At 41.6% G+C, this 71,118-nt stretch overlaps 3 protein-coding genes across 9 annotated transcripts in view; 2 read left to right on the top strand and 1 right to left on the bottom strand.

Annotated features, from left to right (window-relative positions):
- DBNL (drebrin like) overlaps positions 1–15,843 on the top strand; it is a 33,524-nt gene extending 17,681 nt beyond the window's left edge. For 2 of the 5 annotated variants that reach the window (XM_089539163.1, XM_089539161.1), the window contains 10 exons: positions 1,930–2,076; positions 4,561–4,638; positions 5,271–5,422; positions 5,702–5,756; positions 6,125–6,196; positions 7,209–7,314; positions 9,191–9,337; positions 11,828–11,949; positions 12,575–12,680; positions 13,338–14,490. In XM_089539163.1, the coding sequence (XP_089395289.1) occupies positions 1,930–2,076; positions 4,561–4,638; positions 5,271–5,422; positions 5,702–5,756; positions 6,125–6,196; positions 7,209–7,314; positions 9,191–9,337; positions 11,828–11,949; positions 12,575–12,680; positions 13,338–13,477 (1,125 nt within the window). In that variant the 3' untranslated portion in view covers positions 13,478–14,490. Of the gene's footprint in view, positions 1–1,929; positions 2,077–4,560; positions 4,639–5,270; positions 5,423–5,701; positions 5,757–6,124; positions 6,197–7,208; positions 7,315–9,190; positions 9,338–11,827; positions 11,950–12,574; positions 12,681–13,337; positions 14,491–15,020 lie in introns of those variants that run through there. The other 3 variants (XR_016282385.1, XR_016282384.1, XM_089539162.1) reach the window with 3 other exon arrangements.
- An 8,464-nt stretch (positions 15,844–24,307) lies between these two features.
- Positions 24,308–43,584, top strand: LOC149306846 (matrix metalloproteinase-17-like). 2 transcript variants are annotated; one of them, XM_089537781.1, is made up of 11 exons: positions 24,308–24,389; positions 29,916–30,330; positions 31,137–31,269; positions 32,370–32,547; positions 35,085–35,368; positions 36,132–36,308; positions 37,156–37,246; positions 38,621–38,703; positions 39,806–39,958; positions 40,984–41,127; positions 42,028–43,584. In XM_089537781.1, exons 2-11 carry the CDS (start codon positions 30,142–30,144, stop codon positions 42,324–42,326), a joined length of 1,731 nt encoding a protein of 576 aa, XP_089393907.1. In that variant the 5' UTR covers positions 24,308–24,389; positions 29,916–30,141; the 3' UTR covers positions 42,327–43,584. The 2 variants fall into 2 exon arrangements, with proteins under 2 accessions (XP_089393907.1, XP_089393906.1); XM_089537780.1 differs by having other exon boundaries at positions 40,870–41,127.
- A 1,239-nt stretch (positions 43,585–44,823) lies between these two features.
- Positions 44,824–54,128, bottom strand: CAPG (capping actin protein, gelsolin like). 2 transcript variants are annotated; one of them, XM_089537785.1, is made up of 10 exons: positions 53,997–54,128; positions 50,848–50,882; positions 50,036–50,208; positions 49,191–49,345; positions 48,664–48,831; positions 48,384–48,533; positions 47,387–47,479; positions 46,927–47,059; positions 46,154–46,242; positions 44,824–44,984 (listed from the first exon to the last, which is right to left on the bottom strand). In XM_089537785.1, the coding sequence occupies exons 2-10, from the start codon at positions 50,868–50,870 to the stop codon at positions 44,919–44,921; spliced, it is 1,050 nt and encodes a 349-aa protein (XP_089393911.1). In that variant the 5' UTR covers positions 50,871–50,882; positions 53,997–54,128; the 3' UTR covers positions 44,824–44,918. The 2 variants fall into 2 exon arrangements, with proteins under 2 accessions (XP_089393911.1, XP_089393912.1); XM_089537786.1 differs by lacking the exons at positions 50,848–50,882; positions 53,997–54,128 and adding an exon at positions 49,507–49,542 and having other exon boundaries at positions 50,036–50,100.
- Positions 54,129–71,118: the final 16,990 nt, after the last annotated feature.

Here is a 71,118-nt window from a genome sequence, read left to right as displayed (position 1 = left end):
AAAAGATATTAGGAAAGCTTTGTCCAATATCTATCAGCCCAAAAGTGAACATGCTTCCTACAACATGCCTGTTGTCTGCCAGGTATTACTACTTATATTGCTGCCAATATAGATGATATGTAGGGGATTGTGGGAGTTATAATTAAAATGCCTGATGGGCTAGTAGTCCCCCAGCCCTGCAGTAAGGGCCAGGAAGTAAATAATGTTGAAGGCTTCAGTGAAAATGTGGATCTTAAGGACAACTTTGAAAGAAGTGAGAGAGCTGGCCTAATTACGATTTTATTAAGCCACTTGGGTTTCTTAGAAGGAAAGGAAAGCATACCTTTGAAAACAAAAAAAATATATGTTTAAACAGAAGATTTGGCCATTGCAAACAATTTCACTACTTACACTAATGTTGGCTTTTCCTATACTAATATTGTCTTTTCCTAGTTGTGATTGTTGCCTATAATAGGAGATTTCTATTTTTAATTCATATTTTCCATTTCCTCTGTAAGAAAAGCTGCTATCATTTCTTACACATCATTACTCTCTATACTATAATTTGTGGTCTGCCAGTCAGTTTAAGTTCTAATTTTATCTCTGGTTGGTATAATTTGTAGACAGTCATTTTTATAAAATGCAGGAAAAAGAAAAATGGAAACAGTTTGGGACACTGCTAGGATGTGCCACCTCTCCTTTCTCTCTTTTTCTTTTTCCATTTCTATCTGCATTTTCCATGTGGTGGACAAAGGTTGTTTCATCATAGGGTTTTCTTGGTGAGATGTTTTCGCAAGAAGGCTCACTCTTGCTTCTCTGTATGCAGTGCCAACAAGGATTAGCTATGCTGTTGCTGCTGTTCCCTCTGGGAAATCTTACATCGGTGTCACTGACCATTAGTGCTACTACCCAGTTTATCACTTTATTTCATGCATCTCATTGTTCTAGGTTGTTCCCCTCCGTGACCACTGAAATCCTCCTCTCCTTGCCCTCCAGTTCTTCTTCCTCGTATGCTCCCTCCTTCAAGTTCTGTCATGTTTTTGCCAGTGTGTCTCCCTTATGTCTCATCCACTCTGAGAGCCTTTAGGGCTGAAGGACGGGGTATAAATACCGTAAATAAATAAATAATGTCCTTCTCTCCCTTCTCTGCATGTTCTCTCCTTCTTAGTTTATCCTTGCTCTGCTTTCTGTTCGCCTCTCTTGGGCCCCTGGCTGGGTTTAGGCTGATTACAACCTATTAATATCTAGAATGCCATTAGACTCCTTGATAGTGGTTTTCTCAGTGGTACCGTTGTGTATGCAGAGATCCCATAGGTATGGAGTTCACAGGAAGACAGCAAAGCATCTGACTGCAGTCACTCAACAGCTGACCTCAGATACAGCTAATATAATTGAGCCCTTTCTTTCTGGTCTTGGACAGTGAAAACACCTATAACCCTGGCATGGGGATGTTGATGGTAATGAGTACATAGCCAACTGACAGTCCACAATTGCCCAAAGTTAAATGAAGTTAAAATTGTGAGAAATAGCTATCATGGGCTTGGGTTTGGTGTGAGGGGTATTCCACCAAAGCAATACTTGTTTATGTATTTATTTAATTTCTATCACACCGTTCTCCTGAATAACGTTCATACCACACTTTACAGGTGGAAAGTCTGAGTAGCTTACATACACAAAAAGAAAACAAAGGCAACAATTACTTCCTCCAGCTTTAAAATAATAATAATTAAAAAAAGCAAGACACAAAAGGAAAATGAAATAGGAAAGGAGAAGAAGAAAAAAGAAAAGAAAACCCTAGCAGATGTTCTTAATATTATGTGGCTCCTCCGCCTGATGGTGTGTGTATGTGTGTGTAGGCTGCAACTGGCTTTGAGCAGAAAATTCTCACACACTGGTAAAGATGTACTCTTGTTCTCTATCTTTATTTTTTACTGTATCCTTTCCCCCCAGGGTGCTCATGTAACGATAAATGCTCGGGCTGAAGAGGATGTAGAACCAGAAGCTATCATGGAGAAAGTGGCTAAAGCTTCAGGAGCAAACTACAACTTTCACAAAGAAGGCAGCAAATTCCAGGATGCTGGTCCTCAAGCACCTGTAGTGAGTTCCTTTCAGCTTTTGCTATCTCCAGTTTGTGGTATATAGACAATGAAATATCTAGTAGTAAAATAACTAATGTATATATTTGACTATAAGTCAATCTCATGTGTAAATTGAGGGCAGGTTTGGGGAACAAAGTTATAGATTTTGATATAACCCATGACTAAGCTGAGGGTAAAACGTAAGGGCATGTAACAAAGGATATAAAGGACACAGCAAAGGAAAACGCTGGCAAAGCACACTGCTATTTTCTTGCCCATCCATTCAAAAAAGTTTGAATTGACACTGCAGTGGAGAGTGGAGTTCAGTGCTCTTTTTAGGTTTTCCTGAGATGGACTATGCTCTTGCCTTTCACAACTCTACTCAGAGAACAGGTGGTTCCTACTTTGATAAGAGTTAAGGTACAGTACTTGCATTGACCTATGGATAAGTTAATCCAGGTTTTTGGGTCCATTTTCTGACTGAAATTTCTAGACTTATACATGAGTATATACAGTAGCTGGGTTGTGGGTGGGTGATTGTTTGTAGTTCAGCCAAAATGTATTTCTTGCATTGAAGACTAATAATATGGTATGCTGATTGCAGCAAGCAGGTTATTTTGGAGCTTTAAAAGACAGTTTCTCTCAGTTTTAAAGCACATATGAGTGGCTCAGGAATTGTAATGAGCTGAGGGTAGCTCTTATATCAGCTTTGGGGTGGTGGGCATGGAGGTCCTGTCACCCCAAATTTCTCTCAAGACTGCCCTTACAGAACAGGAATGGATTGTTTGTAATCTCACTAAGTGGTGCATGTCTTGCTTCAGTACATATTTATTTCCCAGAGAACGATGTGAAGCCTATTTAATAATGTATTTACAAGTATTGTGCCTTACCTACTTCTCAGGTAACTATCTTTGTCAGCCTTTATACTAGTTATACAGAGCCTAGCTGATCTCCAAAGGCTACTAGTGTGCTGGAAAATTATGTCTGATTGACTTGGTAAAATTTACAAGCATACGCTAGACTGATGGTTAGCATAATGTATTTTCAGTGCAGAATTGTGCATGTTAACTTAGCTTGGTATTTGAAAAGTAAACATCTGTGGCTGTTAGCTTGGTTTTACCCAGGATAAGCACTATTTGTTGTAACACACCTTTTGTCATGTGAAAGATCACTTCCTTGGTACAAGCTACCATGCACACTTTTGCCCATTACTCAAAGCTCTTTATGGTGTGTGTTCATCTATTCATTAGGTTACCCTCCACTGCTTTAAAAGATAAAATCTGTGTTAACTTTTTTGGAAAATCATATGGGGGAAAATCCAACTTACTGACAGTGGACTGCATGATAGTTGACATTGCGCTCCAGTCCCTAATGTGTCAAATGACAGACCTATTGTGAGGATAAATGGATTACTCAGGAACTGAGCAACCATATCTGCAACTTCCTCCTTTTCATAGGATATAAGAACATGTGTAATTTTTGTTTGGGTTTTCTGACTTTTTGAGGGAACAATCCCAGATGAAGATGTCATGTCCAGGATTCTATAGTCTGACATCTGCACCAAGATCTGCTAGAGTTCTCCAGGGTCTCAAGGCAGCTGTAATAATTTTGTGTCTGCTTGGGGACATAGCCAGATGTTCCCCCCATGAAGCACAGATTTTGTTATCCACCCGGAGTCCTAGAACCAAACCACAGCAGATAACAAGGGCCCACTGCATTTCTCCAAAACATAAAACAAGTCCTGTAACTATATTCATTTGTATTGTATCTTTGATTTTTGTACTTCTTTCTTTTCTTGATTCCACAAAGGTATTCCTGTTGCAAATATTTCATTCCTCATTTTTCTGCTTTGCAGGGCCTTTAGTAGATCACACTGTTCCCCTTCCCCTTATGAGATCTTTCTGTTTTTTCCCCTTTTTAATAATTTCTCCTGTCATTTCTCAACAGTTCGATTCAGTTCAGTTCTGTTTTATTATTCAATCACAACTCATTCAGCATTTTGCCAGCTAGATATCCAAAGTCAGGTTTCTTACTGTGTTATGCCTCTGCTTCATATCAGAAAATCTGAGCCTCAGTGGTATACTCAGTCTTTCATATGGGGCAATTAACTGTTCTTTCTAAGTGTGTAACTTTGGAGACTCATCTTTCAGGACATGTTCTGAAACGTATGGGAGGACTGGCTAGTTATTGGTCTTCTGCCTTGCAGTGCTATACTTACTTGCAAAGCTACTCTGATACATAACAATTATTAAGTAACTTAATATGACACTTCCATTACTTCATTGCAAAATAGGCAATGGCTTCAATTAGAATTACCTCAGTAAAGGTTTGAGTAATTTTTTAAAAAAGCATTCTATTTAATCTAGGTGATTCTAAGAAATGTATAAAATGTTTCTAAGAAAGCTGGTCTGTTCTCAGCTTGCGGGCATTTTGTTTACATTAGCTACTGATAGTAATGAAACCGTGGGTGTGTTTTAAGATATGTGCTTTTCTTGGTTAACAGGGCTCAGTCTATCAGAAAACTAATGCCATGTCTGAGATCAAAAGAGTTAGCAAAGATAGCTTCTGGGCCAAAGCAGAGGTATGTATTTAATTCATAATGTTCCATGTGATCCAGTTGCTTTCTTTTTTGCTGCCAGTTGTGTTTACAGTTTGCTCTCATTTTCATTTTATACTTAGTCTTGGACCTTGAAGAGGGAAAAAAAACCCTAGTGTTTTCAGACCAGTAAAGAAGACGTGTTCATGACCAGAAAGGGTTGTTAAAAATAATTAGATATGTAAATTATCTTTAGGAGCAGAAATTTGCATATGTGCAGAGAAAATATAGTGACATGGGGTGGAAGTGGTGGTGGAATTTATTTATTTATGTCTTTTGATGTGTTTTGCAGAAGGGTTGCTTTTGTTATGTATGTCCTGTACTTTCAAGAAATAGTGCAGTACACAAAGTCAAATATTCTGTGTTACCATGAGAAAGAAGCATCGAGGCTGATGAATTCACCACCTAAAGGGATTGAATCTGAGCTTCCTCAATTGCTAGCTCATTCTTGTATTTGTGATATGTGTGTGTTTGTATATTTGTGGTTTCAGGCATTTCAAAATTCTAAGGTAAAATGGCCGGGTGTCACTAAATGATGTCCATTTAGTGTGGCAGACTACGTCTTCTCCTCCAGAGTTGCATGTGTCTATATAGAATTGTTGTGCGTGCTCTTTCAGAAAGATGAAGAAAACCGAAGGCTAGAAGAAAAGAGGAAAGCAGAAGAGGAGCGCCAGCGTTTGGAAAAAGAACGCCGAGAGCGGGAATTGCAAGAGGCTACTTTACGTGAACAAAGATTTAAGGAGCGGGCCAGTGAGATTGATGCTCAGAAGTGAGGATGTTATCATTCCATTTTCCTGGCTGTTGAGTATTTAGAGATTTAAAATTTAGCACCAGCTCCTTAACTAGAGCTTGGAAACTAAGTTGTTACCAATGAAATTGTTCCAATATTGGTGTTATATGTATAGTCCTAGTTCTTTAATTTTATGGGAACTTGTGCTTTTTTGCTAGTAGAGCTGGATCATATTAGGATAATTAACCATTTCTACTGAAAATTGGAACTCTATTGACATGCTCTGTTTAATCAAAGTTGTATATTTTAATTCTTCAGGAAATTCCAGCAACAACAGGAAACAGAGTCAAGGAACAAAGATAAACAACAATGGGTAAGAGGTTTGAAATTGTCACATTTTTCCTGTTTCCGTAGGCATCTTGTAAAAAAAGACTATAGAGAATCTTACTTGCTTGCAGAGATACTTTAGTTCAGCTCTGAATCTATAAGTATTTCTTATGCTGTTCATTTGCACAGTGTCGAAAGGTCTTTTTTCTTTTTTTTAAAGTGTAGTAAGGAAAACTGTATTCTGTCATGTTCATTGGTACACTGGACAAATAGTCCATAGTGAAGGCTGAATAATATGTTCATTTGCCAGATCCTGTATTCTTATTTCAATCAAGGTTCCATCTTGCAGAGTCTGTAGCTAAGAACTGCCTCAGCTTTATTATGAGGATAAGGGAATGATCTTATATGTTACAGAAGGAGCAGAAAGAAGAGCCCAGCATGATGCAGAAGGGTTTCCGAAGGAGTGAGTCTGTGGAGAAATCTCAGGTACATAGGAAAGAGCTACTTGCCAATTCCTCCTTCTTAACCAGGCACTAGCTACCATGGTGCTAAAACTTTTTAACTTTGGGGACAATAGGACTTTGCTGCACCAACCACCGAAAGCCTGCCTCACCATTCTCACCATGGCAGGTGGCAGGGAGCCACCTCCTCTTCCTCCTCCTTTTCCTCCTCCCTCTGCCTCTTCCCTATGCCAGCTGTTTCTTCTGTCTCCTTGTTCCTCTGTCTTTTCCTTCCTCCACTTTTCCCTCCTACTCTTCTTCCCTACGCTTGCTCTTCCTCCTTTTTCCTTCCTCCTACCGCTACCTCTACTTCCTCCCTCCACCTCTTCTCTCCGTTGGCTCTTCCTCCTCCCTCCCCTTTCTCTTCCTCCCTATATCTCTTATTCCTTCTCTGCTGCCCCCCCAATGCAGGCTTGCCGTCTGCAGATGCTGGGATCTGTGGATGGCAAGTCTGCGGATACCAAGTGCCTACTATACAATAGTTAAAGAATATAGAAAGGATTGCTCTATTGTATATATGAGGATATCGCACACAGATAAAGTTTATGACATTCTTTGCTGTCCGGTTTATTCAGTCTTACTGCAAGCAAGCAGAATGAGCTGCTTTATTTTGTAGTATTAATATGCCTTTGAAGTGTTGGGTATTGATGGATTTTGATCATGGTTCTCTTTCTCTTTTTAGCCTTAGAGTTACTAATTATTGTCTACAGGAATTTCCGAACAACATCATACGCATGGTTTTAGCTGTTTTCTTGGATATATGCTTTATTCTAGTTTTAAATATATTAAGAGATGCTTTCTGTTGCCTGCCTACATCAGTTTTCCCGCCCTGTTGAATGGGTCAGAGGTGACATCATGTATTGACAACTAATGACAGCACTTCTTGATGCAAAAGATGGATAGCAGCGTTAATCAATACTGCTAGATTTCCCTCTTCTCTCCCCTGCCTTGGATTACTGTGGGTTGCCAGGAATCATTCTATTTTTCTCTCCATGCAGGAAGCAGCATCATTAATAGCGCAAAGATCAGTGAATCCCCGTGACATCTTTAAACAAAAGGAGAGGTCCATGTCTACAGAAGCAGCAGCCATCAGTACCCAGCCAGGTATCAGACAGAACTACTGTCCCCTCTCATTAAGGCATGACTGGAGATAAACCACTACTATTTTGCCAGTAGAACAGCTGCCAAATGCTATGCCTGCTGAGAGCAGGGGACCGTAGAACTGGAAGATTTAAAAATGGCATAAACACAGACAATTCCCCTGTTTTGGTGACAAAACCATTATAGGTGACCATTTGAAGTTTGCGCCAATAACATTTTGCACATACCACATGGACTCTGAAGGAGCCTCAGTATAGTATATCCTCTGGGTTTTCCCTGTAAGTTCTGGGGCTATGAAGCAGGAGAGGGAATTAGGACCTCATGAATGGGAAAAGAAGAAACAGTATCAACTACAATGTGTTACAGATGAATTTATCCTTGCCACTAGAATCTACACTGCAAACATCTCAGAGACGTTCTCTGTTCACTTAGCTACAGTGACAGGCCCCAGGCAGATACATCCCAGTACCATAGCCACCAGAGTAGTCCTGCAAGGCAAAAAGTGTCCATGTGTTCTTGAGCAGCAGTTTCAGTGGCTTGGGCAAATTAACCAGGCTTTGTCAATATGCAAAGGCTTTATGCCACCCCTTTGTGGAGTCACTACTTTTGGGAATGAGCAACACTGTAGTTCAGACAAGCCACAATATTCAAGTTTGGCAAGTGTTTGGGAAAAGGAGTATGCATGGGTGACAGGCCCACTAATTGTGTGCTACTGTATGTGTTTGTGCATCTCTTGTTCTGTGTGGGATGTCTTGGCTTACTCTGTTGTCATAGTACAGTTTGGTATCCCAAAAAAAGTAAGTTCTTATTGTACTCAAATGTCTGAGTAAACTTGTGCAAGTTTTCAAGTACCCTTTTTCATTGTCCCCCTTGCTATGGTGTCTTAGAGTCAATGTGGTGTACTGGTTTGAGCATTGGACTAGGACACTTGGGAGACCAAGGGTTCAAATCCCAGCTTGGTCATGTAAACCCAAGAGGTGACCTTGAGCAAGTCACACTCTTCCAGTCTCAGAGGATAACAATGGCAAGCCCCCTCTGAAGAAACTTGCCAACAAAACCCCATGATAGGTTTGTTTTAGGGTCACCATAAGTTGGAAATTACCTGAAGGCACACCACCACAACAACAACATGGTGCCTGAATTGACAAACCATATTCATGGAGGCGATGAGCTGATGAAAATTACAGATAAGCCTTTTTAACATGGTTTGCCTAATATAAAGTAACCAATCAGAATAACAAAACAGTACAAACCAGGAATAAAAAATAATCAACCAAAGGCCCCCCAAGTCTGGAAGATCTCTGCTGTTTACCATACAGTCATCAGAAGATACTCTTAACATATTTTTCTGAAAAAGAGTTGCAGAGCCTAGGCACAGCTACTGAGAAGATCCTGTTCCTTGCCAAATGCATTTGATAGGTTTTTAAATTTGGGTTTTAAGCAACGATTTGAACAAATGAATTAGTGCAGTCTCTTCATTGAGTCATTGGATACTTGTTCAATTTGCTTAGATTGATAATTTGTCTGGATTCAAAGATGCAAACCTTGGCCTTTATCGCCTCGGTCATTCTTGAAATTTTGTTTAAGAGATTAGTTAAAATAAACTTTGTTAAAGATGTTAGTTAAAATAATTTCTTTTAGTCTTTTAAAGAACAGGGAACATCTCCAGATGTTCTTGAGCTGCTACTTTTCCCAGCTCCAGCCAGGATAGTCAGTAATGAGAGATGATGGGGAGTTGTAGTCAAATGGCATCTAGGAGGCCATGCACTAGGGGGCAGTCATTGGGGTTTAACTGACTGACTTATTCAGCACATGGTAGTGGTAAGGAATATGTGTCTCACCAGTTCATGCTTTTGTATTGACTTGCCTCCTTTCCTAGGCAAGTTACGGAGCCCTTTTCTGCACGAGAACAATCATGTGGAGGTTCCTGCATCCCCTGTTCATTCTTCTGTGCAAGATGTTCACCCTCCTGTTGTTCATTCATCTGTACATGATACACCTCCAGTCTCTCCTGCTCCTGAATGTGGTAAAACATTATGAGAGAGTTTGCAATTTTAAGTGTTTGCATTGAATTTTAATAGCTGAAAGTGTACTTATGATATCTTATGGTCTAACAAGACTTTTATGTTGTCCCAGCCTCAAAGCAGTAAAGGAGTCCATGGTCAGCACATACCTCCTTTACAAAATTTAAAATCTACAATTTGATAGGGAGATTATGGTTGGCTTACGTCTTGTAAATATCCAAAGCATTTCCCCTCTAAACATTGGCTTGGACCTACTTAAAGTGTTGGCAACAGTGGAGTGAAGAAGAGTCATGGGCCACATTAACTACAGACGCATGCGCCACAAAGTGAAGAGCCAGTTTTTAAAAGATAAAACCATCTAACATCTTCTCCCAGGCACGGGATGGGAAACTAATTTAGAAGGAAGCAAGGATAAAAGACTGAGAAACTTGGATAAAAGGCTCACAGAGGTCTATGCCTGCTTTCAGCTATTTGCCTTTTTCTTTGTGAATCCAATGACAGAGAAGTGGATAATGCAGAGGAGATCAAGAGGTAGAAGAAATCTTGCACCTTGTCTAGAGTGTGATACCGTTGCAATTTTCCATAATTTTGTTTACTGTCCAGAACCCTCCATTTTCTGGCCAAAGGTTCAAGTCTGGATGTGTTAAGAAGCAGTCTAGTGAGGGATCCAAGCATCAACTTTTACTCATTGTTGGGTTTCCTGTCTGTCACTATTTCTCCATCATTGCTACCATTCCCTCCTCCAGAGGCAGAAAAACCTGCTCCCACTGTGACACCAATGCCTACACCTTCATTCCACACTTGGCTTAGACACCATCACCAGACCTCGGCTGCTATCATCATGGATTCATGGGTGCTCAACATAATAGAAAGGGGCTATGCCATTGAATTGAAGAAATATCCTCCCACAGGGATCCTTCGTACTCCTCTTCCCCATGCTTCTTCAAGAAGTTGTCCACATCACTTCTGGATGGTAACACTCAGCTACATCCTTCCCCTAATGCAAGAGGGTGACTGATGTGCTACTCTGGACATGAAACAGGTTTCGATTCTTGCCCTTTGGCCTCAGCACAGCTCTCCATCTCTTTATGATTCTGGTATTTGTAGTTTGTTGTTGCTCTGACAGAGAAGGCTAAATATTTCACAAAACTAAAATCCAAGAATTCCATATCATTGAGCCATGACAGTTAACGTGGTGTCAAACCGCATTATTTTTGCTGTGCAGATTAGGTCTCAATCATGATTCCTTATCAAACAAGACTGAAAGGTATCTTGTTTTTTGTCTGTGACCTTTCCTGTTCTTTATCTCTGTCTGCTCTGTGGGATGCTTGTTTTTTTGTGCTGCATGATCCATATGTATCCTGTCCTGCTGTTTTAAACATCTTTATCTTTTACTAAGACAAGACAACAGCTTTTGTATTTGGGAAGCTTTAAAAAATTAGAGCTGATTATCCTGGAGTTGATTCAATTGACAGCCTGAATTCGTAAGAGTTTTAGTTTGTAGTTGAAAGGTGGGAGAGGAAAGCAAGTAAAAGACTCATTGCCAAACCAGAAAGAGGGAACAAGAGAGGGGTGTTAATGCTTGACCACCAAGCTAAAATGTATGAGAAAATTTACATGACCAAATACTGATCAAAAGTGAGATGATGTGCACAGTATAACTGACCTCACTTTATTTTATTTTTGAAAGACTTAAGATTAATAGGGCTATGTAATGAATTTAAAAGACAATCCCCTGTCCACCAGATTCTTCATATAAGTGTTCTGGGAGTTCTTCAGCCTTCCCCAACCTTATGCTCTTCACACATTCAGCTTCATTTCTCATGGCCATGTTAGCTGGGGCTGATATTGCAGTCCAACATCTAGAGGGCACCATCTTAGAGAAGGCTGCCTCTTCTTCATTATTTAATCAGAGGTAGGACAAACGGATCAACAAAAGTCATAAAATGTGTTGGAGTAACAGGAAAAAGGAAGATTTGGCTAACATGTATCCATGTGCAGTAAACTGGCTAAACAATATCTAATCTAGACTGGTAAAAAAACATAAGAGCCACGCACAGTCCGATTCAAGGTCTATTTATTGCTGTATTTTGTATCCATAGTGAATAGCCAATTACTGTGAGAGGGGCCAAGAGACCACCCAGAAAAGCTTTGTAGGATTAAGAAATTGTGTTCGATTTACTGATCTGAGTAAACAGAATAGACCTTATGTCTGATGTATGAGTGTAATGCTAAGGTGCAGTCGCACAAGATTTCATGGAGTGTACCCCTCCATTTGAGTAGGTTTTCTGCAGAAAGTTTTAGCAGTATTAATTTCTTTTTGATAATTGTCTTTGGGATTTATGAGCGCTATAAGCCATCCCCATCTCCTCTGAGTTTGGGCAGGACAGTTAAGAAGAGTGCATCTGGTATTTTTGATTATAAAAAAAAAATCAACAGTACACCTGTTATTGATAAATTGAAATAGAAAAAGTTGCTTTGTTTCTTTGCAGGTGATTCTGTGAGACAGGATAACTATAAATCAGGCACTCCTGTCTACCAACCTGAAGTGACGCACGATGCTGTGTATGAAGAACCCCCTAGTCAACGAGTTATTTATGATGAGCCTCCTGAGGTCAGTCTCTTTAGATGATTCTTGCTGAATGAAAGAAGTGAATAAATGGGAGTTGTATGTTCACATCGTGATCTTTAAGTTGTTTTACCAATATTCCTCGTGGATGATGGACATTGGATCCAGAGTATATTTTTGAGCTTTTCAAATTGCAAACCGCCCCCCACTGCCCACTAATTGTTTTAGTGTGTAATTAATTCACACTAATTGTTTTCCACTGTTCAGGAGTAAGTACCAAAAACCAGCACCACCCACACCCAACAGGCAAGTATCAGTGGCCTTGGGAGAATTTCACGATTTGCACAAGAACAGAAAAATCTGTAGGGGAAAGAAGCCACTAAAAGTGGTGGGCTCACAAGAACTGAATGTCTATGTTCAGTGACTACAAAATGCTGACTAAGTATTTTGGATAAAGGAGACAAAAAACAGATGACAAGGGAAATGGAATGGAAAGCAATCACTGCTGCCAGAAGCTTGCTGCAGAACCCATCTATGTACATTAACAACTTTCCTGGTTTGTGCAGCCTTTATTTATTCACAGTATCCACAAGTTAAGTATTCACAGCCAGTCCTTTTATTTTGAGAAGTCCTGAGATGCTACTTCACTCTGTTAAATCTTCTTTTGTAGGAAGAGCCTGAAGATACTAAATATGACTACACTGATGTCTATCAACAAAATCTTAACCTGGAGGGAAAAGGTTTATGTGCTCGAGCTCTGTATGACTATCAAGCTGGTAAGTTCTGTGTTCACAAAAATACTTGCCTTCTAATGAATCCTAGGATGAGCTGCTACTTTTGCCACTCATAGAGGCAAAACATACAAGTGCAGAATCTGCAAATCAGAAAGGCAAATCATGGGTGCGCACCCCATTAGTTCCTATGGGACGCACCACCCCTTCCTCCCCACGCAGCTTTCAGCGTATGCTGAAAGCCATGTAAAGCCTGCCTGCGTATGACGCAGGCACACTGTACAGTGATGAAATACATGTTTTGCCTACAGACAGTCCCAGATTCAATCACTTAACTTTTCAGGTTATACAAGGATCAGGTAAAAAGGTGATACAAAAAATATCAGAGTCTGGAGAATTTGTATGATTCAGTATAGGCAATAGTAGATGTACAGGTAATTTGAATAGAGCTTGGGAAAGTTACCTTTTTGGACTGCTCCTTCCAGAATCCCACAGCCAACATGGCAAGTGGAGTTGTCCAAAATTTCAGCTCTTGAGTTTTACCTGTTAAAACTCCTATAAAAAGCTTGATTGATTTTGTCCTGTGTTATTTGCCCGCCCCCTCAGTTAGAATCTCTGCAAATATCAATGTGAGTTAATTTTTTAAGTAGTCACATGTATCCATTCCTGCTAGACCTGAATTTGACTGTATCTGCCTTTCAGCTGATGACACTGAGATCTCTTTTGACCCTGAGAACATTATTACCAACATTGAGATGATCGATGAGGGCTGGTGGCGTGGTTATGGTCCTGATGGCCACTTTGGGATGTTCCCTGCCAACTACGTGGAACTCATTGAATAATGGGCAATGCTGGAGGAAGAACACGAGCAATACTTGAAAGAATAACTCTGTCAAATCCAATTCTTTGAGGTGAAATTGTGTGTGGCTTTTTAAGAGTGAAGTGCCATTGCTCTGTGCCCCTGTAGCTGGAGCACCATCTGTACCTGCCCAGTAATGCAGAACTCTTTCTTTGCCTTTCTTTTATTTTCCTTAACTGGTATTTTCAGGTGAAGAATAGAAAATCAGTCTTGGCAGTACATAATACTTTCCTTCTCCTAGGGCTAAAGGCATTGGCCCAAAACATCCTTTCAAGACACAGCGGGACCAAATTATTTTCTGAACACCAACATGGAGTATTCAGGAGGTAGGAAAGGCTTAATAGAAGCAGGAGGGCTTTCTATTTCCATTCTCATGTTGCAGCTTTCTGAGACAGCATAAGGCATCTTTTTTTTTTTAAATGCCTACTTCACTGAGCAGCTTGTTAAGATTTAGCCCTGAAATCCACAACCCACTTATACCAGAGGTTTGCTTGGGAGAAAATGGATTGAGAGTTCAAGCTTTCTGAGATCCAGTCTGCTGGCAGCTGCTCAGGGCAAGTCCTGAATTATGGAACTGTGCAACATTTGTGCAGTATTGTGCAACTCCCTTCCATTTCAGTGAGTAATTCTTCAATGGAAGATTGTGCCCTCAGACCCAATCCTTTGTGTGAGGACCAAGCTACTTGGCTTTTAAATCTTGGATACTTGTGGAAATTCTCCTCTTGCTTTAGAGCAAAAGCCTTCCACTCAAATGTTTTGAGACATGGTTCCAGACACAAATTCCATCAAGGCAGGCAATAAATGATTGCCTTGAAAGCAATGCTAGCTTTGAAGTGTGGCGGACACTGCTTTAAATAGAATGCTGTGTGTGTGTGTGTGTGTTGTGTGGTCTGGTTAGTAGAGGAGGACCTTGATTTCTGTGCTATCTTTTCTAAAGCCTGTTACAGACAGCCAAAATAAAGCTGCTTCGAGTCACAGTGGAGGTATGGTGTTTCAATGATGCATGTGTCTTAAGAGTCCATTACTCGCACCAAAGCCACACTCCAGCCCTAAGGACTGGAGCATGGCTTTGGTGTGGATTCTGGACTCTTAGCACGCATGCATCATTGAAACACCATACCTCCACTGTGACTCGAAGCAGCTTTATTTTGGCTGTCTGTAACAGGCCTAAGATTTTAAAAGCCTTATTGCCTTTAGATAGGATTTTGATTAATTTTTCCCTTTACCCTTTTTAAGGAAAATAGTTGAATGAACTAAAATATAAAGAAACCTTGGGTAGCTGAGTCACTCAGGAATGGCATAACTTCATGCTGCGATAATTGTGTGACACTTGGCATTGCAAATCTGCTAACTATGTTGTTGTCATAAAGGTATTTGTGGCACATCTGGAATCAAACATTCCATTTTAAATGACATCTGCCAAACCTACTGATAGTCCCTCATCCATGACATGGATATGGGTGTAGTTTTTAAAAGCAAAATGAATTAGCCATTTCTAACATTCCCTTTGTTTTGTCTTGCTCAAGATAGTTCTGAAGAGATTCACAAGCAACTTTGAAAGAGTTTCCTGTACAAATATGGAGAATGGATTTTATAGAGGAGAATTATCCCATTTGCTTGAGAGAGCAAAACTAATGGTCTAGTAAGGTTAAATTCCATTCTCTTCTCCCTTTATGCATGACGTGGTAACAATTATGGTAACAAAAGATCTTAATGCAGCTCTCTGTTAATCTACTCCAGCTCGTTTTTCTTTATGGCAGGTTTTAATATAATAGTTTTTAAAGATAGTTTGTAGAAGCTGCTCACTACTGTATTTAATTCCCAAATATTCCCTTTCCCCCCCAGTCTGTGGAAGCTGAACCTGAATTACCTACTCGATTTCTGAAAAAGGGTGATGTTTTAACCCTTATCTCCACTCCAGTGGTTTGCAAATATAGTGAGAACCTTTTAAAAACACTGCCTGTCTTAACTTTCCTTATAGATCTTAAAATAAATTATGAGGCCCTCCCCTTTTTTCCTTTTGGCTTGGAAGCTTTGGGGACTCTTGATTCTATGTATAAAAGAAAATTCTATTTCCTTTTGTTACAGTAAAGGAGTGTGCCCTTGAGGATAACTGTAGCAGCCATCAGTGGCTTCCTAGGGATTCTTGAGAGCTAATTTTTATTAGAATTGCCAAACATCATGCAGGAATCATTGCTACTTGAGTTGTTGCTATTCACTGTGCCTCTTGCCTTTGTTCAGATCCTCCTCTTTTTCCAGCCTTCTGCCATGCATGAAGATTTGGGGTTGGGGTTAAAAAAGGTTGTGACAGGATGATATGAATAATAATAAAATTAAAGATGATCAAAACATTTTTCTATGAAGTATGCATCTGTGTATATACTTTTATTGTTTCAAGTGGGTACATGATCAGTCCAGTCTCGTTTTGGGTAGAGACGTGCACAGAGCTTGGCGGTTTTGGGGGGGAGGTTTGGACAACTCTCAAAATCCCTTGGTGGCCATGCTGAATGTAGAATTCAGAAAATTGTTCTCCAAAACAGTAATTTTCTTATGCTCTGATTACATGACCCCCTGAGAACTTTTTATACCTAATCAATGGCATCACTAGGGAGATGTAGGGGTGGGTGGGACTGCACTAGGTGACACCTGGTTGCGCCCTCCTCCCCATGCCATTGTGTCCTTCTCATGGGAAGAATGATGGGACGGCCCTGAGGGAGGCCAAGTGTGCTTCCCTCCCCCTGTACTGTCCTGCCCTGTCCCATTCTTCTCCTTATGAGGAGAAATACGGAGCAGCCTTGAGGGAGGCCAAATGTGCCACCCAAGAAGCCCCTGGAGCACACCCCCACACCAGCTGATACCAGGGGTGAGGACTCCACAATATCTACATGGTTTCTGGTTTATTCATACATAACAGAACACTATTTGCAACCTTCCAGAAAGCATTTTTGGCACACCTCCAGCAGGCCTGCCAAAACCACCAGTACCTACTCTAAACAGAAGTTTTCATGGTTTTACCCTATAAGCACTAACACAATGGGGCATATTTACCAAACAATGGTGTTGCTGTGCATATGGTAACAGATGGGCAACTAGCCCTTCAGATGTTTTAGCCTATAGTTTCCAGTAGTACTAACCAGCACAGCTGATGGCCAGTGATCCTGTGCATTGCAGTCTAAAATATGTGGCTGGTCATAGTTACCAGCCAAGTGTAAAGTACTTGGAATAACTATTCTCCTTAGGTTATATACCCTAAGCAGTATTGTTAAGCAATGTCCTTGTGAGTCAAAGCAAATGCAGTCTTGTGAATGGGTCTTCTACTCATTTAACTTAAGTCTGGTGTTCAAGTGATATTCATCACAAATGAAATTTGTTCATAAGACAGCCTGGAATCCAAATGCATGTTGGATGTACTTCATGTATTAACAGGTTGTTGAAAAAAGTTGTCTCTTGACAAGACAAGGGTTCAGGGAGAATCTTCCATAAGTTGTCTGCTCTATCCAAAGGCCCATGTTGTTTTTATTATTTGCCCTGTATGCACCTGAATGCCTAGGCTTCCCCCCTGCCTTTTGAGAAGTCAGCTGTCATTATTTTGATCTGTAAGATGTTTTTGCTGAGAGACTAAGGGTTTCCAGTTCTTGAGACAGCGGATCAATTGATTACAAAGAAGGATGTGCGTGGGGCTGGCAGCAGCTGTGATGCAGGATTGAGTTAACCGGGTCAGGCAGACATGACGGGGACAGTAAAAGAGACAGAGATGGATAATCAGATTGCAGGCTGCACCACAATTTCATTTCCGTTTTACCCCATTTCTTCTGCCCACCTCCCCTGGGATCCTCTGTGACTAGCCAAGATGTCATTAGACTAACAGCATATAGCTGACTTGGGATATGCATCTACGCAGTCACTTCCACTTGCTTCTAAAAAATATTTAATGCTATTTGAAAAATGCAGGAAGATTTTTGTAGAGGGCCTGGTAATCTGCTTGTTCCAGGTTCCCTTGGGTGTAGGCAGCTTAGGGGCAAGTAGCCATTATATTGTGTATGTCAGTCCAGAACAGTCCTTCACTTTCCTTATAATGTAAGGCTTAGCTGTGTTTACAGTTAGCATTTTCTGGCCTGGAAAAACAGCATTGCTTGCTTGCTTGCTTACTCAATGTCTTACGTACTTCTGTGTCTGTCTGACTGACTGACTGACTCTCACTTTCACTCTCAGAGCTGTCGTTCATAAATCTTAGTTTATTAATTGGATGAGTTTCAACGGGTGTGTACATATAAGATGGATGGTCTTAGGTTAGGTATTGCATCTTGTGCAATAGAGAAGAAGAAATGCCTCTTAAAATGGTGGTTGCTTTCTGTAGTTTTCCCTGATCAGTCCCAAACATAATTGATCAAATGTTGTTGTTCTTGTTGTTGTTGTTAACCACCCTTAAGTCGATCTCAATCCATGGCGAGACATCTCCAAGACTCCCTAACTGCTCTGCTTAGTTCCTGCAAATTCATACCCATGACCGTGATAGCATGTGGTCTTCCTCTCATTCTTCTTCCCTCCACCTTTCCTAGCATTATTGTTTTGTCCAATGGGTTGTGCCTTCTCATGATGTGGCCAAAGTACAACAGCCTCAGTTTTGTCATCTTGGCTTCCAGGGAGATTTCTGGCTGTCTATGGGATCCTAAGCACTCCTCTCCAGCACCACATCATGAATGAATTATGGCATGTACAATTCTAACTTTTGTTTTTAGTTATATATCTTTGCATTTTAGAATCTTTTCTAGTTATTTCATAGCCTCTCTCCCCATTCTTAATCTTCATCTTATTTCCTGCTTGCAGTCCCCATTCTGATAGAGGAGATGTTGAATGATTACTGACCCGGTTGGCTCACTCTGTTTGGCCCGTTCTCCCCACATGCCACTCCGGCAGACTCTCTATGCCCCCACTGCTTCCTGGGTGCATTTGCCCCCGCCATTTTTTTTTTTAACAATATTCATGTTTTTTTCTACTTTTGCAGGGATCCCATACCCCTAATTCCTTTGCAAATTGAGGGTCTACTGTATACAAATATAGTTCTACTTCTGAATTCAGGGATTTTTACATTTTTAGATTAGGAAAAACAGCAATATGCTTTTGCTATGGTTAAACACTTTGGACTCAAGGCCTCTTGCTGATCTACTGAAAGACTGTCTTGCACCTCTTTCATTGGGGATCTATAAGCAGATGGTTGTTGTTAATTGCCCTTGAGTCGATCCCATCTCGGGCAAACTTGTGGATGAGACACCTCCAAGCCCCCCTGTTGTCCACTGCTTTGCTCAAGTCCTGTAAATTCATACCTATGACCTCCCTAATTCAGGCTATCCATATACCATAGGGTCTTCCTCTCTTTCTGCTGCCCTCCACCTTTCTTAGTTGTTGTTGTTATTATTATTATTAAGCTTTGTATAGTGCTGTAAATTTAGTGTTATTGTCTGCATTCTGATCGATTAGAATGCCGAATGACTAGCCTGAGATGCTGGATTCCTTCCAATTCTTTCAGGCATCTACCAGTAGATCTCATTCTGTATTCTTCTCATATTTGACATAGGCCCACCTCTGTACCACCAGGTTACACCCACATTTTCACATTCCATTCCATTCCATGAGTATCTTTAAATGTATGTATATTTATATGAATTGAGTGGAATATATATCCTACTTTTTGTGCAAATACCCAATGCAGTTAATGTAACCAATCAGCACTTAAAATAATGCAAACAGCAGATCTGTAAAAATCATAATGTAAGTGAGCCTCTGAATTATGATGCATTACAATTCCAGTCATTTCTAGCCAGCCTAACCTGTGATGAGAAATTGTGCAGAGATGCAGTCTAACAAGAACTGGAGGGCCACATGTTCACTTTGCTGTGATAACTACACTTCATGACTTACACAGAAAATTGAAAAGAAGGACTAAGTATAATAAAAACTGAAAAGAAGGACCAGGTGTGTGTGCATATATAGCAGAACAGGCTAGATTCCACTTGGCAGCCATATGACATTGATAAAAGGAATAAAATAATAAAAGGAAATAACACACACATCTGTGTAAAAAGTTCCAAAATATCAGTCCCATCAGGCACTCGATGCTTTAGTTGCCAGCAGGAGAAAGGACACATAGCCAAAAAGGTTCTCATGAGACACTTGCATCTGGAGTGGGGGGCCTTCTGATCCAGATATTTGAGAATTATTACTCCCATAATCCCTTACCATGGGAGCCAGCATGGTGTAGCAATTTGCACCTATGACTCTAGATGCCAGGGTTCAAATCCCTGCTCAGCCATGGAAACTCACTGGGTGACTTTGAGCAAATCACACACTTTCAGCCTCAGAGGAAAGCAAAAGCAACTCCATCGAATGGGTCAGCTTAGGGTGCCATAAACTGGAAATGACTTGAAGGTGCACAACAACAAATCCTTTACCATTGACCGTAGTAGATGCGGCTTCTGGAGTTCAAACATCTGGAGGATCATAGGTTCTCCACTCCTGCCTTACATGCAAGTAGTTTCTTGTTTTTTTTTTTAAAGGAATTATTTCATACAAAGTCAAATGACATGTGACAGGAGTTTCCCAGAGATTCAAGCAGAAGTCTCTTACATCACCTACTACCTGATTCATCTGGCAGGGACTGAACCTGGAAACCTCTCTGTGCAAAGCCTATGCTCCCTTCCCACCCTAAAGGAGCAGTGGTAACAGCAGCCACAATCCTGAGATGGGAGGCGTCTGTCCTCCCACAGCTGGCACCAACATCTAATGAGCTTCCATAGGAGGAAACTGTGAAATCATGTATGTCACAAGGCTTCCTAACGCAGGCTCTGAGACAATCCTCTTAAAGAGATGAAATAACATAATCCTGCGTGGGCCAGGCCTCTTCTTCTCAGGCATGGGGGCTCAAACATCTGGGATAACATTGTAATTGTGAACCACACAGTCCAAGTTATTTTTGTTATAGGGAGCAAAAGGGGGCACCTTCATCTTGCTTTAAGCCCTACTGAGCTGTCCAGATGGAGACGCTTCTGTCTCTTCTCCATCAGGCAATGAGCAAGATATGGGTATGTTTTGAAGGTGCTGCCTTTGCTGTATTTAGCTTACTTTGCTTCTGAGTTGATTTCGTTGGAAATCTGGAGTACTGAGCACACACCAGTCTATTCTACCTGTTTTCACATCCCCACTATGTTGTTCCCTATATATCAGTGTCCGTAGTCTATTTCTTCCCCATGCACTCTTGCATCCCACTACTACAAAGCACAAACGTTTGGGAAAGGCTAGGAGGCAAAGGTGATTAAATAATGGTCTTTTGTGGATCAGAAAATTCACAGATACGTGCAAGAGCAATGGGCCCTGGCTATGTGGCACTGGATTACACAAATAAGGGCTACTTGCTTGCACAATGATTTATTTGGACATATGACACAACAGATATCAGTGTCATCTCACTATTTACATGGGGCTCAGCTGTGAACATTCAGTGGGAGGACTGGCCCTTCCATTAGGCAGAATGAGGCATTGCTTCATATGCAGAATCATGGGATAAATAAGACAAGGGACCTGTGAAGTCAACACCGAAAAGACACAAATCTAATATCTGAGATTAACCCAGAAATGTTGCCCTTTGATAAAGCAGAAGGAAGGTGCAGGAAAATGGAAACATCCAATTGATATTTTAAAAGACATTTGTTTTCACCATTTTTACTAGTATGTAGAGAGATCTTGTCGTACCTTTGAGACTAACTGAAATAAAGAAGTTGGCAGCACGAGCTTTCGTAGACTTCAGTCTACATCCTCAGATGCATATGCATATACAGATGCGTATATGCATCTGAGGAATTAGACTGAAGTCTACGAAAGCTCATGCTACCAACTTATTTCTTTCAGTTAATCTCAAAGTGTGACAAGATTTCTTGACATACTGATTCTACAGACTAATATGGCTACTGTATATCTTTGAATATTTTTACTAAAAAGATTGGAAATGGGAAAGGGGCAGAGCTTGGAGACATTTGGACTGCAATGCATAGATGTTTGGACTACAACTCTTCATGTAGCATTAAAACAATGTTCCTAAACACTCCTAAAGCCATGATTGGAAGATGTTAAATTTAAGATGAGCTCCCAGGCCTGGGTTTGAGATGTGCTGCCATGAGAAATGACCCTCTTCCAAACCCTTGGCCCATGAGAATAGCTGTTGAGTGCATTTTTTGCCTTTTTCTCCTCCACAAAGTAAAATAACCAGCTTTTGAGGACATTGATATTCTTTATTTCTAATAATTAAAAACAACAACAACTTGGAAGGCAAAAATGTGAGAGAGATGGTCATCCTGTATCCTGGTATCTCAAGGGGCTCAAGTTTTGTGTCAATGAATAGTCTATCCAGTGGCAAAAAGGCAAACCACATTTCCGTTAACAATCTGGTTTAAGAGTTATTTGGGAGTGGGCTCACCCTCTCCCCTCCCTTTGGCGATCTTAGTGAGAAATAAGTTCCCCACAGTCTTTGTCACCATGGATATGACCTCCAGTCTAGCTGGGCAGAGCAAGGCCTCTGAGCAAATTAATGGCTGCATTGTCGGACATCATTGTTCTTCAGGGAGGCCCCAACTGACCCTGCCGCCCAAAATAGCTGCTTGGGAGGCATAGCTTCCTAAAATGTACACACCCCAGAGACGTTTCTCTCTACCAAGGCACCCAAACTGCTTCAGCTGTCCTCTATCTTTGGAGTGAATGAACACGTAAGCAAAGAGATCTTGTAGCACCTTTGAGACAAACTGAAAGACAGAAGTTGGTAGCATGAGCTTTCATCATAGTTTATCACATGGGGAGATCCTGTGCAAAAACAGGATTTAAATGGTAGAAAAACCTCACACATCGTCATTAAACTTGTGTTAACCCGAGTGGAAAGTAAACAAAAGCCGCTTCTTTTTACGTTCAGGATTTTCCAAAAGTAAAAAAGAGCAGCTTTTTTCTACTTTCCCTTACTTTCTGTCCAGATTGACATTACTTTAACAACGACGTCATATGAAAATCAGCCTGCTTTTGCTCTTTTTTCCCAATTTAAACCCCTGTTTTTGCACGGGATTTTCCCCATGTGATAAACATGATAGACTTGAGCTTATTTCTTCAGATGCATGTTTGGATCCTGCTGGACTCCTACTCCCCAGCCCTGGGGAAAAGCCCCGGTTGCTTTGCAAGGCTGGTAAGTGTCTCTCTCTATAATAATAATAATAATAATAATAATAATAATAATAATAGTTTATTTTTACCCCGCTTTTCCAATGTGATCAAAGCGGCATACAGAATATCAGTAAAATACATTACAATCCATAAAACCAATACACAGGATTAAAAAGAACAATACTCAGCCAGCCGAGGGGGGGAATCCAAAAACATTACAAGAGTCGTGCCAGGTGGAGGGCGAAAACCATATGATCAACAGTCATGGGGGGAAAGCTTGGGAAAAGAAGAAGGTCTTAAGATTCTTCTTAAAAAGATCCAAAGAAGTGGTGGAGCGGAGCTTTGCCTCCCAGTCCCTTCCCAGTGCAATATAACAAACGTGTTTTTACTCTTACTCCCCAGGCCTGGAAAAAACTCTTCTACAACTTGGTCTCATAGCCTGAAAAATCCACAAAAAACTATTCTGTATGGTGTGAAATGGGAGGAGGAGGTCAATGGAGAGGGGGGTGACACCATGCGTTGCTGCATTGGATGGCACCAACCCTAGGGATGCCACTGGTTTGAAGAGCAGTAGTGCCAACCCCCTCTGTGGCAAACCCCCTCTGAAGAAAGTTGCCAAGAGACCCCAGGAGCCTTGGTGGTCTCATTTTATGGGATGTACGAAAACAAATGACAGTACTTGCCCATACAGAAACCATACTTGCCCATAGAGAATCATTGGAGAATGCTTGCCCATAGAGAAATACCTGCCCATAGGGTAACATGTCCAAAGGAGGGTGACCAAAATGGTGAAGGGTCTGGAAACCATGAAGCCCTCTGTGGAATGACTGAGGGAGCTGGGGATGTTTAGTCTGGAAAAGAGAAGGTTAAGAAGTGATATGATGATAGCCCTGTTTAAATATTTGAAGGGGTGTCATATTGAGGAGGGAACAAGCTTGTTTTCTGCTGCTCCAGAGACTAGGACCCGGAGCAATGGATGCAAACTACAGGAAAAGAGATTCCAGCTCAACATTAGAGGAACTTCCCAACAGTAAGGGTTGTTTGACAGTGGAACACACTCCTTCCTCGGAGTGTAGTGGAGTCTCCTTCACTGGAGGTCTTTAAGCAGAGGCTGGATGGCCATCTGTCAAAGGGGATGCTTTGATTGAGAGTTCCTGCATGGCAGAATGGGGTTGGGCTGGATGGCCCTTGGGGTCCCTTCCAACTCTGTGATTCTATGGGGAATACTTGTCCATAAGAAATAATTGGGGATTGCCCAGAGAGGAACATGGAGAATACTTGCCTATAGAGAGTAATGGGGATTTAATCCCCATGATTCCCTATGGCCCCAAAATTCCCTATGATTGTATAGGGGCAAGCATTCTGCAATGGTTCTCTATGGGCAAATATTCTCCAATGCTTCCCTCTGGGCAAGGAGTGCCATTCCCCTCCTTTGAGCTCCTTGGGAGGCTGAGGCATCATCTCCTTTGCCTCTGAGGGACCGGGCTGTTCAGCTGCTGCTTGCCTCCCTCCTGCTGCCCTTCCTAGCGAGGCGTGGAGGCTCCTCCTTTGGCTGCCTCCTAGCCCTGGGCGACCTCAGCCTCTTCCTCCTCCTCCTCCTCCTCCTTCTTCCCGGAGAGGACGGAGGAGGAAGGCTCTGCCCTGCCTTTGCCTTTGCCTTGCCCTGGGACCAAGGGATGCTCTGGCCAGGAAGCCCCCAGGTAAGACCCTCTGGCAACTGGAAGAAAGAAAGGACCGGGGGACTAGACTTTGGTCCTCCTTTTCCAGGACGCGTCCTCCATTTCAGCCTCCCCTCCAGGAGGGATTCCCCAAAGGTCCTCCATTTGGAGCAGGACTAAGAAGCATAAATGGATATTTCCAGGAGGGTTTTCAGCGTTTGTTTTCAGATATCAAAAAGTCCTCCATTTGATGCCCAGAAGCAGGGACTGCTATTTCTATCAGTGTGGTTTTTTTAAACCTCTGCTTGATAAGACTTGGTCCTACTTTTCCAGGACGTGTCCTCCATTTCAGAACTCCTGTCCAGGAGGGATTCCCTCAAAGTCCTCCATTTGGGACTAAGAAACATGAATTGATATTTGTGTGGGAATCTTTTTGACCTCAATGTGACCACACTTTGGTCCTCCTTTTCCAGGACGCATCCTCCATTTCAGGCTTCCATCCAGGAGAGATTCCCAAATGTCCTCCATTTGGAGCAGGACTAAGAAGCATAAATTTCTGGGGATAAGGCTGCATCTGCACTGCAGACATAATCTGGTTTGACGCCACTTTGGCTGCCATGGCTCAGTGCTGTGGAAGTCTGGGGACTGCAGTTGGTTCTGGCACCAGGGCGCAGCTCTGAAATGAAATGGAGGACATGTCCTGGAAAAGGGGGACCAAGCCTGGTCGCCTTGTGTGGTTGTTGCTGGTTGCTGGTTGTTGTTGTTGTTGTGTGCCTTCTTCAAGTCGTCCTCAACTTATGGCGACCCCATCATAAGGTTTTTCTTCTTCAGAGAGGGTTTTGTCATTGCCACCCTCTGAGGCTGAGAGAGTGTGACTTGTCCAGGGTCACGAGTTTCATGGCCAAGTAGGGATTCGAACCCTGTTCTCCAGAAGTCCAGCGCTCAAATAGTTACACGAGAGAAGTACTGTCAAATAAAAGTGGGTTTTCTGTGTTTACTCCGGATCAAAATAGGATCAAAACTGGTGGCAAGTGGGGACCACAGACATTTAACCCAGTCTGCAATTCGAAGTAAATCATAGTGGGAACGAGCCATAGATATTTGTAAAGCCTCACTTTGCACCACAGCAAAGTCTGTTCTGAATTCCACAAGGATGGCATCAATCTTTTAAAAGCATACACACACACACACACACACACACACTATAAAATAGATATATATATGAATGAATGAGTCAGTCAGTCCTCCTTATCCACAGATTTTTTTCTCCATGGATTCAAGCATCCACAGCTTGAAAATATTCAAAAAAGTTTAAATTCCAAATAGCAGGCCTTGATTTTCCATTTTATATTAGAGACACCATTGTCCTTTTCCATTATATTTAATGGGAAGTGAGCATCCATGGATTTTGGAACCAAACCGCAGCATATACCAAGGGCCCACTGTATTTGTGTGTGTGTGTGTGTGTGTATAATGTGTTTTATTATTTCAATAACTACCTCTTTTAATATTGTAATAATTTAATTCCTTTTTAATGTATCTTTTTCTATGTTTTTAATTGTACTGTTTTTTAATGTTGTGAAGCTGCTCTGAGTCCAAGTTCTGGGGAAAGAGAGGGATGCAATAAATATAATAATAATAATAATAATAATAATAATAATAATAATAATATTTAATAGAGTGGCAAACAGGTGCCGGACCAAGACTAAAGGAAATGGAAGCCAAGTCGTTCTGCTATAGCATTTGCACAGTTAGTCCAACAAAGGTTTTGTTAAATGTGCATCTCTGAAACGCACCCATCAAAACTCCCCCTGCCTTTCCTTGGTGAGCCTTTTAATGTACAGGCGAAATATATATGCACCCCCATCTATATTTGAAAGAGGCTTTCTCCCGAATGAGCCTCAGAACTTCAGGTTATTAAAGAAGCACATTAAAAAAAAAGCATTGCCAGAGGCAATAACAGTTAAGTGCAAAGCTAGGAGATGTTTGCAGCTGTTTATTAAGTTGTGCAAAGCAGATTAGAGCAACAGCAGAAGCAGCAGCAGCGTCCCTCCAGCCTCCAAACTGGGCTGGGCTCTGGTGGGATGCGGAGGGAAAGGAAGGGGTCTTTGTCCCACCCTAGAGATGGTCGATTCAAGCAGTCCTATTCCCACAGAGCATCTTCATTTCTGCCAACGGGGATCCCTTTAATGGAGCAGAGGAACTAGGGGACCAGTCAGGAGATGAAATGGATTTACTTTTTGGCACATTGGAACATGTGAGTAAGAGTTTGCCTTTTTATGATGCTAAAATGACTAAATCAGGACCACTCTCTTAAATTCCCAGGAAGTTCTTCCATGCCTACAGATGGAATAGAGTGAATCGGAGGCTGGAACAAAGGAAAGGAGGAGGAGAGCATCCTGTTGAAATGAAAGGAGCCTGAGGGATCTCTCTCCTTCTGGAGAAGTGACCATCATGGACACAATGGGAGGGATGGGGCTTGGTGCGGGTGGAGAGCAGGGCAGGGATGGATGGACAGGGCACTCAGACTATTTCCGGTCTGCGTCCGTTTCTCGTTCATACATCTATTCCACTTCAGTCGTGTATGAATCTACAGTTTTCACTTTAAAAAATAATATTGGAATTCACATTCAATTATCCATTTTTTAGGTACATATTTACTCAGAAGGTGTTCTTTTGCAAAATTAAATCTCTTTCAAAGCATAACATGGATTTTTTTCCTCATTAATTTTGGCATGCTTTTTGAGCTAATGCATCATGGAATATCAAAAAGGGTGAAGTATTGGTCTAGAAGGTGTGAAGCAAGACCCTTGAATAATTCTAGCAAACTGGTTCTCTCTTATGAATTTATCACATGGGACGAACCCTGTGCAGAAACTAAATTTAAACTGAAAACAACCTATATTCGCGGGTTGTTTTTCAGACGACGTTCGAGGTCAACCAGAACAGAAAGTTGAAAAAAAACCACATTTGCAGGATGTTTTTCAGATGATATTTGCGTGAAAGAGAAATAACATGAAAATAATCTGAATGCAAAGTCATCAAAATCAGCTCCTTTATACTTTTGCTAAATTCTGAAAGTACAAAGGAGCTTTCCGTTCGGATTATTTTTGAGTTATTTCTCTTTCACGCCATTTGACAAACAACACCTGGATTTTAAAATCCCGTTTCTGTACGAGATTTTACCAGTTCGCCCTCTGTGTGATAAACTCCTTACAAACAGAGACTCAATAGCACAGGCAAAATATAAGTAGGTATAGCTATTAAAAGCCAGTGTGGTGTAGTGGTTTGAGTGTTGGACTATAACCCTGGAGATCAGGGTTCGAATCTCTGCTTATCCATGGAAATCCACTGAGTGAAGTTGGGCAAGTCACTACAGAAGTAAATGTAATACTCCAGTTTGTCATATAGAGAACTGAGGCAAATAGGTAGTGAGGATATAATAGAAGGACCTGCAGTTAAATCCCCTAGTAACATAATGCACAAATCTATGCTGGAATTCCTGGTCTTTGGGAAGAGAGAGAATCGTTTCAGATTGAGGATACTCTAGATGGCCCAGAAATGTAGCTTCTTTTTGTCCCCAAACAAGAATTCATTTCCCCAAATGAAATTTTCCTTCAGTGTCCACATTTCTAACATTGCAAAGAATATTGCTCACACACCTACAACTCTTATATTTACTTTGTTCATGTTCCCTTGCTAACTTTGCCTGCTCCTTTTATTTTTTGATACCCAAACTGTATTTCTAAACACGCAACTGAATTTTTAAGTTACTGCAATGGCAGAAATTTTAGGACCGAGGAAAAATTTCATTTCAGAATTTTTATGGAGGGGCAATGTCCCCATTTTGCTCCCTCATGCGCCACTACGATGCTTGATAACTGGAGTTGGAGACAATGGCACAATTTAAAACAGGAGAGCTAACCAAGTTCTAATGCCCAGTCTTTGAAAGCAATGAACACTTTGGCCCTATTGGGCTAGAAGCAATGGGAACCAGGTGCCTGTGTGACCTACCAGGTATTTGGACCAAAAAGTATGGTTTCTGTTTGGAAAAAATAATGCCAGGGTGTGGCTGCCCAAATTATTCCTGTACCTTTTTGCTCAGGGATCAGTTTGGCCATCTTTGTTTGGGATGGATTGTGCAGAACTGGTCCTAATAATATTCTCTCACACATATACATACATATCATACACAACCTCAACCCATTAAAGTATAAGGAGCAGACATACAGGCCTTCTGCTCAGTCTTCCCTACTATGGGGTAAATATGGTATTTCCAAAATACAGTTGCAGTCTTCTGTGGTGTTGGTAGAATTTAGATTTTTTATAATAAATAATAACCAATTATAAATTTGGCTCTAATATAATGTAATAGGCACAGGAAAATATGGTGGGGGAAAATGCACAAAGGCTATAGTGGAGCTCTGGCATTTTATCCTGTATTATTTTTGTCAGCTACCAGAAATCCTGAGGCAAGGAGGATAATATGCTAAGAGCTGGGCTGGCAACTCTTAAGTATATTTCCTTGCAATTCAGCAGCTTTCTCTTCTCTTGGCTTCCTTTCCTTGTAAATCTCTTATTTCTTCCCCTAACTCACTCCAAAGTAAACGGTGAACCCTGCCATCATTGCCTTTCAACACTCAAGAGCTCTTTTATTAAGATGGATTTGATATATTTACCTATCATCCCACCCCTCCTCCAAAGAGTTTTGGGCATTGGGCATGGTTTCCACTAAACTCCAACTTTATCCTCCTGATAGCCCTCCGGGAGAGGCTTGGCTATAAAAATAATGACTGAATCAAGGTTTAACTAGTGGGCCTTGTGCAAAACCTGGAAAGATTAGTTTTAAGACTCCCAGAATATCAGAGCCAGCAATTACTGACAGTGGGTTTCCAGGAGTTGTAGTCCAAAAAGAAACTTTTTTAAAGCCCTGGTTTGTGGCTTAATGGGGGATGTGAGCCTTGTTCCCTGGCCCTGATCCCACAAGCAGGTAAGTGCACATACCTTTTCAAAAGCCTTTGATTCCACCCACCCAGAAAAAAACCATAACATTTGTGACTTAGTAATAGTAAACAAAGATTTGATTATTGTTGCATAAAACTACTTGAAGACTTTTGGATGTTTTCTGTGGAAAAGCTCATGAAAACCTCCTGCCCTCACCTCATTTGTTGACCTACAATCCTAGAAAACTATGACTGGTTGACGTTCAGAATGTAAACTTCCCTCTTGAAAATCTGTGCAGTGTTGCAGTTAGAATACTAGACCAGAAGCAAGGATGAATGGATTCAACTACCGTACCCACAAAACAATGCAGCTTAATGGTTGATATTGGGACGGCCACTCTTTCTCTGCCTGCCCTGCCTCACAGCACAGCTGCAAGGGAAAAGTCAGAGAATCAGTTATGCGGCCTGGTACTTTTAACAATACAGCAGGATAAAAATGTAATGCACAAATACATGTGGGGTAGAAGAGTTTGAAAATGGTGGTGTTAATAGCTAGGAAGATTATATACTTGTCAAATGACTCAGTGAAAAACAATGATGTGTTTTTGCCATTTTTAACACTTAGGCTCAGACATGGGAGGCAACGCTTTCACCTTGCGAAATCTTAGAGTTTTTGCACCCAAGAACCCACCTAAGGAAGACAACAGAACTGGAACTGGAGCTGACTGCAAGGCATCCAGATAAATAGGCAAGATTGGCTGAGCTGCAAATGTTTTTTTGGGGATCTTTATTTTAGACTTAGAAGAACCAGTGCACTGAGGCACCTAACCAAAGTATCACGTGCCACCTGGATGGAGACTAGGAAAGCCTCTTTGCCTAAAAAACATCTCATGACGCAGCATTACCAACTGGAGTGCAGGGAAGAGAAGCCGTCAGCCACCTCTGTGTACTTGGTTCTCTTTTCACTGCTACTGCTTCTGCCTTTGCCATCCAATGCCAATCCTGTGCCCACTCCTACAGATGAAAGTGGAGAGATAGTGGTAAGTAGAGGAAGAAGCAATATTAATTTCCTAGCTTAAAAATGGGTTCCTTGGCACTTAGCAAAATCCTCTTGGAAAGAATTTTGCATAGAGGCAAGAATTTTGCAGTTTTAATCAGGTATTTACACATCCTAAAATGTTGCAGAAATATGGGTGGGCGGGTGGGACGTTGTGCAAAATTTGTAGTTTTTTTTGTGCTGGGATGCATTTACCACACACACAAACACAATGACTTAAAGATAGAACCACCTGCTTATTTTTCAGTACAGATTTTTCTTGGGGTGCATCTACATGGGCCAAAATAAAACAATCTTACCTAGTTTACAAATCCAATTTCTAGGACTATTGGGGCCGAATCCAAGCATTTTCCTTCAGTAGGGGCTTATCCTGGGTTTGAGTAGAAAATCAGGATATTTTCACATGCATGTGGACTATGCTCCATAGTGATGTCAGTGTGAGGCCATAGGGAGTAGTTCAGAAATACATACTTTCCCATGCATGAGAGAAATGGGGAAAACCTGGAGTGGCCATAGCCTTGTGGCCACGTATATTGCAATTTATCAGAAGCGATGGATTTGAAAGGTAGAACTGTGTGTGGACAGTTCTCCTGAACTCACCTTGGTGTGTGTAGACAAGCCCATGGTCACTGGGGATTGGGAAAACCCGAAGGTAAATTGGATTTTTCTCTCAGTTTAGATGCACCGCAGGTGCTAAACTCATGAAGTTGCCTGCTAACACAATATCGTTCCTAGAAGGGAAAGTGCAGCTATATTGACCAGTGTTCTCTACCTGTCACCTCTACCTAGGAATGGCTGATGCAGTATGGATACCTTCCTCCATCTGATCCAGCAACAGGCCAGCTGCAAACGTGGGAGGCAGTGACAAGTGCCATCCGGGTCATGCAGCGTTTTGCAGGCATTGTGGAAACTGGGATCCCAGGTATAGTAACAATCTGAAGAATTCTACTTAGTAGCTCAGTGAAAGTATATATTTTGCTTGCAGGGGCTACAAGTGGCAGGCAGACTGTATTTAATCCCAGGTTGAATTCTTATTGAGTTGGAAAAACTACATTGGGGCTGCATCACTTTGGAATATAAATGGGAGTTTATGTAACTGAGTGCTGTCTTTTTACCTTTGTGAGAACTGGATGTGGTTCTAGGCCTCCCCAAGAATTCATTTGATGTTGAACACTGATACACATTGCTGTTATAAAATAAGCTTTACTGATGGTGCAGTAAGATGGTACAGAGCAGAGAAGCATCCCAGCCCTTTCACTGACAGCATCCTCTTACAATCAGTGGTAGAACTGGGGCCCAAAACTCTTATCAGACTATCATTGGCCAGTAATAAAATTCTCCATTGCTCACTATATGGGGCACTTGGACTGGGGTGCACACATACACTTCCCATGCTCCATGAGGGAGGCTGATGGAAAATATATTCCCAGGAATTATATAGGAAACGAAACACACAAACATGAACCCTTTCCCCTCTCATTGCTTTGAGAACTGTGCAAACAGATAAGCAAAAAAAAGAAAATTTACTCTCCCAGACTGTTTCCCAGCCTTTATATCTTTTTGCAACCTCAGACTACCAAGCTCATGCAAAACTAATACAAATTAACTCTTTCATACCACAGGACACCTGTTAATGTTTTACCATAATGCCAACAAGGACTCCAAAACCTATCTGCCTGGTGGTAGTGGTCCAAATCACTTCTGTAAAACAATGCCTTTCAAATAGAAAATTGACATGGTGAAAAGAAGGTTAGATAGACTGTGAATGGGATGTATACATGAAAGAATATTCAGTTAGGTAAATCCTCACCTATGGTCTGAACAGGTGCACTGCAGGCTGAGGTTTATCACTTTAGTGAGTAATGGGTCTGTACTATCTCTACTCTCAAGATTCTGCATACTGTGCAGTCCAGAAATAAAACCTCTTTGGAGCCATAAGTGATGGCACCTTGGCTTATTATTTGCTTTATATTTCATTGTTTATGGCTGCCTTTTATTTTCCCTTCCCTTCAATTCAAACAGATGATGCCACGTTGAACCTGATCCGAATGCCTCGCTGTTCACTGCCTGATGTTACCACTCCCTTCCCAGAAAAACTTCCTTTGAGGGAAAAAGGGAGGAGGAAAAGGCAAAAAGGGAGGAAGAACCGCAGCAAAAGGAATGCTGGTTCTGTTTGGAATAAGAGGAACATCTCCTGGAAGTAAGCATTTGTATGCACACACCTTGGGAATATGCACTGCATCTGGATTTGGGACAGGATTTTGTATTGGCAGTGGTGTGGGAGGAGGTTGCCTTTCCATACATGTCATCTGGTCCATTCCTATTTGATTTTCTCAATCTCATCCCACTCTCACTGTCTTGGCCAATCTTTATCTATTTGCAAATACATTCTCCACTTGTCAATCATACATTCTCTGCTAGACATTCCACACTTGTCAGTCATGCTTCATATATACCATGGGCTTTATTTACCATACAGAAACATTCAGTACAGTACAGTAGAGAAACACAAATTGCTTTACAAATTGTGTAACATCATCCTGGCCCTTGAACTTTTGCTAGTAGAGATGAAGCAGCAAATGTCATCTCCTGCTCACTCATGTAAAGCCCATGATACCAAAAACCGGCTAAGATATTTGTCACATGTGGCAGAAACTCCCATCAACTCCTCTTTCTGTTCTTGCCAGAAAAAATACAATGCCAACAAATAATTAACTGTGTTCTGTCCTTTTATAGTACTCCAAATCTGCTGTTTTCACCCTGCCTCACTCTCTCCAAACATATGGCTTACCCTGTTTGAAGTTCCTGTTATGCAAACAGAAGTGAAGTGATTCACTTTTTGCTAATGTGAAAGAGAAATGCAGTTTATGAAACCTGGGATGTTTAAATATGTTAGTGAATGCGATATCATACTACAAACAGTTAAACCTTTCATCAGAAGAAATCCTCCACAGAGATTTCAGGATCATTGCTGTGTGATGTATAACAACCATGTAACACCAGTATGTCACTCAGGCACATGCAGAGCAAAAGATTAACCAGAGATTGGCCAAACAAACCAATCCATTCCTCTGAGTTATAATCCAGCTTTGTTCTAACTCATTCTCTCACATAAAATTTTTTTAATAAGGGCTCCAAAATACTGAACCACTGCTGTACAGATGCAAATATGTCTTTGCACAGAATTAGTCTGCGAGAAAGAAAATGCAGACAACAAAGATGTCTTGGGTGTTTTGGGATTCCATGGAGAAGTGAGTGTGTGTGAGAGGGAAATGGCAAAAAAGTGTGTAGACCCTATATACGCTAAATTATGGAAACTACAACCAAATGTTTTATCCCTGATAAGAGTGCTGCTGTGCAGGATCCCATGCAAAATGGTTCTGTTTGCACTCAAGAGATAGCAACATGTTTACAGTGGTTTTTATTGGGTACCCTCAGATTCTTTCTGATTTATAGTGACCCTAAGGTACATCTATCATGAGGTTTTCCTAGCAAGATTTGTTGGAAGGGGGACTGCCACTGATTTCCTTTAAGACTCACAAAACGTGACTTGTTCATGATCACCCTCTGGTTTTCCATGGCTGAGCAAACTCTGGTCTCCTAGAGCCCTAATCCAGCACTCAAACTACTAACCATGCTGGTTGTAGTGGACAAAATTCATCCTATAGCCTTCATACAGTCCCTAGGCCATTCCTGTGGCCCTAGCTTTCTTTCACCAGGTGAGCTGACTGAAAGAAATATAGTTTTTAAAAAAATGTAAATCTAGTTTTAATTCATTTTATTGGTTAATATGTTTTTAGCATAAACTGTCTTGCTATTTTTAGACTGTTTAACCTGCTAATGCTATTGTTAGCCTCCCTGAGAGCTCTTGATATTGGGATTTATATATGTACATAAATTAATAAAGAACTTTTGTCCCTGTTCAGGCCATAGACATGAGACAAAACTGAACCTGTTGTTTAAATCTTCTTATCCTGAGGCATGTTTATGGTATATAATAAACCAAAGTGCATAAAAATACAAGAGAACTGAATGTTTCTGGAAAGCATAGCACATAATATGCAGCCAAATTGTTCATATCCTGCAAAACTCAGATTTGGTAATGAATTCCAACTGGAGCTAAAAATGCTAAAGTACCATAACTTAACAATCATTGGTGCATGAAACATTTTGCTCAGCAATTGGTGGACCACTAAACTGCATAACAAAGTAGCAGGCAATTGCTTTCCTTAATGAGACAATCAATTACAGCCCACTAGACTCCATGGAGAGAGAAAGCGTTCAGGCCCTGGGAAGTGCAGCCAAATTTGTCAATTGATTCCAATTCTAAAGTGTCTTGCTGGCTTACCATCTGTTTGGACGTTGAAACAGACACCATTCTGCATTAGAGCTATCACATGGTAAACTTTAAATGGTTGCATTTCACAGTTACTTCATTCCACTCTATTTAATTTCTGGATGTGTGGTTTGCCACAGTGGGAGACAATATGCTAATTATGAGCAGGAATCATGTAGCACTCCAAAGTCTGTTGGACTACAACTTTCAACATTCCTCTGCATGGACTAGGACTTCTGGGAGTTGCAATCTAACAGTCTCTGAAGTGCTACATGGTTCTTATCCTTGTGCTAAACAATATAGGTTTTTTAAAAAATGTCTGATCCAGCTAGGGCTCCTAATGTTTCTTCCATACCAAACAAGGCAGGGGTTGCATTCACCTCACATGATTTCTTCCTCAGGGTGAAGATATACCCACGGGAATCCCATCTCAGCCGAGAAACCATACGGACATTAATGTATTATGCTCTAAAGGTTTGGAGTGAAGCCACACCTTTGAACTTCCATGAGGTGGGCAGCCACACTGCTGACATCTCTGTGGAGTTCCTCCGGATGGACCATCAAGACGGTTACCCCTTTGACGGTCCAGGTGGAATGGTGGCCCATGCCTTCTTCCCAGGAGACCCCCAGAGGGCTGGCAATGTCCACTTTGACAGTGACGAGGAATGGACCTTTCGTTCACCAGGTGAGCTGACTGACAAAGGGTGGGCTGAAAAAGGTAAGGAGTAACTTAATCTAAGGAAGAGGAACGAGTGAAGCCATGACAGCAGAGGTAGTGCTGTCAGCCATAAGATGAATGTATCCGCCCTTTTGCCTTTCCCCCCTGGGAGATTTGAAGAATACAGCTTGTGTCATGCTCAAGGTAAGTTTACCAACAGGAAGAATGAGGCAATTGTCTCAGTTGGCAGATACTTAGAAACAAGAGAGGCAGCTCCCAGACAGTTCCTCTTGAGCTCTGTCTGTTGGAGAGCAGAGCAGTGAATGCCAAGCTCCCAGCCACTGACTCGGGCATTGGAGAGGGCGCTGTCCTGTTGATGAGGAGTCCAGTCAGCTTCTGTAACTGGAATGGGAAGTTATGCTATCTTGTCATGTACCTCAAGCAGCAAAATGACGTGGGCCAAATCTGCTTAGGGTTTAACTAATGGCTAAATATGAGGAATTGTTGCAGGGAATGGCTTTTAGCATGCCACTTTGCTTGCTTGTTTGGGCAATTGGAGGTCATTACTCTGCAGATTCCTTTCTGCACTTGATTTACGTCGACTATTGTCTCTAGCAATCTGGATTACACAGATAGGTTAGCTATCTGAGTTGCCTGCAGGAAGGTGATCAGACTCAATGTCATTTTATACCATCTGATTCAGTGACTGATCTGCCTGGTGCTTTCTTTGTTATTTGTTCCCCCATCTGGCATCTAGTATCTGATGAATCATTCTCTCATCTTTTGACAGATGACTTTGGAACTGACCTTTTTGCAGTGGCTGTTCATGAATTTGGCCACAGCCTTGGCTTGGCACATTCCCCTTCCAAGCACTCCATCATGCGTCCTTATTACCAGGGCCCAGTGGGAGACCCACTGCAGTACCAGCTGCATGTAGATGACTGTACGGAGATCCAGAATCTTTATGGTATGTAAAGCTTAGTGTTGGTGATCTGCATTAAAAAGGACCTCATCCAAGTCTCTATAGATGGGAAAGGGGAACTTGAAGCTCTCCACATATTGGTGGACTCTAAACACTACCAGCTCCAGCTAGCAAGGCTGTTATTCAGGGATGATGGGAAGTGAAATCCATCATTACTGGTGCTCCAAATATTGGACTGTAGCTCTAGTCAACCCTATTCAACATGGCTAATGGTTATGGAGGATAGCAATTGCAGAGCTATACCTTGGAGTTGCCTGCTTTGGCTCTAGTCTAGAATATAAACCAGGGTGTGTCAAACAGGAGTCTTAAAAGCTGTGGCAGTCAAAGAGTGATAAATTTTGAAGGTATTCTCTGAAACCAGTGTAATCACTGCTTTCCACTGATCAAATCCTGACAGCTGAATCGAATTCAGAGTTGTAGGGTTTTTCTGAGCTCCATAGAATAATGCTTATCTCATCTTTCTTCCTGTGACTTATGGTCCTAACAGACCCTTCTCAACACAGGTAAGGAAAAAAGCCAGTCCCAAATCTGGATGAATCAGAAAGTGTATGAAAATGTAGCCTTTTCCTGCTAATTTGACAGGTGAAACAGTATGCTTTTCCTTCACTGACAGCAAACACTTTCAGCATAAGGATGGGGAAGATATAGCCGGACTGCAACTCTCACGTTCTCTCACATTTGGCTGTGTTCACTAGGGCTGATTGCAGTTTAAATCCAACAATGTTGGAAGGATGACACATTTCCATGAAGGATATTACAATAAACATGCTCCCTCCACAATGCATTTACTAATATTCTCTTTCACTCTTTTTATCATGCACGTAAAAACCAGGGAGCAGAGTTCTTCATCCCACAGAGAAACCAGAGGTAACCTCGCTGCTCCCAGATCTTCTCTCTCTGCCTCATGATTTTCCTGCCCTCAGGTTAGAAAATGCCTTTAGAACAATATACTTCATATGGATAAATAAAAGGTTGTCTGTGTTTGTAGTCTCTCTATACATCTGTCAGATAATTTTTAAAAAATTGAAAATTCCCAGGTCTTTTAGGTCTTAATTGCCAGTTCAAGACCACATCACATCGAAATACTTTGCATAATAACAAGAATAACTTACAACAACATATTTTTGGTAGAAGAATGAATCACATCTACTGTCAGGATTGCAGCTAAGCTCCAAAGCAGTGGAGGGGGCTTGGTAGATGATGCCATCATCATTGCTAGTTAAGTAGTCCTGGTACCACAATTAAGGAGCCTTATCTCTGCTATAGTACTGTTAGACTAAGACCTGGGAGATGTGGGTTTAAATTTCCACTTGGCCACAAAACTGACTAGCTGACATTGGTCCAGTTACAAAAACCATGTCTGGATAGTGATGTCTCAGTATAAAAAGCTGTGTATGTATTCATGCAGCTCCTTTGTTCTTCGGTTTACAGTCAGGCGAACACACTGCAAAGCCTTCCACTATGGATAGGGGTTTTTTTTCCTGCTGAAGCCAAAAAACTATAATTAAGAGCTTTGGAACAAGATAGATATCAAGCCAGCTTCAAACTGTGGTTTAGCAATCTGGCTTACTCTAAAATGTAAGCCATTCTTTCCAATTCAACTAAAAGAGACTAATTAATGAGAGACTTTCTACTTTGTTTATTCCTATTGGAAAGAAAAATTGGAGGAGCTGGGTATGCACCCAAAGGCTCATTCTTATCTTGGCTTTTTCACCTCATATTGTCATCTGAACTCTTCTTATCTTTTTTATTCCAACAGGAATAAAGGTTATTCAGGAAATGGCTTTTAACAGGCTCCTGTTATGTTTTAAATTGTACAGTTTTTGGCTTATGTATATCCTTTTTATATTATCAATTATTTTAATAGCTTGATTCGATTTTAATTTTGATTGTTTTTAACTATACTGTAGTTATTTTAATTTGTAAGCTGCCTTGAGTCCCATTGTTGGGGGAAAGGCAGGTTACAAATAAAGCTCATCACCATCATCATCTTCTCCATCGTGTGCTCTAACCTACCATATAGGATTGTCATGAGACTAAAATGTGAGTGGGAGAACATTACATACTTTTAAAAACTCCTAGCAGATAAGCATATAATGTAGTAGTAGTAGTTGAATATATTGTATTTACATGGTTATTCTGTAAGCAGCTGTTTCATTGGAAGGTTTCTGATACCCCCTGGGAGTGATATGGAAGATTACTGAAGAACAGAAGTCCAGTATTCCATGCTTTTAAAAAAGTACAAGACAGAAATCACGTTATGTTAAATGTGATCTCTCCCCCTTTCTTTGTTTCAGATCAGACAGGGAATTTCCTGATCGTTGTGCCTCTAATGTCGATGCTGTGGCTCAGATCAGAGGGGAAACATTCTTTTTTAAAGGTCTGTATATGAACATAAAGTTGCCAGACTGAAAAACTGGCGAGGGCTCTTGTACCCTTTAATGGTTGTGTAGTAGAAGGAATTTCAGCAAGTGTTGTTGATCACACTACCAACTAACAAGCAACACCTGCTGAAATTCCCTCTTTACAGAACCATTAAAGGCACAGGAGCCTTTGCCCATTTTCATTCTGGCAACTCTAACTGAAAATTAGAGCTTTCATTTACAGAAGAGCTCATACTCTGCATGTAAAAGCTCCATGGCATCTCCAAGGAGGACTGTTGGAAACACTATAGAACAGTCAATGTAAACAACACTCATGGACTAATGATCTGATTTGGTATAAAAACGTCAAAGGGTTTCAAGACCAGCATCCATACTTTTTTGTGGGCTTTTCGGGCTATGTGGCCATGTTCTAGAAGAGTTTGTTCCTGATGTTTCGCCAGCATTTGTGGATAGCATCTTCAGAGAAGATGCCAGTCACAGATGCTGGTGAAACATCAGGAATTTTAGACCGCAACTACTGTCTAGAAATGATATCAGTGAAAATCTACCCGGCTGGTGTCCTCCCTCCTCAAAATATTTACAAATAAGAAGTTATCAACTGAATGGAAAAATTGTTGGTAGTACTGCAAGCAATAATTACCAAACAGTAATTTGTCAATATTGATAATTTGCTATCCAGGGTTCAAATTCTCACTTGATATAAAAACCCACTGAGTGACCTTCGGCTCACAGATTCTCCGCCTCAGAGGAAGGCAGTGGCAAACCACCTGTGAACAAATTTTGCCAAGTAAACCCCATGATAGGTTTACCTGCTATGTTGTTCCCATTTTGTTGGAAATGACTTGGTCACACAACAATCAATCAATCAATCAATCAATCAATCAATTATAAATTAACAATCAATAAAAGAAAACGTTCTCAGTTAACATAAAACTAAGAAAAGCCTCAGACAACCCTGTGATAATTTCGCCTTAGGGTCACCATGAGTCGGAAACAACACAAGAAAGAAATTTGTCATGGGGAGTTCTCAAAATGGCATCTTCTTTTCAGGTTATATTCACAGTCTCTTTCTCTGTTCTGTTTTCTCATCTATGGCAGGTCAGTACTTTTGGCGTTTGACCCAGAGTCGGCATCTCACCTCTCTGCGTCCAGCCTTGATCACCGGTTTCTGGAGAGGCCTCCCATCTACCCTCCGCAAAGTAAATGCCGTTTATGAAAGGCATACAGATCATCGCATCCTCTTTTTCAGTGGTAAGAGCGCTTGTGTATGAGGTGACTGGGTTTACTTAAGAATATAGGATTTTTTACTACAGCTCCCAGAATCCCCCAGCTAACACCGTCTGTTTGATTTCTTGAGCTGCAATTCAAATGTTATTTTTAAATATATATTTGCTATAAATTAAGAAAGTGGTTACATAACATTGCTGTTATTTCTTATTTGGACAGTGCGATGTTACTCTTTGCAAAGGAGTTCATTTTTAACTTTTTAAAAAATCTATACTTAAAAACACAGAAATGGTAAAAGAAATACTGTATCTCCAAATTACTACATTTTAGAAGCAGCAATTTAGAAGCAAGGGTGGCAGACAGGGGATAAGGGGTTAAGCTAATTGGGGAATATGATAGTTTTAGTCCTACATATCTGGAAGAGACCAATTTGAGAAAAAGTGTTCACTGTCTAATGATTTGTCTCAACACTTGTAAAATATGCATTTTTGCAATATGTTTCTCAGAATATTCCATCCAATATGACCAGTAGTCTAAAAATTAACATTTCCAAGTTTTGGTTTTGTTGGGTAACAACATTTTGTCCCCATCCCAACCCTGTTTCCTTTAAACATTGCTAAAGTTGCAAATACTTCCTTAATTAATTTTGCCTGTATTTATGTTGGACTGTATTTATGCTCCATCATCGGTTTTGCCTGTACTTATGCTCCTATCATCCACATTTAGCATGGCTGGTCATGGTGGGAGCTTTAGTCCAATATATTGGAAAACAATTGAGGAAGATTGAAATAGCCTCTAGTTCATGAATGTTTATGGCATAATATATCTTTAAGGTGCCACAGGACTGTAGAGGGAGGATTTGGTTTAGTAAGGTAACTTTAGTGATATTTTTGTCTCTCTCTTTCCCTCTCTCTCAATCTCTGTCTCTGTTTAAGGGCCTCTGTACTGGGTTTTTAAGGACACTGGCGTGGAAGAGGGTTACCCACGCCCCGTCACAGACTTTGGGCTGCCACAAGGGGGCATTGATGGTGCTTTCTCATGGCCTCCAGACAGGAAAACCTATTTCTTCAAGGGAGATCTTCACTGGAGCTATGACGAAGCCACAGGACACATGGAAGAAGGCTTTCCCTTCCAAAGAGCACCTTGGGAGCCGTTCCCCACATCCATAGATGCTGTGCTCAGTGAAAATGATGGTGCGTGATGCATCAGTTTGCCCTTTATTCCTCTTGCAATGACACTTTTTCAGAGCCCTGCTTTGAATTTTTTCAACTCACTATCTGGAGTAGCATGCAGCTCTGTCTAGTGTCTCTCAAACAGTGAAATATCTTTAATCTCACTATCTATTCTACCCTTTCTTAGTGGGTTTTTTTTTTGGGGGGGGGGATATATTTATCATTCTGTTCCATCAAATGTTGAGAAGTCCCATGAAAAAGAATGGCCTGGTTCACACAATGATTCACTAGGGCTGGGCAACTTGTGGCCTTCTAGATATTGTTGGACTAAAACTCCCATTATCTAATTGTGATGAATGATGGGTGCTATAATCCAACAACATGTCTAGGGTTACATGTGCTAAACTATGATTCAATGCCACATGAGCAAGCCTTGGCAAACCCTAGCAAAGCTGTGGGCTTGTATGTTCCTCCTTTTCCACTCTGCCTTCTGCATGACTGCAAGGACAAAAACCAGGATTCACTTCTAGTTTCTATCATTTTCAATTTATCTCTACATAGAAACCAAGAGTTGTCATTTTAAACCAAACTCTTTGGGAAGTTGCTGTCCAAGCTCTTGTTTAACATTACATGGGAATGCAGCTATTATCAATCTGGCCATACCCTTAAGAAAGCTGCTTCTACTTCTAGTTTCATGCTTTTCAGCCCTGATCATGAGAAATAGAGGGATTGAGGCATCTATTCATAATAGAAACATCTGAACTTCATTCATCGAGCATTGCAAGGCTGTTTTGAAACACTTTCACAGTTTTGCTTTGATCTTACAGACTATTCTATAATCTGCCATTTCTGCTGCTTAGTCTGTACTGCTGTATTAATTTGCTGCTAATGCCCATCCGACACACTTTTGTCTTGCTGCAGGAACACTCTATGCCTTTAAAGGCAAGGAGTACTGGAAGTTTGATCAGCACACTCTCCAGCTCCAGGCAGGCTACCCTCGTTCAATAGCCAAGGATTGGCTGGACTGTTCAAGTGAACTCTACCCTCCCAGGAGCATGCCTACCAGCCCTGCTTCAAGAGCTGAACTTCATCCAGACTTGCGTGGTCCACAGCTGGAGGTTGAGCACTGTGCGTGCTTTTGTTCTGCCTTTCAAACACTCTCATCAACCTTGCTTCACTGCCTGCCTATCACTGTCCTGGCTCTGCAAGGATTTGCTTAGGAAAGGGGGAAAAAAACCCTGTCCTTGCTCTGTGAGCATCATTCATCGTTCCAGCCACAATTGTCATACTACTGTGGCAAGATAAAAGGAACAAAAAAGAGAAACATCCCAATGAAACAGGATGTAGTGAGCAAGTAGAATGCAGTTCCTTTGGGGTGGGACTCTTGTGCATGGTTGGAAAGCATTCTTCAATAAGTAGCTCTTTTGTACAAATGAAATGGGAAGTGAAGGTGAGATCCTACAAGATCTGGAATGTCCCTCCACAATGGAAAAGGATGGGAACAGGGCTGGGAATTGTCTTGCCTTCCAGATATTGCCGAATGGCATTCCTCACCATTGGTTTTTCTGGCTAGGGCAACATAGACTTGCAATTCAGCAACTTATTGAGGGCTACAGGGTTCCTGTCTCCTGCTTAGAAGAATCCATGAGCATCTTGTATGACAATGAGGAGGGAGTCCTCCAGAAATTTTGAACTTCAGCTACTTCAGATCCCATCCAGTATGACCAATGGTAAGAGTTTCCAGAACTGAAATCCCCCCAAAAAACACAACTGGAGACTTACTTACAAAGGTTGAGGTTTACTGCTATATGGAACAACTGCAGCACTTTTTGTGGAAGACCTCAAAACCAGCCCTCCCACAGCCAACCTTTTGGAGAGTTCCTTTTGTGTCTCAAAGCACCTCTTAAAAGCAGAAGATGGCAAATCCTTCAGCAGTGCTTTAGCCCCTAATCACCTCTCCACAAGCAACTGGCACCTTCAACAGGCCTGCTTTTTGGGAAACCATGAGTCATTCTAAGAAAGAACACAATGGCAAACACTTTCTTGTGGTTGCTCCATCAGTGCAGCTGTGCTGTGATTCAGAATCACTTGCCAGGATCTGCCTGGCTGATCGACAAAGCCTCATTGTGGCCTAGAGACTGTAGAGACTCTTGTTGAAAGAACTGAATGGCCTAAAGCCGGAGTGAAGCCCTTTCTCTTTAAAATACAAATTGAAGAGAGAGAAAGGGATGGGTGTCAGTCAACTCACCACTACCAGGCAGCTTACATTTTTTGTTGTTAATAGGGATTTTGCTGGTAACTTGACATGTCTGTGACCCCTTCTGAACAAGCAGACACAAATGCTCTATTTAGTCCACCCAGCTTGCCTTTCTTGAATTGGATGGGGCCCATAACAAGGTTTGACAGAGGCATGAAAGGGGGATCAAAAGCCAAGGGGATATGTTGACAGGTATTACTATTAAAAGCATGTAAAAACAATTGGTTCATTTTGGTTTAGTATGATTAACCAAACTGTCATGGGTGTAGGTGATAAACACACCCAAAACTGCCAGAGAAGGAAGGGGAAAGCTGCTCATAATTAAAAAGTAGCAACCAGGACTTTTGTCAGTTGTTTTGGATAATTCCACTTCTCCTGTACTTGGGAAGGCAGCAGAAAGGCAAGGCGCTTTTCCACACCACTGCAACCCTACAGTATCATAGGGTTTTCTTGGCAAGACTGAGTCAGAGGAGGTTCCCCATGGCCTTCCTCTGTGGCTGAGTATGTGAGTTGCCCAAGGTCGCTCAGTGGGTTTCCATGGCCAAGTGGGGATTCGAAGCTCGAACCCTGGTCTCTAGAGTCATAATCCAACACTCAAACCACTACGCCAGGCTGGCACTCTGTTATTCCACTATTCAACCAATTTTTTAAAAAATAATTTAAAATAATCTTGATTCTTCTTGGTTCTTGGGAATTTTTAGGACTCCTGGTATCCAACTAGCTCAACCATCAGAAGCAACCTGGGGTTTCCCTGCTGGTGATCCCAGGGAATCCTCAAGGACAGAACAATGAAACCACAGTCCTTCTGTGTCTACGATGCTCCCAACAAAGGGGAACAAGTCATTCACTTCCATAGTGGGATGGGGGGCCATTAACAGATTTGTTTCAAAATAACTGATTCCAAATAATCCAACTATGGTATAGCACCGGGAGACATCATGCAATAAGCTCCAGGCAGACAGTACTAACACATGCAATTGTGGTATAACAGTATTGTGTGATAAGCTCCTTAAAATGGGGTGAGGGGCATTCAACTTGTTTTTGTGCTTCCTGTACCCCCTACTGCTCCAGACTGCCTTTTTTCCTGGCAAAAAAATGGGGGAAGGGATGAATTGGGGTTTTTTGGGATGTTCCAGAAGCATTAACCCACCTTATAAATAGGTCACAGCCTAAAATACCCATCATCAGCCAACACAGCTGTTTTATACTGACTTAGAGTATTAATACATCTTGCCCACTATTACCAACTCTAACAAGCAGTGGATTCCCAACCTCTGAGACAGAGACCTTTACATCTTCAGTTACTTGCAATCCTGTTTAGGTGGGGATGCTGGGAATTGAACTTGACACATTCTGAATGTAAAGCAGGTGGACTATAATTGACTAAACTTTTCTCCCATCCCTTGTTTTGTTCTTTGTATTTGGAATGCAGGGAAGCTTCAGCAAAAAGCAGAATGTAAGACAATACAGCGGCTCCAATTTAATAAGGCAAAATGGTTGATGCAGGGTAAGGCACATGCACAGAATATTGTTAGGGAAGGTGTAGATTCAACATTCACTTCCAGTTTACAAAGAATTGCTTGAAGAGAGGACTTTCACGGCCTTGGGGTAAGATTTCCACCTGCAACCAGGATAAAGTTAATTGAAATGAGGACACTTATGCAGATATAGCTATTCTGTTGCTCTAGTTAGTTGAAAGAAGACTGGTAGTCTGAAAGGTGTAACCCAGAAAGGGGCAACTTTTGTCTCGCCAGATGTTGGTCTGCAATTTCCATCATACTTCATTCAATATGCTAACTAACAGGTTAACAACACTTGAAGTCAGAGTAGGAATTTAACAACATTTGGAGGACCATAAATTAGGTAGCCCTGTTATCAGGATATATGGAAGTGGTTTCTCCTCCCCTGTGAGGAAAAGTGTATTGGCAGGATTGTATGGGCAAAAATGGCCCTTCAGAAAAACTGGTTTGATGCCATGATTGCAGGAATGAAGTATCTTTAGCTTGCCAGATGTTTGGATTATAATGCCCACTATCCTTTGCCACTGGTCATGATAACTGGCATTTCTGGGAATTGAAATCTAAACATGTAGATCTAAACATATGAAATCTAAACATGTAGCCAGAGGTTACCTGCCCTTGTGTTGAGGCTAAGACTAGCAATTTGAATAGCGTCTGGAAAGATACTGACAGCCAATACATCTGAAGTGAGATTTGAGTCAGATTTAAATGTTCTCCAGCAGCATCCAAGTTCCTAAATTTTGTATCTATGGAAGCTTCCTGAGCATTTTCAAAGGCAGTCCAGAAGAAAATGCACTGTCCTAGTTGATTCTGGAGTTCAGCAGAGGAGGCCACATCCAGCTATTCCAGATAGGGGCTCAATCAATATACCAAGCCAGAAACTTGTAAAGGAGGGTGTCATCATCCCACACACCCTAAATCTTCTCCCATTTAAAAAGTATCCAGTTCCTTATACCTTCCCTCATAGGATTTGTTTTCCATAATCTGTGATGTTCTTTGTTATCCTTCTCTGAACTGATTCTGGTTGTCTACCTCACTGCTTCTTAAACTACCCAATATGGTAGAGTTTCCCCTACCAGCCCATGCCAAGCACCAGGACCATATGGGAAACACATATTTCTTTCCTTCCTTGCCACAGTCCAGCAGCCAACAGCTTGAAAACATGCCAGTCCATGGGCACTACATTAAGTAGCACTGGTTGACATCCTTCTTAAAGTGCTACGCTCTTCTATCATTTTGCTTGCTTGCTTGTGCCATCTCTGCTTCCTACCTGTGTGTTCAGGGGATACTCCATTTGGGAGATGAAGTTTTCTGCCACCTTCAGAGCAGCCTGCTGTTCCTGTTCATTGGCTCTGAGGCCTACTCAAGAAAAGGAAGGAAATAGGACAAGTTAGAAATGCTATCATGTTCTTTCTGGAAGAGAGCTAGGAAACTAATACCCTTAGAAAGAAAGAAAGAAATTGCCTAATTCTGAACCTTCTGCTTACCTTTCCTCTTTCCTTTTCATTGCCGCTGCTTCCCCAGAGCTGGCGGGGCTTGCGGCCCTGCTGCTGCACCCGCCAGCACCAAACAAGTGGCAGCAGCAGTGGCGTGGTAGCAGTTCCGGAAGCCCCGCCAGCACTGGGGAAGTGGTGGCAGCAAGAAGGAAAGAGGGATGGTAAGCAGGAAAGAAAAAAGGAAGGAAAAGAAGGGGGAGAGGGAGAAGGAAGAAAGGAAGGGAGGAGAGGGGAGGGGAGGAAGAGAGAAAGGAAGAGAGGGTCTGGTCAGGGCTGCAGCCTTCCAAAGGGGTTCCTGGGGAGTGGGCAATCAGCAGAAGGGCTGCCGCCTTCCCCGGCTCCATCTAATGGGAACGACAAGCGTTCCCAGCAAAGAAAGCAATTTCAAAAAATGTCCCTTTTCATAATCAGAATGAGGGACCTTTTGGGAACCGCTTAGAAAGCAGAGTGGAGCCGGATCAGAACACAGATTATAAAGTGCCATAAGACTCTTTTCTCTTCTTCTAAACTCACATGATTTCTCCAATTTTTATCTCACACAGTTTACCTTTCCAAACATAGATTTTGCCACACTGCCCATTGTCCAAGATGAAACAGTCATCTGTGATGAGCTGGTCCTGGCGGAACGGACTAGACTCAGACACCTTCGTCAGGCTCATTTTCCCAGTCATATCTGAGACCTGAAGGAAAGAGAAACAAGTTCTTTTGAAAAGTTAAGGCACCCAAGACTAGTGACATTCTCACGTAGGCAGATTTCAGGCTTGTGGGAAACGAATAGTGTTTTTACTAGACTTCTCAGGTCCATCAGCCAAAATTGGGTGCAGGCAGCTACAGCACTGTGTGTTCACTTGGACCTTGGTATAAAATGATGGCTGGGAAGAGACCCATTTCCTCTGCATCATTTTCCAGATGCACTAGTATCACCTGCATAGTGAGCATAGCATGGTCACTAGTGCATTCTGAGCTACTATGAGCCAAGGATTCTAACAACTTAATTTAGGGTATACCTTGTACAGGACAGCTGCCACTGCATTCTTCCGATCAGCAACAGCATCTTCTTCAGGACTGCCCTCTTTCAGAGGAGGCCTAGGGCCCAGCACCTAGGAAAAACAGTACACAATACTGATCACTGGCATCTTCTTACAATAGGTTCATCTCCTGCCTTAGAACCCCAGGTTTCTCCCCTTCAGGCATTACCTAAAAGTACTTTGATGTTGTTGTGTGCATCCACACCATTTTTTACTTATTACAACCCTAAGGCAACCCTAATTTCTGAGTTCCTATGCCATTAAGACTGAAGTCATTATACAGGTAAAAGTCTCTGAAATCCAATTTTGAGTTTGTCTTGCTTGCTTCATGCTAGCTGTTGTAACTGGGAGAACTGTGTCCAAGTTGAATGTCACAGATAAAATAATAAGAACACTGTTTAAACTGACTGTCCTACCCTGAGAACATCCCTTTATCTAACAAAAATGAGGATGTTTATGCTGGACTGATTAGAAAGACTCTGTTCTCTAGAAGGCCTTGCAACCTATGCAAAACAATTCTTTGTCCATGCTTACTTCCTCTCTGTACACGTAATGCTTAAAGTTATATAAATTGCTGGTGCTTCCAAATAAAGTGTGTCCACCTCACCAGCTTCTATCTCTCAGTTAAGCTGGATGCAGGGCCTGACTAATTGGAACCCTTGGCCAATGACTTGTATGGTACCTTCCTATCCATGTTCAGAGCTCAACCCAGCACCACTTTCTACTTGGGCTAGTATCTTAACCCAGTCCAATAGTGCTGGGACCTGTTTTATAATCTCTTAGCATCTCTAAGCTTCCACACATCTTCCAAGGCTGATCATCCTAACTGAACACTTGAATTCCACCAACACAGGGCCAGCATCAAACCTGCTGCATAGCTGTCAGTTAAAGTTTAAGATGTTCAATTATATCCATGCTCTGTCTAGCACCAACCTACAGTTCCCCTGACATTTTTCTTCCCTCGCAACAGTCTTACCGTTATCATCTCAGTTGGCTCTTCACCATCTGCAATGATCTCCACTCTGGCTTTCCCCTTCCTCTCACTGTCCCGAATCGCAGCTGCCAAATCGCGGGCTTTGTTGCGCTCCAGAATGTTGGATTTTGCCCCACACCACGTAAAGATGGTCTGAAAGGAGAGGTCAAAAGGAAGAAATCCCAGTCTGATTTACGACTCCATCTATATCTGTACAGCTGCAAAGCCCTAGCAGAAAAGAACAAATCTTCCTAGCTTGCATATTCCCGTCTTCCAGACTCACCTCTCCCAGGTCCAGGATGAAGCAATCGCCAGTGTTAAAACTAGCCCAGCTAAGCTCCCTTTCAGTGGCTCGGATATTCTTCTTCCCTTTCACTTGGTAGAGTTTCTGGATGGGACTGTGTTCTTGGCTGGCCTGGGTCCTGTTAAAGGCAGATTCTACACCACCTTCCTATGGAGTAGAAACAAAGAGGTTGAGGTCTACAAGGAAGCAGTAAAAATCAGGGATGAGTATATCAAGTGGGGAAAATGTGGCCCTCCAAGTGTTGTTGGACTGCGACTCCCATCAGCCATAGCCAGCATGTCCAATAAAGAAGAATGCTGGGAGTCCTAATCAACAACACCGAGGGCTACACCCATCTCTGGTATATGCACTTATTAATATTATTATTATTATGCTTTATTTATATAGTGCTGTAGATTTATGATTAACTGACTGCTTTAACTGAATGGAAGTCCTATATTTGTGGTGAAATATTTTAAGTGAGGTCTGCAACTTGAAAAACGGGTCATGTGTTTGACCTCTCTCACCTGATATTTGATGCCATGAGGGAAGTACTCCATAAAAATATCTGACTCATTGCCCTGCACTTCCCGGTACTGGATAGGTTTTTCTTTAAGGAAGGAGTTAAGATGGGTGGAGAGTAGGGCACATGCTCCCTGTTCATCCCGGGAGGAGTTCTGGCCTGGGAGAAAAGGAGGGAGTAGCCATTTAACAGTATAGAAAGTCGTGTTAACACACCTTGCATACTCCATATTATTTTGGGGTACAAACATTTTGTTATATTTTGTTGTAATAGCAGTTGCATAGAGGCCGGCAGCATGATATTGGAAAGGTTGTAATTACCTTTAAATGAACTTCTCATGAGTGGTCACAGAAGACCTGAGGGCAAGTGGAAAGCACCCCTGTAACTTAAAGGTATAAGTATGGCTTCTTCTCAATAATGTATTTAGGAAGGGACAAAAATTCCTTATAATGGAATTTCTATTGCATTTCCGTCTATTTTGTTTCTTTTATTTAAGGCTTTGTGGTTTGCATCCAAGGTTTCAATATAGCTGAGCAGCATGTAAAAGACTCATAAACCAAGTCCTGTAGTGGCACCTCACTAGATGTGTGGAATTTTTGGAACAGCAGATATGTATTCAGATTATTATATAACTTGTTGTATTGTTAAAAATTGTTTTGGACTTAAACTGTGATTTGGTTTGGAATATTCATTTATAATTGGCTCAATTCCAGCTCAGTTGTTTCCAGACAGAGCCTGAAACCCTGGAAAATCCAATACCCATTGGGCAGTACTGACCTAGATAGACCAATGGCCTGACTCTGTATCAAACAGTGTCCCATATTTCACCTTGTGCAACTGCTTCCTTACCAATCCAGATGTGTACACTGGAATGATCATCATCTCCATTGTGGAGAATCAGGTATGAATCCCCAGTATAGAATATGCCTTTCATTTCTGCTGGAACAGACACCGGCTTCATCTTCTCCACTCGCCAGATGTGCAGGCCTGGCTCCTTTACTGAAGCATTGAAGGGAGAGCCACTGCAAGGCAGAAGGAGAGAAGGTGATGCTTTGGAAGTGGAAAGGAAAAATAGACAGGATGAAACCAAAGGGAAAAACAGAAAGAAGATACAGATAGAGGTGTGAAGGAAAAGCATCATTCATTTTTTTGTGGATTTTTTGGGTTATGTGGCCATGTTCTGAAAAAGTTTATTCCTGATATTTCACCAGCATCTGTGGCTGGCATCTTCAGAGAAGATCATCCAAAGAAACATCATTTCCAAGAAGATAGAATAAGAAGGAATCTAACAGGGAGGGGGAAGCCACAAAGGGAGTGCTTGTTCCTCCGCCATCCTGGCCACAACCTCAACTCCCTCCATGAGGCGAGGGCCAGGATAGCAGTGGAGCCACAAGGGGCACGCTTAGCCCTCCACCACAGCGGTGTCAACCAGGTGCCAAGCTTGCTCCATCCTCAGTCCTCAAGAGTAGGGAGTTGATGGAAATACAAGATTTCTCTTAAGAGGACTCCAGGATGGCAGAATCTGCTCCTCCACCCACAACTCCAAGGATCACCAGCTGAAGCCAGATCCAAAGTGGTGGCCCATGCTGGGATATTCTGTCCTCAGCATTAGAGAACAAACTGTACTTAACAAGTGATACATATTTTTAAAAGTTCTTTACCTTTTAGGAATTGCTGTGTACATGGTTCTGGGGTTCTGCAGAGAAACAAAAATCTCAGTTAGGCTTATCAGACATGGAACAGAGCATACACAAAGATTACAACCCTCATATGGAACAGAGGGACTACAGTTCCCTTTTTTCATGCAAAAGGTCCTACTAGCAATGACCACAGGGCCTGAAAAGATGTCTGCCTGAGGTCCTGAAGAGCTGTTGTCAGTTTGAACAAGGAACAGATTTGTCCTTTATTTGATGTCTCTCTGTTTGAAAGCTATGTGTTTTTCAGGTATAGAGAAAAAGTTACTCTTCTGGATGAAACTCCCATATTCTCCAAGTTGACTATAAAAGTAAAACTTTTCAAAGCTCTGTAGTGCAGATGGAGAAATAGTCTGACCCAGCATAAGGACTGAATTTGTTTGTATGTGTGTTTGTCCATATGCTAGGGAAGGGAAATGTTCAGCCCCCCTGATGCTGTTGAACTGCAACTCCAAGCAGTCTTACCCACCATAGATACCATTTTCTGACATCTCATATGTCCCCTTAAGAAACTAGGGAAATGTAAATGCTGATTAGCTTATCACTTAGTAGAGGAAGGGGACTTATCTCTCTCTTCTTCAAACACTGCAAAGATGTATATCTTCCTTCTGATGTGGTTGTGTATTTCTCATTTGGAAGCAAAGAGAAAGTCACCCCAAAATAAGAGTGTGGCTTCTTCATGCACTGCTAGCTCTTTAGGCATTTCAAACTAAAGAGTCTCTTACACAACAGAACTATAGCACTATGATTCCACTTTAACTGCCATGGCAACATCCTACAGAATCCTGGGGTTTGTAGTCTGGGGAGATACTAGCATTTTGGCTGAGAAATCTGAATACATGTCTCTAAATTGTGAATAACAGGATCACATAGCATGTTAACCACGGTAGTTAAAGTGCTATATCTATGCTATTCATATTGCTGTAATTATGTAGTGTGAAAGAACCCTAGCAGGAAAAGAAGCCAGAGAAGCAAAGGACCTGCAAGTTCCCAGGATTTCTGGAGTGTGGAGGTTCCTGGATTTATGGGATGTTGCCAAGCCAAGGAGAGAAAACTGATAAAAGGGAGGAAAGAATTTGTCTGCTGAATCCCTTGGCAGCTTTTAATAAGTATTCTCAGGTGTTTGGCGGATTAGGAAATTATATGGGATGAGATTAATCCCACCTGCGCTAGAAATGGAGCTTCTGCAAGTAGCAGGCTATCTAATGCTCAGGTTCTGGGCAGGCAATCCCAAAGCAGAGTTCTTTTAACACTTTAGGCAATACATGGGACATAGGGCAGATGTTGTTCCCCTGCACCATTTCTGCATCCCATGCTATCAGTGCCATTCCAGTTGCCATTGTGTGGCTGGCTGATTTTGCTGGTGTGGCAGAGGCATCACCTATGCCCACTTTTCACAATGCATGCTGCATATGACCAGAATTTGGAAACATTTACATTTTTTGGATGACATTTCATAGAATCCTTCAGCCAAAACAACCACTGGCCATGCTGGCTTGGAGATTCTGGGAACTTTACTCCAAAAAATGTAACTTTTCTAAGCCTTGTCCCAATGTACCTCCACACCACTGGAAGGCATGCCCCCACCTGCTATAAGAACACATCAGATCAGATTTTTGTTTGGCTGTGTCTCCTCACAATCTCAGCCAGAGCTTTTCTGCATTAGCTGCTACCTGATCCTTTTAATACAGCAGGAAAGACTCTGAAGGGAAGGATAGGTGTCCCTTTTCACTTCTCTCTTCCAGAATTTTCCCTAGGTTTTAACAGGCAAGATTTTGTTTTCTTGTTTGTTCAAAATTATTTATATCTAGTTCATTATTTTCACGTATTTTCTTATCTACGTAGTAGAATAGCTATATACGTTCTATCTCTAATTCTTAAGCACAATCCAGGGGCAGAGGATATGCTGGAACATTTTATTGCAACAGGTCCCTTTTGTTTTGGCTACAAGATCCCCAAAAGCTTAATTCTAAGAACCAAATAAATGGGGGGGGGGGGAAAACATGAGCAGATTATGCCAATGTTGAAGCTGCGGAGGTGAGGCGAAGAGAGAATCTCTTACTTTTTGTGATTGGCTCCATAACATACTTTTTAAAGAATGGCATTGCATGATTTTGCTACAGCTGGAAGGAGCTGGGGCAAGGTCTTGTGAACTGCATCATTCCATTACCTGGTGGTTTCCATTTGCTGCAAATTTTAATCCAGACTTTAAATTATCTATCCAAGGTGCTGAAACATATCCCCTAACCCACACCAGTTCCTTGGAAAGCTCATTTAAACCAGCAGCGGACAGAGAATTAATCTGATGATATAGGTGCCACTAGCTGTTCCTGCCCTTACTTCCACACATTTGCCCATAACTCTGATTATGGAAAAGTCATTGGTATCCTTTTTGAAAGACATGAAACCCCTAACTTGACTTTGTAAGGAGAAATGAAGGTGATAACATGATTATTGTTTATGAATATTAGTTGTAAGTTAAAATTATGTATACATGAAGTTTAACATCTTAAGTGTTAAGTGGGGAGCTGGAACCTTAGAAGTTCTCCAATAACTACAGAAAAGCTAGTTAAAAGTCATATATTTTATAGCAAAATTGTAGTTTGTTTGTGTGTATTGATTTGTTTTGATGATTGTTTAATATGTGCATTTTTGTGTGATATATGTAATCTTTTAGCGAATGTAGAATTTCGGTTAAAAAAAAATACCCCATGAATGAAGGATGGAAGAGATGCTTAGCATGCAGAGGATTCTGGGTTAGATCCCTACCTTTTCTAGGAAGGGCAGGGAAAGAATCCTGCCTGAAATCCTGGAAAGCTGATCCCAGTTAGTGTCAACAATAATGGATTAGCAGGAGCAAGCATTTAACTCAGAATACAGTTATTTTCTAGGTTCCCCTACAACTGGAGACAGAAATGTCCCCAGTATTCAACTGAAAAGTTTCAATGAGATGAAGCAAGCAAAAGTGCTTTTAACATGCACTCAGGTTTTTGCCAAGCTCTTTGCCTGCTATTCTTTCCCTTAATCACATACAAAGCCAGGGCTTCACCACACCCCTTGTCAGATTTATAACATTTGCATCCCACTATAGAAGAAAGGGTCGCATTTACACTCACCAAGACCGTAAAAATCCCACCGGCAGTCTCTGTTTCAAATGAAACTCTTCACAAGGAGGAAGGCAAAATTTCATGGGTGTGGCCCTTCCTTCCCTCTCAAGTCAAACTTTTCATTGCTTCATTTCTTTGTGGCTGGAGGGGAAAAGAAAAATGCAGAAAGAATCAGCTGTGGTCAAAGGAGAAATGACTCACTTCACTTCTGATTTGCTGTTTCCCGGGGTTTTTTCCTGTCATGTGTTCAGTGCATCACTTCACACACTATTGCCCTTTGGCCCTACCTGCATCGGTTTGCTGGTGAGCCTTTCAGGAAGAGCCCTGCAGAGTGCTGACAGTGCGCCTAAAGCTATGTCTACTCATGTCGAATCTTGCCTTTTGCCCAACCCCATATATTCTATGGGATTCATGTCTTATGCAAATTGCAGGAGGAGGAAAGTCACAAACATCTTGCAATTTTAATCAAGGGAAATGAGAGACTTCTCTCTTGCAAAGCCAAGAGAGGAAACACAATCGGTTCATTTTTCAGTCCTCCCGGCGATGCACTCTTGAATTCCGGTACATTGCGCACACCTGTATTCGAAGCCAAACCACTGTGACATGAAAATATTTACAGAGACTCTGGTCAAGAACACCGCCACTGCTCCTTGTCTTCTAATATCAGTGGACTCAACTAAGGTTGTAGTAGTTTCTGCACACTAAGAAGGGCATAGGTTGCCAGGAGCTGAGTCCTTTAGCCTGCCTACCATGGTTAAGAGAGTAAGATTTGTTGGTTATAGCCTTGCTTTGCTTGCTCACAATGTATCATAGAGTACTGTTTTAAATGATAGGGCATATCATAGTAGTGTGCTAAGTGCTAAGACTGGTGCGCATACTCCTATGTGGTTAACAAGAAGATGGGGAAGGAAGTTGAGACTGTGCCGGGAGATCCAAAACCAGTCTCTTGAGAACAGATGGAGTGAAAGAAGGAGGAGCACCATGGGGAAAGGTGAAAAGGAGAGTGTTTTGGTTTTGTGACGAATGTAAGAATGTAGTCCACTAAAAATTTGAAATTATGTATGCTTTAAATAGGCTTTGCTAATGCTGGTTCTTTAGTCCTGACAACACAAATCAGTGGTGAACAGCTATATTTTCTGAATAAAGCTTTACAGGTTTTGCAACTGAAAGCTTGGATTTCTGAACTCATGACACAGGCAAGTGATCCCATAAAAGAGGGCCTACCTATTTTGCACCCCTTATTTTATACAATCACTGCTAGGGGGCCATTCATGCTACAGAATTATAATTCTATTACAGTGGGCCCTTGGTATCCATTGGGGTTTGGTTCCAGGGTGCCCCATAGATACCAAAATCTGTGGATGTTCAAGTCTCATCAAATACAACAGCACAGTAAAATGGTGTCCCTATATAAATGGCAAAATCAAGGTTTGCTTTTTGGAATATATATATATATATATATATATATATTCAATCCATGGATGCTTTAATTCATGGATAAAAAAATCCATGGCTATGGAGGGCTGACTGTATTCCACTTTAACTGTTATGGTTCCATTCTATGGAGTCCTGGGATTGGCACTTTAGAGCGAGGCATTTATAAGTCTCAGCCAGGGAGCTCTAGTGCCTCACTAAACTACAAAACCCAGGATTCCACAGAATGGAACCATGGCAGTTAAAGTCAAATAGTGCTGTAATTCAGTCATATGAATGGGCCCCACAGCAACCCTAAAGCATGTTCCTGTCTGACACAGTGCAGTATAAGCTCCCTGCCACAACATGCTCTGACAAGTAAAAATGCGCAATACCCAAACAAACAAGTTATTTTGGTGCAGGGGGCAGAAAATGCCTCATAATTTTTCCTCATCAGCAGATAATGCAAATACAATAAGAAAAATTTAAATAATTAACCATTTGTTGCCCTAATACCAAAAACCAACAGCCTGTTTTACCTTGCTTAATGGAAGGTTTTGTGCTGCTCTCCAGGGCTGGTCCAAGCCAGTTTGCTGATCTAAGCTAAAACAATAATAATTTTACACTACTTCATATTGAAGTTCCACAAGGTATTCGGTTAAATTGCCCATCTGAATCAAATATTAGGAAACAATTTTGGGGGCACATTCTTGACTATCTCTCCAGTTGAAGTGGAGTTGTACCTTCTCTGATTACAGTAAGGGTGCTGTTGCAACACAGCAGATATTGGACAGCTGATAACATTCTCTGCTGCAAAGCTGCCCTGGTGATACAGAGAGTAAGCACCATGTTCTCAGAGACCCTGGTTTGATCCCTATGGTGTCTTATAACAAATAGCCAACCACTATACCCTCTGTCAACAGCTGATAAGAAATTTATTGATCGTTTCATCACTCAGCATCCTGTGGGTCCAGTTGCTGATCTACTTGGCTGCAATGATATCTAAAATCAGAATCGGTTATGCGTCATATTTCTGTGAAAGGAAACTATGGAGATAACTGTCAGTGTTTATCTGAACTAATCTATAAGTTTTCTTTCACAGTTTAAGGGATCTTCCAGATTGGGCTAAAGAATGATGATGCCTTGTGATTGCTACCTCCACATCCATTCTATTGGGGGGGGGGGGTGTTGGTAATGAAAACATGTGTCATGGAGTATGAGAAGTTTTATGATAAAGTGTTGAAAGACTGAAATTTGCTGGATAAGATTACTTCATCAGAAGATCACAATGAAATACAGTCCCCCTCTAAGTCTATCTAATTTTTTGTATGAGTTCTGTCTTACTTTTTCATGAATGTGGACTATTACCTAACCCCATCCCATTTTTGCCACCCCAAGGTCCCGTTTTTGTCTCAAGGAAATATGGCCAGCCTTGGAGTTTATCACACGGGGCTTATCCCATGCAGAAATAAGATTTAAAATGGGAAAGTCCCGCCAAAGCAGGATGATTTTCACATGATGTTGAGGGCACTGAGCATTAATCTGGCATTAACCCACACAGAAATTGGACAAAAACAGCTGCTTTTTACTTTCGGGATTCTCGCATTAATGCTCAATGCCTCCAATGAGTCTGAAAATGATGCTGCTTTTGTGGGATTTTTCTGGAATTTAAATCCCATTTCTGCATGGGATTTAGGCCCTTAGCCTCCCATGTGATAAATTCTCTTCTTATATGTAGCTGAGATATTTTGAAAAAGAAGTGTTAATGGTATGCTATCTATGCTGCTATGGAATGACCACAAGGTGTCACCATCCTCTTATGGGAAAAAGGCAGGGAAGCCAAAGGGATGTTGCCTGATAATGTCAGAAGCTCAGTCAGAACTATATGTATGCTAATAATAAAAGACACTCTAATAATGTCAATATATGAAGGCTCTTGAAAAGTTTCCCCTGACTTGCATGACCAGATGTGCACGAAACATTCACAAACGGCATCAGAGTTTTATAACCCTTTCAAATCTGGGCATCTCCCTGTGTTTATTCTCTTCTCGCTCTTATAGCTCAAAGCTACAGATGAGTGAGAATTTCTCTACTTCTTCTTTTTTTAAAAATAAGAACTTTTCAAAATGCACAGTTATTTTCATTCGTATGAATCTGAGAAGAAGTTGAGATGGCCGCCTTGATCCTAATCGGAGTAGGCAGGATATAAATAAAGTTGTTGTTGTTGTTGTTATTGCAGAAGGGAAAAGAACTGAATGTAAGGGAAAGTAGAAGTGGCAGATTAAATGGCAATTCTAAAAAATATATATAAAGCAAACAGCCTTTGCCCCTAAAAGTCAGATCAACCGTCTCCACTTTTTCCTTTAGACTGTGCCACAGAGGGAGGCAAAGGAGCGCTCAGCAAGGCAGGGCTCTCTGTGGTTCTTGAAGGAAAGAATGACATCTGGCAGACAAATGAGAACCAGATGTCAACAGCAGTAAAGGGAGGTGGGTTCTGAATGGACCCAGGTGCAGGCTGGGAGCAACATCTGGGCAATGGGAAGCTACTGAGACAAGAAAGGGCAGGAAATGAGATGGCAAGACATCTGGTCTGGCTGGGATGGAATGGCCTGATTTTCCTACCATCTGTAGCCCACCTTTGGAAGCACCCCCAAGCAAGAAGAGAGCACACCCACCAAGTGCCTGGGAAAATCTCTTTCTCTCTCTTCCCCTGCCCCCAGATCCTATTAAAAAGTATAGCATATCGATAGCACTTTAACTACTACAGCCACATCCTATGGAATCCTGGGATTTACAAGATTTCAGATCCTCAGCGGGGGAACTTTTCTATCTCGTTGTTTGTTGCTATGCACCTTCAGGTCACCCCTGACTTATGGTGACTCTGGGTTTAATTGGCACGATGTATTCAAAGAAGACATGACAGTTAAAGTGGTATCAAAATTCTGTAACTGTGTGTTGTGAAAGCTCTCTCTCTCTCACGCACACACACAGACACACACCCTGCCTCTCATGTCACTGAGATATTTCTTTTACTACATCATATGCAGCTTGCCTCCTCTTCTTCCTTCTCCTCCTCATCAAGAGGGAAGGAGGGTTGAAAGCCATTCATGTGACTCAAGCAAAACTGCCTTTTGCCTTGATTGAAAGCAGAAGGGAGCTGAGCATGCATGAAAGCCAACTGGCTGCAGACTTCCAAAGCTTGGATGCGGGACTGGTTTGGCCCACAACTCCAGAATCCCACAGCTAGTGCGGCCCCATCAGTGCTTTGTCATCACAACAAACATCAGGATACTGGTGGCTATGGTGTTCTTGGTTCTAATTCCAGCTTTGCTCCAGAAGGATGCCCATTCCCAGTGAGCCAGGGATCATGAGCACTTCTGGTTCTACATACTATCACCTGATTTGATGCATTTTCCTCCACCACTCTTGGAGGCATCAGCTTCACAGGGTCACAGCTTTGGTTGCCTAGTAACACAACTTTTCCCACCAACAACTTGTTGCCTGAGGTGACTGCCACAAGGACTGTGGTGGCTTAGTGGTTAAGAAGCCATCTCTGGTGATCATAAGGTTGGAAGATTGGCAGTTCAAGGCCCAAGTACCACATGATGGGGTGATCTCCCATCATTAGTCCCAGCTTCTGCTAACCTAGCAGTTTGAAAGCATGCAAATGCAAGTAGATAAACAGGAACCACTTCACGGGGAAGGTAACAGTATTCTGCGCAGTCATGCTGGCCACATGACCACCGGAATTGGCTTGGACAACACTGGCTCTTTGGCTTAGTAATGCAGATGAGCACCACCCACTACAGTCAGTTATGACTAGACATGCATGTCAAAGGAAAACTTTTTTCTTTACCTAATAGTAGAGTTGCTCTTGACATCTCCCTACAAAACTGATGACTGAGCATAAATAGGATAAAAAGAATATCATGAGGCAAATCACACATATCATAAGGTAGATGTGGCACCTTTAACATCGGTCCTTTTTTGCTCTGCTGATGGACTTTGGCAGGTTTTGATGGAGGTAATCCAGACCTCAGAAAAACATGCCTCTACCTCTGCTATATTGCCTTTTATAATCACATTGAGCCAAAAGCTATGAAAAATAGTTTTTGGAGGACTACAAAATCTCCTGGCCATCCATCCTGGCTGGGAGAGTCCAGGAGTTATAACCCCCCTAAAAAGGGTAAAGGTTCTGAGCTCAATTTTGAATGTTCTTTCCTCCTCCTCCTTTCTCTTTTGAGCCTTGTCTTTATTTTTATGATTTCATTTTCTTATATCCCTCCTTTTTCTCAATACCGGGACTCAAAAGGGTCTTTATTAAGTGTTCTTCCACTTATACCTCCTCTTCCTTAAAAATCAGCACAGATGTTAGATGAGAGAAGCAAACAGCTCGTAACAGTGCAAATGAACTGTTTATAGACAACAGTTTGCTTATTTATTTTCTGCTCGGCAAAGACTCCCATGAGAGGGCTGCAACCTTCCCAAAGAAAGATGTGAAGTGTTAGTGTCCCAACGCACAACTTCCCGCAGTGAACAAAAGGCATTTGTTTATATTTAGATACTGCAAAACATCTGTCAAATAATAATCCCAAAACAGAAATTCCCTTAGGAAATGTGGGGCCCTGAACTAATATGATTCTGGAGGAATATGGTTGCCAGATCTAAAGACCTGAATCTTCAAAGCTGCACAGGGATAAGTCCACCAGGTTTACCTTTCATTGGCATCCCATCAGGCACAGGCGGGCAGTTGTGAAGACTGCAACTCCCATAATCTGTTCCCAGTGGGAGGGAATAATAAAATATCTAGGTAACGTGGGAGTCAAGATGGTTACAGGTTTTTTTTTATTATTAAAGCAAAACTTATAGTGTTAGGGTAAAAGGGGAAAAAACAACTTTACGTTAGGAAATAAGTGGTGTTTACAGAAAATAAGAAATTGGAGGTATTAAAAAATGACTGGAAAATATATCCAAGTATGACTATGGAGAAGTAGGAAGGTATGAAATAATGTAATGGGGATTTGAATGAATGAAGAGAAGTTTGAAGAAATGTATAGTTTTATTATTAAAGGGGAAAAATAAATTAGTTAGGAATGGTATACATATATTGTGATTTGATGGGAAATGACCTTGATGTTCAGATCTGGGTACAAATGGCACATTTTTGTTGATTGTTTTTAAAATAATAAAAATAAAGTATTTTTGAGGTGGTCTTGAATGTACTGTTAAGATCCGTTAAGAAAGGACTTGTTCTCAGTGAAAATGGAAAGTGTTAGAATGAGTTTGCTAAAAATGGATCAGTGGAGGCAACATGGACTTTCTCTGGAGGCCTGGCTAAAGAGACAATCACAATGAAGACCAGAACTTCCAAATTTACCATCAACCCTCTGGTTGAGCCACTGTACCACTCAGACCCTCCTTTACTCCCACTGTCTTGTCTAAAGGTCTGGTTCCTACTCCAAGGTCTCACCACTACAACACAACAGTCTGCAGATTTTGCCAAAATCAGTTTGAGGTCAGACTTGCTGCTCAGTTCTATTTCTTTTGTTGCCTTCATGTTACAACATGACAAAGCAGACTCAAGTCTTAGGGTTTAGCCTGCTGGGTTTTTGGAACTGATTCTTGTAAACAGAACATGGTCTGCCTCTGTGGGCAAGGTTCCTAACCAGCATTTTTCAGCAGGTTCATCCCTGTGGGTTTGGCAAAAATGACAGGAAAGGCTGGCAACACTACAAGAAGCAAATGTGTGTATGTGTGTGAGAGAGAGTCTTCAGTCTTTAAACATACAAATCTCACTTTACCCAGCAATGGGATGAAGGGCCAGCTGTTCGTACCCCAACCAGAGCTTGGGGTGGGGGATCCTTTTTTGCAAGTATGACTCCCATCAATCATCTCTCAGCCTTGCGCCAGTCACTGGCCATGCAGGATGGAAGATTTTGGGAGCTGTCATTCAAAAACTTTTTATACCCTCCAACATTTCACAGATGAAAATTGGCACAAATGTGGCCAAGCAACATCAGAGGGTGGTCAGATGACTAAAATTATTAATACAGAAATACTCACAAACTAGGGTAGGCTGCAGTAGTTTGCCTTTGCCTGAGCCTATTGGGAAGGGCAAGAGTCTGCACCCTCCTCTCTTCTTTCCCCCTACTGAGTTAAGGGCAAGCTACATTTGCCCTCTGGACTCAGTGTACGACAACTGAAGTAAGCTGAAAACAAAGGGAAAGTGGGAGGAGGAGAGGGAAACTGTGGCATTTTAAAAGCAGCTGAAAACGTAGGAGTGTAGTGTAGAAGCTGTCCCTGCCAGATCAGGGCAGTTGGAAGGTATGCCCGATTAGAAGTGGTATCCTGTGAATGTTTACAGAAATGCCACTGAGTTCATGGGATTTTTCATTCACGTGTACAGTGCCTTTCTAGGTCTGGGGAATGGTACAAGTCATCCTCAGTGGGGCCTCCCTTGCTCAGCAAGCCATGAATCTACTCCTCCACAAGGCCTGCTTACTCAAAGGGGCTTTGCTTGCATTGAAGATAACGTACAGTACATTTCTAGCCATCCTAATGAGACTGAAGAGTAGTGGAGCAATTCCAATTGAACCCTGTGCTGCTGCATCTGACACAAAGTCAAAGATTAAAAGCAGGCTTGGAGCCAATCACATCCCTCTCTATTTTCCCTGTGCCTCAAACAGACCAGCGTCAAAGTCACTGTACCTCGCAACACTTGGAGGGGGGCCTGAATGGACTGCCGTTCATGCCCAGAGAGCCTTCTGGACTCTTGCTCCCAATGACTATTATTCTGTGCTTTAACTACTGCGATGGCTTTTTGCAGTCCGGGATGCAAAAAGTCAGGGCTATTTTCCCTCACATCACCTGATTGCTTTAGCTGATGCTCCACTTTGGCAGCCAATCCCTCTGGGGGTGGGGGTGCTGGAAGTGACCAGGATCTGTTGCTACTGTCCCTGTATCTATTATTTACATTCCAGCTCTCTGGCAGGGGACTCAGGAAGGAATTCTTTCATATGTAATGCAAAGCCAGAAGTTTCTGGCTGTTTTTATGCATTGCTGAAGAAATGAGTGGGGTCCCACCACCACTTTCCACCACTCTTTTGACAGCAGGGCCTCATCTTTAAGTCAACACACCCAGTATATTTAACTTTATTTATATATTTATATTTTATTTATGGTCTCCCTTGTCGCCAAAAGAAAGCTGCTGGAGACAACTAAAAATGGCAAAAGGCAGATTATATAAGCAAAAGCCTGATAAAGCAAAACATAACAACCGAAAGACATAACAATAACATGTAGAACATAAGGGAAAGCACAGCAAGACCTTTTTTCACACTGCACAGTTTTAGCATTTCAATACCACTTTAAAGGCCTGCATCTTATGAAATCCTGGGATTTGTGGTTTGGTGAAGCACTTGAGGTCTCACACAGTGAATTCTAACTACCTCAGAAAATTCTAAATCCCAGGATACCATAGCAGAGAATAAATATCAAAATGCTAGAATTGTGTAGAATGTCACACACCCTTCAGCAAGCTGCAGACCTGCTTGAACACTGCAAGTTTTAATGAATAAAATGCCTTATCCTTCCTGTGCTAGAGGATGGATGCAGCTTCTCTTGACAGCCAGCTCAGGAGAAATGGAAACCTATCCTGATCTTTGTGAAAATCATAGCAGAGTTGTGCTGTGCTAAAGAGTAGTGTATTCATAGCGGCATTAGCTGTTGTGAACTAGAGTCCATGTCATCCGAAACACTGACATCCTGTTAGTGATTTAGTAAATTATGATGGTGTAAGTGGGGCTTATGCATCACAAATCCTTGTCTTTGTCATTGAGATGGTCAGAATTCTAGTTCTTCACCAGTTTCCCTATTCTGTCTGTGAGTCATTTGATGTATGGTAAAAATCCCTTCCCTTTAGGTGGTTGCTTGTCTTCACTCCTCTGGGTTTTTCTGGGTCTGGCAGCCCTTCTGATGTCTGAGCTGGAATAACCATCTTTTGCATCACAACCATAGCAGCTTAAATGCATTTACACAGCCTTCTTTGCAAAAGCTATCTTTAGATGGACATCCTTTCCCCCCCCATGCTAAATAATTAAAAAGCTTTAAAAATGGTCTCCAGATACAAGCAATAAAATGCATTTATGCTGTACTATTTTTATTTCTAAAAGATGTTTTGCATTTCAGACTAGATGACGGCAATAAAATGCATGGACTATTTACTATTTTAAGAGCTGTTCTGAATTAAAGATCCCCAAGTCCATATATTGCCGTCTTTCTCTTTTTAACTGTTTGTTATAAAGTTATTTAGAGGAAATTATGTTGGGTTGGAATAAGCTTGCTTTGTGGCAAAAAAAGAGCTTGATTTAATGCGGGTATTTGGTCAGGAGAGTTTGGCTGTGTGTCTTGTTTAGCAGAAGACAGTCTGTGGGGAGTAGGTGGCATTCTAGATGTGTTTGGGCTACACATCTTATCAATCTTAGCCAGCCTACCAAAGGCAAAGTCACAGTCTAGAGCATCTGGAAAAACATATTTTCCCTATCCTTTCTCTATTCAGAGGGCTGCCAGTGCTCTATATGAAGGATCTCCAAAGTCCTGATTTAAGAAAAAGAACCTGAAGAAGAGAGAGTTAGGAGGTAAAGCTGCCCATCAGCAGTCAGCACCTGGAGACTAGGGGATGGTACAGACGGCTAGGAAGCGCCGTCATGGAGCCAATATTAGGGTTAGGGAGTGCGCAGCAACCACACGCTCCCTAACCCTTGTATGCCATTATTGTGCGGCCCCACTCACACAGGGGCGCGCATCCATGATGTGTCCCATGCAACGCATCCAAACAGCGAGTCACACAGGACATGTCACTGCACCGCTGAAGGGCAGGAGCCACACAGCCATGCAGCGGAGAAACGGGTTGCCCCTTTCTCCTCTTTTATGAAGAGATAAGAATGAATGGACTCAGAGCTAACAATAACCAGGAAACCCCACTAAATGTAAGGAGGTATATTGCAAGAACTCACGATGCTTTGGGCCTGTCTGGAGCAGTCCTGTCTCCCAACACTTCCCCAGTGCCTCACAAGATGCCACTTACAACACATCTCATAAGCCTCTTTGTAAGAACTATGTTTCTAAGTGGATTTTTTTAAAATCCCCTAAATTTTAGAAGTTTCTCAAGAAGGTAAACAAGGTTCTCAGTCTTTTCTGTTAAACTGGCCACTCTTTACAAATGAAAGTAACACAAGAGGTTAACCATCTTCTGCTGCCATCCTACGCATCCCCTAAATATCATTGAACACAATCATGCTTACTTAGGAATAATCATGTTTGGGCTTGTGTTGTAAATATGGTTCTTTCTGACTCTACTGGATGTCTAGGCCTGCATGGAATTATACTTTTATGATTGGGTAACAAATTGCTCTCTGTCATAACAAGAATTATGTTGTTGTTTTACGCCCTTTAATTTTTTTTCCAGGAAATTAAAAATTAAAAGCCTGTTTTCAGAAAGAACAAAAACCTCCCCTTTAGCAGGGATCATGAAATTCCAATAATCTTTACCCTTTTTTGGCACATGACATTTCACTGTTCCCCAGTCCCAAGAGATAATTTTCTGATTTCTTTCCCTTCTTCTTCCATGCTTGAAAAAAAGAAAAAAGAATAACAATAAACAGCTGGAGGAAAGCATGCAGATACACAAACAAGTTTTGGGATGCCATCCAGCATCCCAGAACATAAGATGCGGTGGATTCTTGAAGCTCCTCAAGCAGCAGCAAAGGAAAATGATGCCTTCCCTCCACCTGCTGCATTTCACTTTTTATTCTCCTTGCCTGCTACTTATTGCTCCCCCTTTTCCCCAGTTACAGATTAACATTTACTGGGAGAAAGTAGGGTTTCCAAATCTCAGGGCCAGCATCCTCTCATTCAGTCCTCAGGCTAACTGGGAAAAATCTCAAGAAGAGAATTCAGCATTGAAAAGCATGTGTATGTATTTCCCTCATTGGTTAGACTTGTTATTTATTTGAATGGTGTACTCTGTGCAACTGTGATTTATAAATTTATCACACAGGAGCTGATGATTTTGACATTAAAGAGAGATTAAAGCACATTTAAAGCATCTGACAAATGAAGTGGAAATGGCGAGTAATTGCGCAAATGATTATCACATGCAATTGTGCCAATAAAGTGATATCAGAAATGCATTGTCGCTGAAATCCCAAAAGTAAAAAGATGCATATTAATGCTTCTTTGTGATCACGTTAATGGTGGGTTTTGTGCGACATTGTGTGAAAACATTAGGCATAATTATGCAATTTTTCCAGAATATTCACAGGATAAATTCCCAATCTCCTTCATGTGATGAACTCCTTAATGTATCTGGTTGAGTTGAACTGACCTCAGATGATGTCAAATGGGAAAATTCACTTTCTTTGATTGCAAGTCAGCCACTTCTCCAATGGCCTTGTGTAACCACCACTTTCTTAGCAAATGTCCAGAGACATTTGGACCTTGCTACAGTGATCCAAACCTTAATCTCATTAAACTTATCACTTCAACTAACTTCAAGTGATTACACACAGAAGAAGGCAAAGATTTGTTTTTGATGCCTCAAAGGAGAGGACTAAAACTTCAGATAGAGGAAGGAAGGTTTCAGAAGACTGTCAAGAGAAATTTCTTAGTGCTAAAATCACCTGCGTGGGCTGGTCTTTCCTTAGCTGGACAACTTCATGGAAAGGCTGGGTGGCCATCTGGGCTTTTATCATTTATTTTACACATGAGCACCATTCCCTATAGTTGTCATGTCAAAAGGGAAACCTTTACTTTACCTTTTTATGCCTTTTTATTCCATCTTTCTTCCAATGACTTCACAACAGTGTATGTGATGTTTATCCATACCCTCTTACTGTCCCATTTTGGTGAGGACAGTCCCAAATAATTCTCTACTGTCCCACTTTTTCAGCTGCTTTAAAAATGTCCCAGTTTCTCTTCCTCCCACATTTCTTCTTTTGTTATTAGCTTACTCCAGCTGGTGCAAACTGAGATCAAAATACAAAAGTAGCTTGGACTACATTAACTTAAAAGTGGGGAGAGGAATGAAGGGGTGGAATCTTGCCCTCTCTAGTAGGCTCAAGCAACAGTAAACTACTGCAGCCTCACCTACATTGTGCGCTTCTCAGTCATTTTTGCCACCTCTAATGTTGTCTGGCTTCATACATCCCAGTTTTCATCCCTAAAATGTTGGAAGATATGTTTTTCCTCTCTGCTTTTTCCTTATGCAGCCCTGTGAAGTAGTGAAGAAAAAAGTGACTGGCTGAAGGTCACCAAGAGCCTTGTAGCATTAAAAACAAACCTGGCAGACAAACGGAGAGAAGCACTTTTTTCCCCCATCTTCTCAAAGCACTTTTGTTTTCTTCCAGTCATAAAAGTGTGGGAGAAAGTCATAAAAGTATTGTAAAAGTGTCCCTTTTGCCCAGCTGGAAAAATCCATTTGGCAAAAGGGATGTTTTTACAACCCACTCCGACACTTTTATGACTGGAAGAGAATGAAAGCGCTTTGAAGTCATGCAGAGATAGAAAGATAAACATGCTTCTCTCCGTTTGCCTGCTGGGTTTATTTTTTAATGCGATAAGGCTCCAGCTGTACTTCATGATCAAGCAGTGACTGAAACCTGGATCTCCCAAGTCCCAATTTGACATTCTAAAGGTTACATAATACTGGCATCTGGATCATCCACACTGAGCAGAAGGTTGCATTAGTTAGTTTACAAGCCTTCCTCCAAGTCTCCGATTCTATTATTCTAAGCATAATTGTTCCACCACCTTTCACACACACTGTCCTCAGTAATGTTGGCTATAGAAACCTTGCTTGAACTAAATGGCAAAGTAAGCCATGAAGAATTCTGGGAGCTTTTCAGTGTCTCATTATGCAAGCATAGGGCTTTATCAGAAGATTTTCAGCTCTTGTGACAACAGCTTCTTGAACTTAAAGAGTCCAGTTCATTCTATAATTTCCATCTCCAGATTTTCCAGTTTGATAAACAATTCTTACATAACGTGCTGACGGAGGACTTTTGTTGCTTTTGGCAGCTTGGAATGCAGCCTTGCACGCAGAACAACAATATTCCAACTTAATCCTTCATTAGGCCTGGCTCCTCAGAGCAAAGTCTTGGAGGGCTTCTGCATTCCTAATCCAAATCAAGGCTTGTGAAGGAAGCGCACACCATATCATGTTCTACAGCATGGCTAGATGAAAATCGGAACACGGGTGGCCAAGTGACATCAAAGACTGGTCAAGATGGCAAATGTTGTAAATGAAAACACACAAGCTAGAAGAGGCTGCAACAGTTTGATTTTGCCAGAGTCTACTGGGTAGGACAAGTTTCCACCTTCTCCTCTCTCCCTCTCCTCTCCTCTCCTTCTTTCTGACTGCAAAGTACATTTCCACTTTGAATTCAGTCTCCAGCAATTGAAGAAAACTAAGGGGGAAGTGGGAAAGTGGGAGGAGGTGAGAGAAACTGGGACATTTTAAAAGCAGCTAAAAAGTGGGATGGCAGAGGATTTATTGGGACTGTCGCAGCCAAAATGGGACAGTTGGAGGGTGTGTGGGTGAAGGATAAATTGTCTGATTTAAGGATGAATTGTCTGCTTCCAGTCACATAAACAGCCCTAGGATAGAAGGACCCATGGAAGTGGAATGGACAAATTGAACAGGAGTGGTGGAGTTTTGCTAAACCAAGCACACAGGCAATCAATGGCAAACCTCAATGAATTTCTTGCCACTTGAGGAAAAGTCTCTCTGCTTCACCACACAGACTGTCCTCAGCAATGCTGGATATAGAGACCTTGCTTGAACTAAATGGCAAAGTAAGACGTGAAGAATTCTGAGAACTTTTAAGTAAGACAGCAGGGATTCTGGCAGCTATAGCGGAAAACGTAACCTTTTTAAGCTTTGCACTCTCCCATAACCCCGAGGATAAATAGTACTTTGTGCAAAGGTTGTTGTATTCCATTTCCAATGACGGAGGAAAGTAAGGCCATGTAGTAGTGCCACAGACTGCATGCAGTGTGTGTTACAGACTAGTACCAGACTTGCAGGGAGTCAGGGCAAAAAGAAGATCCTTTGCTAGGTTCAGTAGTGGTAATCTGAGCAGCTGTGCTTTTTAATTTCTCATAATGCACTGTGTATAGGAAATTAAAAGGGGGGTTAGAATCCTGTTGTCTGGCACCAGTGCGAACCAGGGTCATTTAAAATGATTCAAACCAATTTGTAAACTGGTTTAAAACATAGTGGGAATGAGGTCCTTTTATATGTGGCATATCAACTCTATTCCTCTATGGTCTATGCAGATGGAATTAAAATAAGGTTTGTTGTGCCACTCGGACATCACAAGATGGCGCTGTGTCCATCTAAAGCCTACAAAATATGCAGTTTTTATGCCAAGCCTCTGATGTGGCTATCATTATATATTCCTGCCCAGATGTGGAGATTAGTGCAACGTGGTTGAGAGGAAAGAAACCGTAACTGCATCAGATAATTGACGCTTCAACTCCAAGTGGAGCACAGGAAGAAATTCATGATGTGCTCTTCTGAATTCTAATAATATAACCACAGGAAAATTAAACAGGACTGATACCAGATGGAAATAATATAGGAAAAGACAAAGAGCATAGTCTCCTGACTACTAGAAATCAGAATGATTCCTCTGCAGTTAAATGCTCTGTGGGCTGCAAACTGGCTGATTGTTTGCATGGTCCCTCAGCACCAGGTTTTCGATACCAGGATGCCCATGTCACTACAGGCATTACACTATCAATAAAACCAGTGTTCCCATGTTATGCTGATAAGCAGTGGACAGGAAAATTAAAAATATTGAGCATACACAGACACATAGGTCATCCAATCCTCCACTGTTATAATGGGAAATGATGCCAGTTTGTACCCAAACTTGGAAAAGTTGTTTGAGGTTCAGATACCTGAATCCTCCAACTAACTCCATCCCTGTCTGGATGATTTGAGTTATTTTCTCTATTAAGGAAAAGTAACAGGAATTGGCATGTTTGAGACCTACTCTCCTGAATTGAAATAGCAGTAAAAAAGCCCCTGGTCCCCTGATTATTTGTCCTTCCTTTTCCTTGGGCCCAGAAGAGGCAAGCAAGGGAACAGTTGTAAGGAGAAAGAGAAGGAACATTTGCTACCATCATCTCATGCCTTTGCCACATTGCTCTCTGGTAAGTAAACTGGGGCCTTGCCAACTAATGGCTTAAAGGGAAAAAGTGAGTCTCTTAAGGGGCACCAATAGAGGACGTTGCTGACTAATGCAGGTGAGACTATCTGTCCAACTATCCCACTTTTGCCAAGTGCAGCATTACAGGTTCTAAAGAAAGATTTTCTCAGTGGTACCATTCAGCTGGATCTCACCGGTTTGCCCAAACTGGTTGTTAAAATTGTCAGGTATGTTAAATGGCTAGTTTTGGGGACAGAAAATGAAAAAAAAAATGCTGCCCTCTCCCTTTCCAATTGGTGCATGCTTTAATTCATTTCCAGCTGCCCTCTCCAGCAACAGCAGCAGCAGCAAGTAGTAGCGGCAAGTCACAAACTTTCCTGGCTAGCCTTGGCTCTGCCACAGCCATGTAGAAATAAAATAAAATAAAATAGGCTACAAGGGAAGGTTAATGAAGAGGAGACAAGGGAGTCAATCACTGCCTGATAGGCAGTTTCCATGGGGAAGGATAGGAAGACAGCAAAGAAGAACGGAGGAAGAGTAAAGGATAACAACAGAGAGAGAGAGAGAGAGAGAAGGAGGGAGGGTGGGAAGGAGGATCATCCAGAGAGTGCCCAGCTCCAATCCTTCCCTTCCCCTCTGCAGCAGGCAAGCACAAATCCACACACATTTCTTCAGTGATGAATCATACAGTTGGGAATCTTTGGTTAATATGTACACATTATGGAGACACAGAGAGAGGGGGGGGGGGGAGAGACTGAAACAGAACCAGTTGTTAATTATTTTAAATTATACCACTCAATCTTTCCCATCACTAGCTATCTAGAATTTTAAAACCATAGTTTGAAGAGACCTCTAGGGCCATCCAGTCCAACCCCCCTGCCATGCAGGAATACACAACCAAAGCACCCATAACAGATGGCCATCCAGCCTCTAAAATCCTCCAAAGAAGGAGACTCCACCACACTCCAATGTGGAGTCATGCTTTCTCTTGGTGTTGCCAAAATACGACCATCTCAGCCCTGTTAACCTTAAAAGAAAACAACTTGAAATGCCTTATGTTGAAAATGAGGTCTTTTGAATACAGAGAACATAATTTAGCATAACGGTCCTTCACCCTATCCCTCACCGTATGAGGAAATCCCTGAACAAGTGTGGGCAACACACACACTACCTGTTTTTGCAGCAGCCAGTCACTGAATTTGCTATAAGCAGCGTAAACTCAATATTGATGTGCATGGCTATGTACTATAAGAAGACAGATCATTTGCTGATTCTAACTTGGAAAACGGGCCTGGTTTGACACAATTGAAACAGCTTTCAAGCAAAATCTAACCAGGCTCAGAGATTATTTCTTTGTCCTCAGCTTTTTTCAATTCCTGCAAACTAAATTCAAAGTGCAAAGGTAGTTTGGACTCAGAGATAGAGATAGTCAATAGAGATGAGCAGAAGGGAGAGGAGGAGTCTTGCCTTTCTCAGTAAGTTCAAGCAAAAGCAAAGTGCTGCAG

The sequence above is a fragment of the Sceloporus occidentalis genome, unplaced genomic scaffold (assembly GCF_023333645.1).
Source record: "Sceloporus occidentalis isolate IW3139 unplaced genomic scaffold, rSceOcc1.0.p SCAF_9, whole genome shotgun sequence".
NCBI lineage: Eukaryota > Metazoa > Chordata > Lepidosauria > Squamata > Phrynosomatidae > Sceloporus > Sceloporus occidentalis.
This window is presented reverse-complemented; position numbering and strand designations above follow the sequence as displayed.

Coding starts and splice junctions, on each gene's coding strand:
- LOC149306846 (XM_089537780.1), top strand. CDS start 30,142: ATGGAGACTAGGAAAGCCTCTTTGCCTAAAAAACATCTCATGACGCAG. Junction 32,548..35,084: donor AAGAGGAACATCTCCTGGAA/GTAAGCATTTGT, acceptor TTTCTTCCTCAG/GGTGAAGATATACCCACGGG. Junction 39,959..40,869: donor TCGCATCCTCTTTTTCAGTG/GTAAGAGCGCTT, acceptor TCTCTGTTTAAG/GGCCTCTGTACTGGGTTTTT.
- CAPG (XM_089537785.1), bottom strand. CDS start 50,870: ATGTACACAGCAATTCCTAAAAG. Junction 50,209..50,847: donor TACACAGCAATTCCTAAAAG/GTAAAGAACTTT, acceptor TCTGCCTTGCAG/TGGCTCTCCCTTCAATGCTT. Junction 48,534..48,663: donor TCATCCTGGACCTGGGAGAG/GTGAGTCTGGAA, acceptor CTCTCCTTTCAG/ACCATCTTTACGTGGTGTGG.